The following is a 72089-nucleotide window of genomic DNA, read 5'->3' on the forward strand; positions in this document are numbered from 1 at the left end:
GCAAATCTGCCAATAAGCGCAGGACCCACCAAGGTAGAAGAGGAACTTTGTCACAAAAGGTAATTAATTTTGTGTCCATTTAAAGGTCAATTTACACTGCCAGTCCATTGTAAAGGAGCCATAATGTAAATTCAATGGAGCCGGGATTTCAGCAGTAGGATTTCTAGTTTTAAGGCTACAAATGATCATTTTGATAATCTAGTCTGAACTACATAACAGAGGCCATAGAATTTCACCAAGTGATTCCTGTATCAAGTTTATAACTTCTGGTCAGGCTAGAACATATATTTTAGAAAAGCATTCAATTTTGATTTAGAGATTTTAAGTGTTGAAGAATCCACCACACCCCTAGATAGTTTGTTCCAATGGTTGATAACTTCCACTGATAAAAATTTGCATTTTACCCTAATTTGTATTGACTAGCTTCAGCTCTCAGATATTGGATCTTCTTATGCCTTTGTCTGCTAAATTAAAGAGCCATTTACTATCTCAAATGCATTTCCCCAGTATGTACATGTAGATCATGATCAAGTCACCTCTTACCATTCTCTTGGATAAACTAAAGAGATTAGAGATTGATCTTAAATCTTTCACTGCAAGGCAGTTTTTCCAGATTGTGAATAATTGTTGTAGCTCTTTTCTGAAACCTTTCCCATTTTACAACATTCTTCTTAAAGTGTGGACACAAGAAACAGACACAGTATTTCAGTAAAGGTCTCATTAATGCCATGCACAGTGCTAATAACATCTCATTACTTCTTCTAAATATTCTCCTCCTCATATATCCAAAACCACATTGCACTGGGGGCTCATGTTCAGTTGGTTATCCAACCATGATCCAATAGTCCTTTTCAGAATCACTGCTTTTCAAAATACAGTTTACCTGTCCTACAAGTCTGATCTATGTTTTTGGTTACCAGGCGTATGACTTTGTATTTAACTTCATTAAGACACATATTGTTCAACTAAGGCAAATTTACCAAATGATCCTAGCTCTGTAGGACTGATGTGTCCTTATTATTTACTACTTTACCATTTTTGTGTCATCCACAAACCTTGCCTAAAATGATTTTGTTTTCTTCCAGATCATTGATAAAGATATTAGTTGGGTTAAAAACTGATCACTGTGGGACTCCACTAGAAATATCCCCATTGGATGACAATGCCCCATTCAAAATGAATGTAATTGTGAGTGTAAATGAAAATATATCCTTTTGGATTCAATGTGGCTCCTAAATCTTTATATGGATTTAGAAACCTAACATCAGGCAACCACATTTGCAAATTTTGAGAACTCTTTTAACTATCAAAGCTATTCATATTTCTAAGTCTCTTGTAATTACTGAAAATTCAGTTAAGGTGTGGAAAATCAATTTATAATGAATTGATTGTGAGGGGGTCGAGTGAAAGAAGGGTTATGGTAGGTGATCTTGGAAACATGAAATAGTTTACTACATTCAAGATGGAGAAATCTCAAGAGGGACAGCAAAACAGTTTATGGAAAATACTTCTGCTCTTTGCAAAGCAGGTACACTGTCTTTTTTTTTAGAGTGTTCATGGTGAGAGTAAACTATAATCTTTTTGGTTATTGGATCGGAATTAAATTTATGTACTGAAGACTTCAGCCAGCTTAATGAATGGGTAATAATAAAACCATGCATTTGAACTGAACTACAATTATAGATGTAACTCCCACATGCTCAGCAGGTTTTTTCTCCCACAGGCATTTGAGCCCCTCTGAAATTCTATTTAATGATATATAAAGATTAAGCCCTTTGTTAGATATTGTTTCTGACACTGTTAAGGACCTCCAAAGTAAGATCAAGACAAACTAGTAATAAATAACATGTTTTCTGTTGTTGCTTCAACCTGGTCTACTTTATTATTCATATTTTATCTTAGTTGCATACCTTACCTCACTCGCATCAACCCCTGTGCATTTTCCCAAATGTGAGTGTGTTTTCCCTGAAAAAAAACTGTGCAGAAAGAATAATATGAGGAAGTCAGGCTTGTTTGTGGTGGATATGGGGACTCTGGCATCCCTATTGGAGCAAAATTGAGGTTGTGGAACATCATCTATTCTTTATGGTGGTTGTTCTAATGGTGAGATGTGTGTCACTGGGTACAGGAGAAGAAAGTACATATTGAAAAATACCTTAACTTACTGTTTCTTTGCTATTGTGTTTTTCATATTGAAGTATATTATGTGTGGACCAATCTTAATCAACACACAATACCCATGTATTTAGTGATTATACTATAATACTATATATGGTACATATATGGAAACATTTGTCCCAGTGGTAACAAGAACATTGCCATTACATGGAATAGAATGTTTGATAGAGCTAGATGAATACCCAAAGCAAAAATATTTCAGATAAGCAATATGGGTCCAGAACCATTGAAGACCTGGGTTGGATATCAGTCTCAAAGCCTGACTGACCACTAATTAGCCTTTGGTTCTCAGATCTTGCTCTACCACTGAACTTCTGTGTGACCTTTAGCAAATCACTTCATCTCTCTCTCCCCGCCCCCCGCTTTCTCGGACTAGTCCATTTAGATTGTAAACTGTCTCCTACTAAGTATTTGTGCAATGCCTAGTATAATGACACTCCATCTTCTGTGAGAACATTAGATACTACAGTAATATGAATTATAAGTAATCATAATATAGTCAGCTCAAAGGGTTAGCACAAGCCAGTGTCAAAAATGAATAAGAACTCCAAATAGGTAGAGCAGGAAGAAAAGGAAGTGATATGGAAGTGATTCTCCTCAATGAGAAGAAAGGAAACATCACTGAAATGGGAGGTGCAAACCTAATTTAATTGGCTGAGGTAACATAATGGGACATTTCCAGTTAAAATGACATGGACACTTCTATATTGTCATGTTTATATGAAAGACGCATGTAGGAATCCCAATGGTCCATCTAGCCCAGTATCCTGTCACTAACAGTGATGAATGCCAGATGCTCCAGAAGGTGCCAAAAATCTTATAATGGACAATTATACTATAACGTTCCAGGAGGAAAAGTTTCCTTACAACCCCAAAGAGTTAGTGGTTAGTTTATTATTTAAAGTATGAGAGTTTATATTCCTTGTGTAATTTATTTTTGTCCCATCTTCTGTACGGAAACTGTGGCTGCCCTCATTATCCATGTAAATGTTCAATCCTGTTTGGAATCTGACTAAGCTTTTGGTGGCAATGATATCTGATAACAATTAATTCCAGAGGTTAATTTGGATTTGTGCAAAAACATTGTTGACTTTTAGCAGCCTTTTTTCCTTTTAATTTTCCTCAAATGTATCTTCCCCTAGTTCTTCTCTTATGAGAAAATGTAAATAGGAGTGACCTGTCTTATTTTCCCTATAGCATTTATTATTTTACAGATATTTATCATGTTGCCTCTAACTCTCTAAACTAAGTTTAGCGGTAAGGGCCTATGTTCATTTCCATTGTCCATCTCGATTTTTGCTATATCTTTTTTAGAGCATAGATTCATTGTATGCACCAGTTCTCTTTTGCCAACTATTTTACTGATACTGAGAGAGAATTTTCGTAGCTTGGAGAGGTATTGCAGCCATGGGAGGGATAGTGGGGAGATAGTGCTATTTGTGTTGGAGGTAAAGGAGATGCACAGCTGAATATTGTTTACTTACTACTAGTATTTGTGCCTCTGGTGTCTCACCTTTTGTCCCAATGGCTTCACATATTTTTTTTTTAAAGATGGGGGAGAGGGCTGAAACTTGTGAGACTCCACAGGAAAGGGCTCTGGAGTTACTCCAGACTACCCTATTTGAACATACAGAAGGGAATTATTAAAATCATTTCAGAGCTTTCCCATCAACCTCTGCGATATCACTGAGACAGGACACAATATCAAATACTATTAACAGATCAAAAAGGTAAGTACAGACATTTGTCCCTATCTCTGGACAGGTGGGTGTTATTCATAAGCAATAGCAAAGTTTTCTGAATTACCTGGCCTGGTCTCGATTCCAGGTAAGTTGGGGTTTAGGATATTGGTACTGGAAAGGTGGTTCTTCACTTGTATCTTGATGATCTTGCTCAAAAATGAGAGTTTTGACATCTGATGCTTATTCTCCAGGTGTTTTGGATCCAAAGATGGTTTCTTAAGAATTGGCCAAGCTATAGCATTCATTAACAGGGATAACAAGTTTCCCTCTTCAAATGAGGTGCTGGCAGTCTCTTATCAACTAGGTGTTTGTGGGCTTTTTTATCAGGCACAGTGGGCATGAATAAAAATCATAGGTGGTAATTTTGTTCATCAATTCTAGAACATCCTACTCCACAAATGGGCCGAAATGGTGTGGAGTGTATTACATATTGGACTTGGAGTACAGTTGTTGCTGTATACAGAGGGAATGCAGACAAAATCAAAGGGTACATAATAAATGTGAACATGTATTAGAAGGGTAAAACCATCAGAGAGAGGAATTGGTTTAGTGGGCATGAGATGTACAAAAGTCTATGATTAGGAGCAATGGAACAAAATTGAACACAAGAACATTTAGGCTCAGTATCAGGAAACGAATCCTGTTGCTAGGGTTTGTCTATTAGGTCAAGGAAATCCTATCTTTTGGGTCATTTATGATTGACCAATCTTGCTCCTGAACTTATGGAAACACAGTTGTAATCATTCTTCAGTCACATTGTTGCCTGATCTGTTGCCACATAGGCTGCAGAATGCTATTAGAGCACAATTGTTACAATCTCTCACTAGAGTACATGGTCACTATAAGAAAGAAGTAAGTATAGCAAGAGTTTTCACATCTTAACAGAGTCACATCTTAAGAGAAGGATTATCTCTTGGATCCCTCTCCTCACTTTTACAATCCTGTAACATCCCTGCAGCAGCTACAGCAATTGCTTATGTGGGAAAATGATATTAGGAAAGTATTTAATATGTAATTTTACTTACCTTCTGGAAGAGAATCAGCACAATATAATTAGTCCAGGGCCCTGATCCTGCAAATACTTATGCATGCATTTACATAATTAAAGTTCAGCATGTGCTTAAGTGTTGGCAGAATCAGGACCCAGATCTCTGTAGACCATCAGTGACTGCTCTGTGGATCACTCTTTAACAACCTTTGAGGAACATTATAATGTAGTTAGATTTGATATAATTGTGCCAATGTAGGAATGAAGGGTGGGGGGTATTTTAAAATGAAAATCTACCTGATAGTCAGATACACATTCAACGATGTGGACCCTTGCCACCATATTTGCCACTATATTTATTCTGTCAATTTGATTACACTTAAATTCCTTCCAGTTCTTTAGGTGAATTACAAAATCATGACATTGTTTTGGAAACAAATATGCCAACAAAGTGTTTTGTATCTTTTGTGGATAGAGTCTGATGTTACTGACTATAAGATTGCATTAAACTTCTTTGGAAATGTCTTCCCTTAGTCACATCATTACATCTGATAGATTTAATACATCTGATATTGGAAAATATAATAAAACTCACTGACTACACTTTATATCTTCATAAAGCTATGAATTAACTGGGTTTCTTTTGGGGAGAGGGTAGATATGAAGGAATGTTACTGGTATCTTCAGTTTATAATCAATGCCAAAATACTTATTTCTAGAAATCAATGAATAATTCACAGCAAATAATTTATCACGACTTATTTTCTGGTTGCAGATTGTGCACTAGCAGCTTATGAACTCCCCCCCTCAATTTATTGATTATTTGAAATTATTCAGCAGACAATTTCATAATGAAGTTTTAATCATTAGATTGTGCATGAGCAATTTGTTGTGATTATGGATCCATTGAGCATATGTTTCTATATAGAACCTATCATCATGCTATCTAAGTATTGGTTAATAGGTGGGTTTTTTTTTCCTCCCTACTGTTTCAGGGCAGAGGAATGTAACTTTCTGAGTGCCAATTATTATTTATTGATTTAAGAACATAATTTCTGGAGACTTTGAAGATAAGATGTATTTACTCTCCAAACTGAATCCCACCAAGTCTTGTCTCAGCCTGATTTTTTTTTTTCTGCAGCTGGGTTCCTCCATCAAGAATGTTCATTGGCAGGCAGTTGGAACCTAGGTGTATCCAGCAACAGTACATTGCACCAACAGAGTTTTGCTGGCTTTGGGAACTGTGATGGCTGAGGTGGTATTTGTGGTAGCTTGGTCTCCATTCATGAAGGGCAGATTAGGATCAGTTGTAACCTATTGTAATGTGTTGACCGTTATTGCTGATATGGATACTGCCATGTGCTGTACTGATTGTGTTTGTATGTGTCAGTTTCTTCTACCACTAGGTCGATTGAATGGCAACTGTCCAGCCTTGAGCTGATGGAAGTATTCCCTTAGCAAGATCCTCATTTGAAAGGACTAGACTCTCAGCTTCCTACCCAGGTGCCACAATAGCAATCTGTGAGTTGTTGTAGCTGACTTTAGGCTATAGACTACCTCGATGTTTTGCAATTTTGGGACTGTTAGCATACTGGCAAGTTTTTCAAAGCACTTCCTCAGTGTTACCATTATCTCTTTTGCGTTTTGTCTTTCTGTTTGTTTCTTCCAGGTGCTGAGACTTCTTGATAGGAGTAGAGACTGCATCTGTGGAGAGATGTTTGCTTTAGTGTCAGGCACATATTGGTAGAACAGTGATTGCTAAATTGGTGACATAGTATGATATCCTCACAGATATCATTATTACAGATGTTAGAGAGAAGGTGAAAGAGTGCTTAGTCTTGCAGGACTTTACATGACAGGAGTCTGGGTGATGAAGAGTGGGTGCCCATCATGACTTTCTGGGATCTGTATGGCAGGAATGACTGGAAACAGTGTCATGTTCCCCATTTACTCCCTCCTACATGCATGTTGTTGGTACCATGAGGCCAAAGGTGTTGAAAGCTGAACAGAGATATGGCAGTTTGAGCATTGAGATTTGCTCAGTGTCAGGATATGCAAAATTTGGACTTAGCTGATTTGACAAATAGATCACATGGTATGGCTTCCATTCATCCATTCAGTGAACAGAACTTATAATGAGGCTCTGGAGCAAGAATTCATGTTTACAAATTCAAAATATGCTTTCCGTGAATATTAATTTTATAAAATATTTGCTTTTAGATGTATCATTTCTGCAATAATCCCTACCAATAAACATATCCACCAGAAAATTCTCAAGAAGTGAACATAAAAGAGCCATGAATTCAATGTAAATTAAATTAAACATTCTTATTAATATTTGCAGAACATTTTTTCACAGTATTAGTCCAGCTCTATTTATTTCCTTGTTGGGTTTGCAAAAAAAAAAAATTCCTTACAAACTGGAATATGAAATTTGTCTTTGTTGTATTAAGTAGAAATGTTTAGCTTTTAGTCTGAACATTATGATGCAAGATTTGGTGTTGCAATATATCACAGCAAAGCCTGCATTTTAAAATGAATAGTGAATACCGGTCTATTGAAAAAGACAGGCATATTCATTAAACTCTGAAGAAGGGAGATACAGCACAAGTAGCAGAAATGTTGGCCCCTTAGGGTAGCTCAGATTTGCAACTAAACAAAATGATCCCAGGGCAATTGCCACAGATATATTAAAGTATGTTTTAGAATCTAACAAATTTCCCCAAACAAGAGATATTATTCCAGTCCTGTCCACTCTGTCCTTAATTCATACTGTTCTATCTTTTTCTTGCATCAAGTATGATGTATAAGATCGCACTACTCTCAGCCCTCTGGAACCTATGTGCTTCTATTCCCTTCCTTTTTACTGCACGAATGAATAAACAAACCTGCCATTAAACTACTTGATTGCTGCTTCCCTTACCTAATGCACTGGGCAAACCTGACTCCCAGCACTGTCTGGTGTGCGTGGGAACAGAGTACTCTGCCTGTGTGGTAGTGTCCAGCAGGGGAATGGTTAAACTACATATGAATCCCTTTCAGGTTCAGTTTCAGCTGTCTTATTCTGGCTCTTCCATGGGATACTGTGAAAGCAACTCATACCACAAAAGAAGATACTTAATCCACAGACCAGGAACTGCAATTATCCATACAGTTACAAATATAATTAACCCGATAAATGTCTCACAGCCACAATATACTTGCTTAAAAATACACATGCCACTATTAACATAATAGAAAATAATTGCTATAATGCCCATTGTTTGGAATCCTTGACTCAAAATTATTGACATCCAGTAATAAAATGACAGACAAAAAAGTGTCATCTTCCTTTTTTGATTATTAATTTTTATTAAAAGCAATATTCTGGTAACACCAAAAGATCCCAGTTGAGATCTGGACCACATTATACTGATGATGACAAAGTCTCACATTGATGTCAATCTATGAGGATTCAGCTGAGCATGGATATATGAGGTCAGACTAATGTGTGGACCACAAATGTGGTTACATGTGGGACAAACCAAATTGTCAATGACCAATTCAGGCTGTTGTATCCTTGCTTTGCACTGTTCATCTTTTTCACAGAAGGTGTTAAAGTGCCTTATGTCAAAGTGATTAATGGCAACATGATAAATCTGCCACCTCCTTGCTCTTTTGTGGGCTGTTGCTTCCTAGTTCTGGGGTCAACCTAACATACTTTCAAGATTGACTTCAGCGTGTCTTTATATTGTTTGTACTGGCCACCATGAGAATGGGTGCCTTGCTTTAGCGGACCATAAAGTATGGCCTTTAATATTCTCAAGTCATCCATATGGATTAAATGCCCTGACCAATGCAGCTGAGTTGTTATGAGCATGCTTGGAATGCCAGGCATCCAACAACAATTAAGTATTTCAACACTAGGAATCTTGTCCTACCATTCAAAGAGAAGGAAGTCAGCGCACAGGGTGTGACAGAGTGCCAAATGCAGAGCTGACTTTGGCTACATGAGGGAAAAATCTCACCATCAGTTGTGGCATTTTGTGACAGCACAAACCCTAGGAAGCAAAACTTCATGGATTTGAGACACGTTTTTTATCTTAATAATTGGGTAGATATGTGCATCCCACAGCACAGGTTGTGTTGCATTAATTTAGATGGAATAAATGGGCCAAAGGTGTTAACATAACCCAGTCACAGTCCAACATTAAACAGTGTTAAATAAAGTCTGGGGTTTGGTAGACAGAGACGTTAGCCTGCTGAGTACTATGGCAAACACACCATTAAAAACCCTTTGTATCTTTTATTAAAGATACAGAAAAGAAGGGAAAACAGTTAAAGCCTTTGAAATGTAAAATAATAAGTACAGTGCTTATTTTAACAAGATGTCTTGTTCCTTTTCCTTTACCTGGAGAGAAGGAAAAAAAACCCTTGTTCAACAGCCTCTTAGATATAAAATCTGTCAATAATGGTCCTTTTGGCGACAAGAGAAGTTAGTTGAGATGGGCGAAAGCTCTTGTTGCTACTGCTGCTGTTAAAGTCCAGCCCCATTTCATCTCAGGTGGAGTTTTGAATTCAGCCGGAGCTGAGATGGGTGCTGATGTCATCTGGATCTCTCTGTCTGGCCCGAGCTGGTCAGGACATCTCTCAGGATTAAGGCAAAGAGGATCTGGGGTTCCAGAAGATGGCAAGAGTTGCAGACATGATGGAGAAGCTCTCTCCAGTAGCCTCAGTCTGTTTTTCTCTATTTTCCCTAAAAAGGTTTGTTTTTGTTTTGTTTTGTTTTTTAAGGGCCCAAAAAGTGGATGATGGATGGAATAGCCCAGGCCCTCATTACTTTTCCACTGGTTAGGCCTAATATCAGACATGCCATTTTGGTTCGTTCATTTCCAGTTCTACATCTTCTGTTCTATACCAAGCATGATTTTAACACAGTCCCCAAATTATATTAATGTGGCCTATTATGTTTGGACTAATTTTTCTCTGTCTGGTTCTTTTGCACCTGATTATAACATTTTAAATTGAAAATAACTTGACCTATTTTCCATGGTAAATTCCTAAGCAGGCAAAAGTTATAAACCAATTGTCACAATAGCTGATACACTAACTCAGTTTCTTTTAGGCTGATTGAGAGGTTGCAGAGTCAGTGTTTTATTGTTGAATCACTTGCACTGTGATTGGATTAGAGTGGGAAAAGGTGTGTGTAGTTTCAGTCCCATTCTATTGTCCACACAAGCAGTGGGCAATACGGGAGCAAGTTTAAGTTTGGAGATCCTTCAAGTGAATGTCATTGACTCATCATCATTCCTCTTCCTTTCCAGAGTTACTTCTGGCAGGGCAATCACATGCCCCTGTTTGTTGTAATAGAGTGGGGCATCTATGACATTTTATAGGGTTAGCAGCATCACCTGCTGCTCCACACTAACTCTTGGTACTGCCATCAGATAGTCTGACTGCTTATTTGACAGGCTTATCTGCTTATATCATATCTGGAGGGTAGCCCACTATCTGCAACCCATGGACACGCTCGGTGGCAGATGACACTGCTGCTGGGAAGGTGTCCCAGAACCTGGACATTATACTAGGCTCTCTACAAACACACAGTAAGAGACAGACCCTTACAGTTAGATTAGACAAACAGTAGGCAACAGAAAGTGTGACATGGTCACACTGCAAATCAGTGGGCAAGCTAGGAATAGAACCAAGGTATCCTGACTTCTGCCCCATGCCCTATCCTTTCTTTTATTTTATTCATTTCATTTATTTAATTACAATCATGTCAAGAGGCCCCCAACCAGCATTTGGGCCTCCATTGTGTATAAAAATAAAAGCGAGGCCTTTTCCCAAAAATCTTACAACCTAACATTTAAAATGTGGTGAATGGCTTCATGGAACCAATCTGTCTATATTGCACCTCTTCTTTCCCTGCACATGCACACACATACTCTTTACAATTCTCTGTGAAATATATGAACTTTAAGACAATACCAAATTGATTAACTAATGTTTATAAAAATAATAGTATTAATACTAATACCACTAGGTTTCACCAAAAGTGCATACTGCTTATGATGAAGACTTACAAAGTACCAAAAGTGTGCTAGATGAATAAATTTGGTATGGTGTCATACATACCAACTCTCTGCTGGTTGGTCCAGAGACCACATAGTCTGCTCACAGATAAAGGAGTTTTTTAGCTCAAGTGGCAAAGGCATGTGCTTTTGGTACTGAAGATCCCAGCTTCAGGTTCTCTGATAACTATGGTGACTGTATGTATATAGAGCCACAGAAAGTTACAATAGCATGTTAGAGCTCATAGTGTTATATCTTGGAGAACAGGGGAGATATATATATATATATATCTGAAACTCTAATGGAAGCTTAATTACAGTATAGCGACTGCAGCATGATATCTTCATTACAATTTAACTATATGTAGCACTCAAGACTAGCAAATCCTAAGGTGTCAGGGTATTTATAATAGGGCTTAATGTTGGTGATAGATAAAGTACAGTATATTCTCCTGGAGAAACCTCTTGTAGCAGAGAGTTAATTCTGAGTTTCCATTTGGGGATACTTCTTCAAATAATTAATTTGGGAGATCCTTCAACTTACAGATGTCCAACAATCTGAGCAAATCTCTGGGCAACTAGCCGAAGCCAGTGTCATTCACACAGAAGACCTGTATCTCAAGACAGATTTATGGACTCTGTGTCAGCACAGCTTCTACATAAACCCTATTGGCATGGCATGGCTGCTTACCATTGCCCTGATGGGAATAATTCTTTCAGCAGGAAGAGCCACCCATGTGTTCTATACAGCTAAACCCTATTGGTTTCTAGGGAGAAGTTGCCACAAAATGGAAGTAGCTGCCCACTCAGTCCTGCCCCTTCTAGCTATCTATGAAGCTCCGTCCATGTGGTCTTTGCAGAGGAATTCTGTGTCAGGAATGAGTATACCGTGGAGGCACTAGTCAACTCTCTTCTGTAGATTTTGGAATCACCTGGCTCCTCTCTATTCTGTATAGAAGAGGTGATCAGGCGATTCTTAATTACTGTCCCAGTAGCTCAGAGAATACATTGTAGGAGAGAACATCTTTTAATAAATCTGGAGCAGTCTTGTCTTGAGATGATCTTCACCTTACTCACACAAGTAGTCCTGTTGATTTCAGTGGGGCTCCTCATGAGATTAAGCCAAATGGGATGGGTCCAAAGTAATTATTTTGACTGCTTTTAATGGATCAGTACCTAGATTCTCATTAATGCCTAGAACAGGGCCTCATCCTCCCTGATTGATCTAACCTCATTATCTCTAGCTTGCTTCTTGCTTGCTTATATTTACCTGCCCCTGGAAATTTCCACTCTTGCATCCGACGAAGTGGGCATTCACCCACGAAAGCTCATGCTGCAAAACGTCTGTTAGTCTATAAGGTGCCACAGGATTCTTTGCTGCTTTTACAGAACCAGACTAACACGGCTACCTCTCTGATAATTAATGCCATTGGTAATTGAAGGAGACACTCAGATAATTCTTGGCACATTTATTACAAAGAAGGTCATTTTTCACTATATGGTAAGTAAGTAAAATCCTCATTAAAAATATTCTAATAATTCACAAAACTTGAATTAACTTTCAAAATTAGATCTTCATTTCTAGGCTGACTTTATTTTAAACCAATTTCCTTGATAGAAACAAGCAAGCAAGCAATCTGATAAACAAATATCATGAGAGACAATCATAAGGGAGATTCTTCTTCCACATAAACTCAATGTAATGATCAAAAAAGGGAGGAAGTGAGAGTTGTTAGTGATATACAGAAGGCTGATTTAGATGTTAGATTATTCATCAAAAGCAAATTATATTATAGTTACTAATTAAGATTTTATTACATGCATTTGTTGCTTCCTAATTAGATAATTGGAACTCTTTGTTGACAGTGATATCCACTTGCTTGGAGGGCAAATTGCAATTAGTACAAATCTTTGCTGATCATCCTTCAAATCCCACTGCCCTGAAACCATCATCATCATCACTTGTTCCCTTCTCTCTCTCTCTCTCTCTCTCTCTCTCACACACACACACACACACACACACACACACACACACACACACACTCTACCATAATTTGGAAGAAGATGATGAACAGGGTCCAATTCTCTTAAAATGTGTTCATTTGTTAACATCTAAACCTCTGCACATATAGGGCATATGGGCTTACCCCATCACTGTTACATCTGAGAACCACACTTTCACTAGTAAACGTATCCGCATAATGCCTTCTTGATTTCGATGGGACCAGGATTTCACCCTGGTTTTCAGCCCAGTGCAGTAACCACAACACCATTTGTTGGTTCAATAAGGATTAGGAACTTTGCAGGCAAAGCCAGCAGACTATAAATTATGTAAACCAAATAGCTGCAGACAAAGAAACTTACAATACAGGCATGCTTGTAAAGTACTTGTACTATAGGTTAAACATGGGGAGCAAGGTACTTAAAATCTGTACTGTGGAGATGGAAGATGCCCATATAACTTATAGTACCTCTAGCTTTTCTGTCTTTTATGAATAAACATAAAATTTGGTGCAAAAATGTAGTGTTATTACAGCATAGAACATCATGCAAGATCAAGCACACCCCAGAGCTAGTCAGTTCCAACAGTTAAGAGTGCACTGCCCTAATTTATCCATATTGTGGATTTCTAATACTTTCAATTCCTCTCTCCCTTCTTAGATGGAAACTATTGTACATTACAGTGTTATTAATTCAAATCAGAAAATATGGATAATGTGCCTGGCCAAATTAAGATGGGCAACGTGATCTTAACTCTGAAACTGTCATGACCTGAGTGCTTAATTTTTGTTTGTAACCTTGACATTGTCTAAGTGCTTAGGTTTCTTTGTTTTCTTTTGTTTTTTCTTTTGTTTGTTTGCATTCTGTAGTCATTAAAATGACATATAAAGCAACATTATAGAAGAAAATATTTTTCAATTGATCGCTACTACAATTTATTGGCTTCTGACCTAACCAGTTGCTCCCTGTAAAGCTATTAGAACTCAGTCCATCTCCCAATGAAGTCAGTGGTAATTATTGTTAATTAACTGAATAGCAGCAGGATTGGATTCTTAAATATAACAATGCAAAAAACTGTGTTAACACAGAATTAAGGATGCTTGGTCGAATGTTGTCCCCTGCAGAGGGTTGTGTTGAACAAAACTCAAACTTCTGAAAACAAAGAAATGTACAGTTAAGGTTGTCCATGCAAACATAACTCTGCCTTTTGTCAGCAATGCCACAATACACCCTATTAACAGACATACCTTTACTCTGCCAACCATACAGTTGCTCAAATATACAAGCTGTTCATCTCCTTTTACAACACATTCACTCTCACACACAGGATTCCAATTTACACTATTCAAGTACACAAAAAAATAAAAATTAAAAAAAAAAAGTTGTCAATGCCACCTTCCGTCTGCACTCCTAGAACTGGCAGTTGCCAATGGGAATTATTTGGATACACTCCAGGTGCAGTCAGTGTGTTAGGCTTCAGGTGTACCTACACTAAATGGTGGAGACAGTAGTTGGTCTGCTTGGTAACGGTGTGTTTGTGATATAAGGACATGTGTGGATTTCTTTGAGGTTAGTGACAGAGCTGTGATTATGATATGAGTAGATTTATGTTTTTCACCCTCTCGTGTATGAGGAAAGGGAAGAAGATGCACCCTCAGGATACAGTATGAATCGTTTCAAGGCAGAATAGTGTAGGTTATGTCCATAGCAGGGCACAGAGCTTTTATTACAAAGGATAATGTCAGCAGTGAGATGCAATATGAGAGGACTTTAATACTTTAATGATGATTAAGTGAAAGTGTAGGTTGAGATGGTATTCTGAGAGTGAGCGGAAGGGAGTCGTAGAAGGCTGTGAAGTGGTACAAATGTGGTATTCTCTCTCTCGAGTGTTGGCCAAGTGTGTGAGAGTATGCCAGAATCTGGAACCTTCCGACTTCTACAGTGCCAACAGCCAGCATGAATGTGTGCTAAGTGCATATTCAGGTATTACTCAAAGAGGGTAGAGGGAAAGTGATGTGCACAACCTTTTTTTCCCTGATTGATAGTGTTAGATGTAATCCTGTGGACAGACGATGCTCGAGACAATTCGCCACCCTAGGGAAAACTACAGTCTACTGCCCCACTACTACCCCATTAGCTGTTTAGGGCAGCCCACCACCCCCAAACTTCTTGCACCTGAGTCAGAGGCAGATGCTGCAGACCCTTGCTTGGGGTTGTAGAGGCTGCTGGGCCCCAGTGACAGACTGTGTGGGATGGGAACAGACTGGGTGGAATGAGTTGGCCAGGGCCTGGCCAGAATGAAAGTTCTGTTTCACCTTCATCCCTGCCCCTGGCCTCTGCTCTAGGCCCTGCAAGCAACTCAGACCTCTTCCCTGAATGGTTGATACCCCCATCCAGGGTTGCTCTTCCCAATGGCCCTTTCCAGGTGGTTGCTGCCTGGGGAACAAGAGGGGAGTGAGCCCAAGCTCAACACTCCTGGACAGTGGCAGCTCCTTTCCCTGGAAAAGTTCAACTCCACCACAGTGACACCCAAGCACCAGCAGGTGGTAGCTCCCAGCCCATATGGCCCTGTTATCAGGTAGTGTGGACCCCTTTGTCCCTCACAAAGCCATCTGGGCTATGGTTGCTGATCCCCTGTACAGGGTAGGTGGGCTCCTTCCCACTGGTCAGAATCAAGGACTCTGCATCTCAGTCCCTGCACTGCAATCCAGCCCTTCTCCTCAGCCCATGCATTCTCTGCCCACCCCCACACATTCCTCACCCAAGCCCCACACCCATTGGCTGGTCTCCAACAATCTTCAGTCTGTCACACTGCACCTTTCTGGATGAGCTCCTCATTGTCAGGCTCATAGACCACACATTGGCAGTGTTTCCAGAGCCTAGACATGGGCGGGTTGAAGCAGTGGCTGGGGCAGGGTCCAGGGACCCTGCATGGAGCACCAGGTGCAGTCTGGACAGCGCCATGGAGCCAGGTGAGTCACTGTGTTTGTGACAGAAGCCCCAGCAGCTGTTGCAGTGCTGTCAGGAGCAGCCCCCGGTCTCTCAGCACCTTAGATTTGGTAGCAGCCAAAAGCAAGGGACAGCTGGGGTGGGAGCAGGAGCACTTCTCCAGCAGTCCAGTTGTGGGCAGTTTCTGGCTCCTTGGAGCTCTGGATGGCAGCTGTCCCCCTCCTCAGGTCATCCCTTCCAACCTCATCCCCTGCTGCTTCTGGTGTCAATCTGCTGTCCTAGGAAACTGCCTATTCTGCTTGTAGCTAGAGCAGCCTCTGCCTGTGAATGACAGTGAATGGGTTGTAAAAGGAAGTGAAGAGTTTGTACATTTCAGCCACAGTGGGCTTGGCAGATTAAAGGTGTATGTGTTAATGCGGCTTATGGTGGCCTTGCTGAAGGAGGCCAAAGTTAATTTTGCATGAACAATTTTTATCTCTGCATTTCCTGGTTTTCAGAAATGTTGAGTTTTGCTCAATTCAGAGTTTTGCAAGGGGACAACATACCACCAAGCAACCTCAACTCTGTATGAACATAGTTTTAGTTCTGCAGTTTAATTTCATAGTTTTTTTTTAAACAGGAAAAGGGTATTGTGTTGGTAGGAGTTAGCAGGGAGGTAGACAGCTATACCACATCCCACAATTTGCTTTCCAAGCCAAATCAGTCTGTAGTTACCAACCCCATGTCATTCATAGATTTCAAGTCCAGAAGGACAATTGTTATCATGTAGTCCAGGGATCAGCAATCTTTAGCCCGCGGCCCGCGCGAGTGCTTACCCTGGTGGGCTGGGCTGATTTGTTTACCTGTTGCGTCTGCAGGTTCGGCCGATTGCGGCTCCCACAGTTCACCACTCCAGGCCAATGGGGGCTGCGGGAAGTGGCGCGGGCTGAGGGATTAAACTTGTCTAGCTTCAACTTCCAGCCACTGGATCATGTTTACTTTTCTTTGCTAGATAGAAGAACCCATTGGACGGATAAGGCAATTTCCTGTAATATCTTTGGGAGCCATTATTCAGTTGAGTTTAAATATCTATGAAGTCTGTTGTAGTATATACAAAGGTTATTGTGGCCTGGATGATCAAAGAATTATACTGAATGTTGTGGCACACATGAGTGAACTTTTAGGACAATACATGTTTAGTGGAATTCCTGGGAAATATCTAGAGGGAGATGAATGCAAATTTCACATCCACCCCTCACCTGCTGTTATGCAAAAATGCAGCCTTTTGAAGCTATGCCCAGAGGAAAGGCCAACTGCCTGCTGATTATCTGTTCCCAGGGTTCCAAGATAAAAACCCAAACTCTATAAAGGAAAGTGACTTAGATTAATGGGTGTGCTTGTTCAGAGCTAACAGTTGTTATGAACTTGTAATCACAGAAAAAAACCCTTGGTCGGGATTGAAGGACCTGCCAGAGCCCTTGTTAGAGTCAGGGGTTATGTCAGGTAATTGTTTTAAATATGTTTTTTTTTTCTGTAATGCTTTCACCTTAAGAATAAGTGTACTTGTTTAGAAAGGGCTGTGTGGGAACTTTTTAACTATGGGCAATTTTGCTGTCCATAGCCTGAGAAGAAAAGTAAAGCAGGTCTGCTTAGGCAGCTAGACTTGCTGGAGAACTCACAGTGTAGGTGGGGAATTATGCAGCCTGGAAAAAAAAACAGAGCAATTCCAGTCTCCACTCAAGAGAGGTGACAGTTGGAAGTCTTGAGCCTAGAGGGGGAGCCCTTGCTAGACCACAGAGCGGGGATACAAGTGCAGTTGTACTGAATTGTGAATTCCATGATTAAGTATTTGTTCCTCTTGCTGATACTGGTAGACTGTAATCAAGTCACCCCTTCTTTGTAAAGCTAAATAGACTGAGTATGTCCTTGTTTTATAAGGCATGTTTTATAATCCTTCAGTCATTCTTGTCTCTCCTCTGAACCCTTTCTATTTTATCAACATCCTTCTTGAATTGTGAACACTAGAACTGGACACAGTATTCCAGTAGCATTTCTAACAGTGCCAAATATAGAGGTAAAATATTCTCTCTACTCCTACTCACAGTCCCCCTGTTTATGCATCCCAGGTGGTGTTAGGGTTTTTGGCCACAGCTTGGAATGAGAGCTCATGTTCAGCTGATTTGGCTCCTCCAAAAATGTAGTAGATGCCATATATTACCTTGGGGGGAAAAATGAGTCCAGTTTGACCCACATAACGTCAATAGTTTGATCTCTAGCTCTAAACAAAAAAAGGCTTACCTAGAAACATTTTGAAAAATGGCTATTTTAGGGGAGGGGTTATAATTCTGCAACCCTACCCCTACGTTAAATGACCCCATATTTGAGTCACTAATCCTACCCTTTCAGGGGTGGCTCTAGGTATTTTGTAGCCCCAACCACGGCAGGCAGGCTGCCTTTGGCGGCTTGCCAGCGGGAGGTCCCCGGTCCTGCGGATTCGGCAGCATGCCTGTGGGAGGTCCACCAAAGCCACAGGACCAGCGGACCCTCCGCAGGCATGCCGCCGAAGGCAACCTGCCTGCCGCCCTCGCGGCAACGGGCAGAGCGCCCCCCATGGCTTGCCACCCCGGGCACGCGCTTGGTGTGCTGGTGCCTGGAGCCACCCCTGTACCCTGTATCTGCCTGAGGTATGCCAAATTTCAAAGGAATTCTACTAAGCATGTGATTTTAAAGGACTTAGAAAGATCGACCTTTAAACAGATGTCATGACAGAACCTTAACTATAGTGGCACTGCCATGCCACCTATAATAAGCCATGTAATATGCATGAGTCCTACACATTCTTTACCACCCTGCAGTCCCTGAAAGCTCAGATTTCAGGTAGCTTCAATGTTAGTCACAAGGAATGCATAATCATTTTAAATGACTATGGTTCCAATTCAGCAAATCACTTTAAAGCAAAGGAACATGCTTAAATATGTTTCTGAATAGACATGAACTTAAGCATGAGATTAAACTTAAGCATATGCTCAAGTGCTTTGCTGGATCAGGGCCAAATTAAATAGCTGTATTTCAGAGATTTTTCTATGGGGTTTGATTAAATACAATTTGTTTTGTTTGCTAACAGTTGGCACTGCAGCATGTGGCATGAAGGATGCTATGTGACAGAAAATGTAGAGATCTCTGCATGGATCTCAATCTGCCCTGAACTAAACGTTGCTGTACCAAATAACTGAAATGTTTAAGAGCAGTTAAAGACCATGACTTGTGGTGAGACCCCAAAATTGTATTTGTGTTGTGCTCAGAAATAGGTTCTATAGCACAAGTGACAAAAGGAAGATTATCAGATTAAAGAGAGAAAGCTATTAGATCAGAGTTATCACTTTAGTTATAAACCTTGCAGCTGTTTCCTTATCAACTTTCCAAGTAATAAAAGTAGTAAAAACAGCACAAGTTTTTTTTTAAATGATGAAAATAGAAACTGTGACATAGACAGCTATACCAGGAAAATATCATAGGGCTCTCCTTTCCTGCCTTTCTCATGGATCCCCACCTATTCAAGAGTGCTTGTTTTCCACCTGCTTTCTATTCTGACACCCACTCCAAAAGGTATCAGACGTTTAAATTTTCAGATTACATGCAAACAACCTCTAGTATTTTTCTGCTGGTGACTGGCACACTAAAAATGTGTTGCACATTTTAGGCTTTTTCGGCTTTCTATTTTCATTTTCCTTCACAACACACTCTGGCAGTTCTGTAACTTTTCTTTCCTATTTTTTTCTCTTTGTTGCATACATCTTTTTTATTTATTTCTGAGCCTCTTTGCCTGCATAGATTTGATTAGTTCCCCTTGGTGCACACATGTGGGAACATGCTCGAAAGTATGCATGCACTCACTGAAAGCCTTACCTTTCTAAAACTAATGCATTGACAGAGGTTGCTTTGATCTGGGCACTCTAATGATGTTGCTAGCTCTGCTTCCCCCAGCATTTTCTTTTCCTCTTGGTTGAAGTAGTAGGCAACTGCTCTCCTCTAACTTTTGGAACTGACATTTCTTCTTGACAGATTTTTCTCTTTATGTATTATGCTATTGAAAGTAACGCACCAGGGAATCTATTGTGTGTAAAACTTGTCCAACAGTATAGCAGCTACTTACTGATAACAAAGATAGGCCACCTTCATTAGACTGAGAGAATCCAGAAGTTGGGAGAGCTAAAATACAAGATATTAGATCAACTTTAAAATCTCTGTCAGAAGTACTGTGTACTGGTCCAAGTTACCATCATATCAGTACACTGTACTTCTGTACAGCTATTATGATTTCTTGAGTATGAAATCAACAGAGCCTGCTTCAGCAAAGAACATAACCACAGCTTCAGAATTTGAAATCTCCCCATGCAATGGTGTCTATTTACAAGCAGCCTTAAATCTGCTTGTCATTTCCATATAGTTTTAGTAATGAGAATAGACACACAAGTCAAGTCTCATCTATAAGAGGTATATAGCATCTTGAATTTAGCAAAAGATTTTATATTTGTGTTAGCAAGAGCAACAGTGAGGCTCTTCCAATTATTTATTAGTTTACCCTACTGCTCGCTGCAGCTTCTTATGTACTAGGAGTCACAGAAATTTACAGTATGTATAAAATTTCATAGTGTAGCACGAGGTTTTTTACTGACTGGTATGCATGTGGATAAGGTTGCCTAACAGCAGAACTGTTGATTACATCAATGTTGTCCTCAGATTGTTTGCATTACAACTCCAGCTAGTAAAGAGGCTTGTCAGTGCTTTTTAACCAGCTACAACAGCCTGTATCCTGAGACTGTTCTGAGGCAAGGATCAAAGGAACCTCTGACTAGGGCTAGGAGAATAACTGATTTTTTGGTTGAGTGGAAGTTCCAAAAAACTGAAAACAAATTTGTTTCTTGTCAAACTGAAACTGAAAAATTCCAATATTGTTGGCAAATCAACAAAGTGCTTTTTGGGTTGCATGAAACTTTTTTTTAAACCGGAAACATTATTTTTGGGCACTTTAAAGGGCTAGACTCACAAAATGGGCAGTGGTAGAAATGTCTATAACTTTGAACCCAGTGGTAAAGACAGTCATCAGGGATGAGGGAAACCCAGGTTCAGTTTTTCCCTTTGCCTCATGTGAAGCAGGGATTTGAACTTGGGTCTTCTCCCACCTCCCAAGAGAGTTCCTGCTAACCACTGGACTATGGGGTATTCTGGGATAACACTATCTCAGTCTCTGCTGTTGAAACTGTTGCACTTGGTATAAAATAATCACTTGAGTAGGGACTTGAACTGGCATCTCCTACCTTCCACATATGTGCTCTAACCATGAGGATACAGGCTATTCTGAGGTGATGTGCTCTCACTTTCTCCTGTTGAAACCTCTACTCTGTGTATAAATAATTAAATATCCAACAGAGCAGGGCCTTATACCTGTGTATCCCACCTCCCAAGTGTGTGTCCTAGCCACTAGGTTATAGAATAATTCTCACACACACTCTCTCAGGCCCAATAACTGTTTTTCAGTGAATAAACTATTTGTGTAAAAAAATTCACCCAGCTCTACCCCAACTCCTTCTCATTGTCACTGCATTCCAGATACTGACCCCCCAATCTTGTAAGCGTGACCTTCATTCTAGGTGTAGGATATTGCAAACTCATGTTGTTCAAGTGAGTCCAACTTAACCAGAAATCCATATCACCTTGTATAACTGACCTGTCCCCATCATTATGTACTACTACTTCAATTTGTGTGTTATCTGTAAATCTTATCAGCAATAATTTTATGTTTTCTTCCAGATATTGAATAGCTCTGGGCTAAGAATAAGATCTCTGTGGAAACAAAATAGAAACACTTCACAAATGATGATTCCTCATTTATAATTCCTTTTTGACATCTAACAGTTAACCAGTTTTTAATTCCATTTAGTATGGGCTACACTGATATTGTATAATGATTTTTTTATCAAAATGTCATGTGCGACTAAGCCTTACAGACGTTTAAGTATATTATGTCAACACAATTACCTTTATCAACCAAGCATATAATCTCATCTAAAAACAATATCAAGTTTATTTTGTAAAACAGATTTTCTGCAAAATTATTTTGATTGGCATTTATTGTAATATCATTCTTTAATTCTTGACTGATTGCATCCTATATTGGCCTTTCCATGATTTTGCCCAGGATCAATATCAGACTAACTGACTTATAGTTACCTGGCTCACCTTGTTTACCTTTATTTTATACTGAAAAAAACATTAGCTTTTTTCCCAGTTCTCTGGACCTTTCCTGGTGCTCCAAGATTTGTCAAAAATCAACATTAATAATTCAAAGAATTCCTTAAAATTCTTGGGTACATGTTATTCATTCCTGCCAATTTAAAAATGTTTAACTTCAATAGCTGATGTTTAACATTATTCCCAGTTACTTTGGAATAAAAATGTATTTCCTTATCACTGTAAAATAAATACATCTTCCTGCTTCTTTCCAAATACAAAACAGAAATATTTATTGACTATTTCTGCCTTTTCTGCATCACAAGTGACAATTTTACAATTCTTAGCTAGTGTCAGAGATATACCATTGCTAGGATTTTATTTGTTTCTGGTATATTTGAAGAATTACTTCTTACTGTCCTTAAACCTAGTGGTCATAGATTTTACAGTGATACCTTTAGCTTTCCTTATCAATTATTTTCATTTCCTAATTTGTGATATATGCTAATAGCTATCAACCTCCCCATTCTTTACCATGTATTTATTTTAAATAAATGATACTTTCACTTCCTCTCTTAACCAAAATTTTGTTTTAAACCAAACCAAGCCTTTTTACATAATGGTGGAAGAGTGTGTGTGTGTGTGTGTGTGTGTGTCAGGGTAAGGGAGAAAGACTTGACATCTGATAACCCATTCTTAAACAATTCCCAATTATTATTCACATACTTATGTTTAATTTTTTCTTCCCATTCAATTTTGCTTATGGTTTGTTTTCAGCTCCTAGTAAATCGGCCTTTTTAGATGTAAGGTATTAACATTAATTTTAATAATAGGTGTTAATATAAAAACAAATGTATATTCTGAAAATCTTTTTCCACAACTTAATCATTATATGCTATTTCACATAGACCAAAAGTAAGGTAAGTGCATAGTACAAATAAGAAGGAACCATGAGGTTTGATACAGCATGCGTACAAGCCAATGGAAAGTCCAGTGCCCACTGACTACAGTGAGCACTGGATTGGTCCTGGCCCAAAAGAGCTTACAATTTAAGGTGACAATCCTGCAATGTCATAAGCACAGGTAGATTCTTGCACCTGTGTACATCACATTTCAGGATCCTGGGCATAGATTTAGGTGTAAGTAGCAAAGGGGTAACAAACAGCAGGAAAGAGATGATGGGCAAGATTTATGGGGAAAAAATTACATCTTTACCCAGCTGTGGTTAATGCAAAGATGGTAGTATCATGTAGCTTAAACCAAAACATTTGAAAAATATTGGCAGAGGATGGGCAAAATGATCAAATGGTCTTTTTTATCATTTCAATTTTTAATTATTCTAGAATTAATTATTCAGTTGTATTTATTTAACCAAAACATTTTTAGATTAAATCAGTAGCAGAGAGATATGATTGCATACTTTCTTCCAGTTTAAGGGTGAAAATGTGAAATGGAAGCAAATGAAGGAAAAAGTGCTAATTTATGAGTTTAAAATGTTTTTTTATTTTTTTTTCTGTCTAGAATAAAGAGAAACACCTTGTTTTAAAATATTATTCTGTAAAAAGTACAAGTAAATCATACTATTTACTTTTTAAAGGGTATGTCACTTTTAGTGCTTTTTTCTAAATTCCCTCCAGTTTGTAGTGGCCATGAGTAAAGAACGTTAAAGGGGAAAGAACTCTAATGCACCGTGCATGAAAGATCACAAAGTGGCTAATTTATTTCTGTTTTGTGGCTTATTTGCCTGATTCAAGAAGGCATTTCTGTTCAGGAAAGCACTGGCCCTCGGGGCCTCCTCAGTTTCTGGCCTCCTATTCAGGTTTCCCTATGGGCTGCAGCACTGCCTGGAGTTGCTATAGCACTGTGTGCTGTGGCCCTGACATATCCTTTCAGCCCAACCTGCCTCCTGAGCAGGCATTGTGCTGGAATCCTTGGAGTCAGCCTTTATTACAGATTTTAATAACACACCCCTCTTTGTGTCAGACAACACATGAGCAATATCATGAATTTTTACTTACTTGTTAAGTATTATTTTGTTGCCATAATTAGTGTAATTAATTCCAGTTTAAAGATATAGAAAGATGTGTTAATTTAATCAATATATAAGGCAACTAATTCCATCCAGCGCTCTGGATGACAAGGTACTAGTAATGGAAATTACTTTAAATGGTACAGATTAGAAGATTTTGCATTAGCAAAATGTACTGTATTTTAAGTTTAATACAAAATAAATTGAGCACATGATGAGCACAAAGAGAATCTTAATGTTGCAGCCAGCCTCATTTGCAGGAAAGAATTGCCTTTGGCTTAGTGTTTGCATGCTCAAGGTTTCATTCTTATTTAGTTGTGATTCACTTGTGTAAGCCATCTTAGATGATGGAAACCCTCTCATTTTCCCTACAGTACAGACATTGCCTTTTCTACTTTTGCCTTTAGCTTAATTAAAACCATTTCATTTCAGTGCAGAGCTGCTTTTTCTTTTCTGACATAATATATTCTAAAGAGGTGGAAAGGGAGAAGGAATCTTGTCCTTTAATTTGGCAAGAAGAAAAAATATTATTTCATGTATGGGGGTTAACATTCACCTTCAGCATTGCTGTCTTTTTTCTTCTTGTGCTCTTAGGAGCAGTGATTAGTCCCAGATACAAAATTCAAATGCAGAGCAGCACTTTCCCAACATTGGGGTGCGGGTGGTGGTTGGCGGGGAGATGTCAGCTCAAGGATTTGGTTCAGCACAGTCAAGAGATTGCCATTAACCTTGAAGATTAGGGTGAAATTCTGATCCCTTTGAAGTTAGTGGAAAAATTCCCATTGATGGGTCCAGGATTTCTAGATCCAGGTTGGAAATCCAATTTCCCACCCTTACCTCACCCCACTGGTGGAGGATCTTTGGAGGTAGAGTTTTCATCCAGGCTCATCTCTACTGAAAAACCAGGTATAGCCCTGGACCCTTACATAGCATTTTTGTCACATGTGAATACTGAATCAATTACTTTTGAGTACTGAAGGCCGGGCTTATTCCAGGAAAGCCATTCTCCATGGTTTCCGTTCCACAGAAACTCTGTGGACCTTCCTAGCTAGGCAATGACAATGGCTATTCCCTATGTTGTTTCCCTATGCCTTTCAATGTCAATTGAGGGCCTGATCCTGTGAGTTGTTCCACATAGGTGTACCACCCCCAATTTGTGTGAGTGTAGGGTCTGCCCATGTGGAGAAGTTTGTAGGGTCAGGGCCTTAAGTATTATACAACTGCCTAATAGTCTCAGGATATTCGGTCAATTTTATAGAATTCGATTTTTAGAAATCGATTTTATACAGTCAGTTGTGTATGTCCACACTAAGCTTATTAAGTTGACGGTGTGAGTCCTCACTACTGTGGCTAGCATTGACTTACGGAGCGGTGCACTGTGGGTAGCTTTCCCACAGTTCCTGCAGTCTCTGCCACCCATTGGAATTTTGGGTTAAGCTCCCAATTCCTGATGGGGCAAAAACATTGTCGCGGGTGGTTTTGGGTACATGTCATCAGTTGCCCCTGCCTCTGTGAAAGCAACGGCAGACAATCATTTTGTGCCAGACACCAGGGTAATTAGAAGAGCACAGCAAGGAGCTCTGCACATCAGAGAGGCTTTGAAAACCAATTTTATGACTGGCCAGGCTTCGGTATGACAGTTGTGTGTGTTTCTCCTTGATGCAAACCCACCCCCTTCGTTGATTTTAATTCCCTGTAAGCCAACCACCCTCCCCTCTTCAAAATTAAGTAACTATTGTTTTGAAACCATGCATTCTTTCTTTATTAATTAAAAAAAATGAGATAATGGACAAGGTAGTCTGGGTGGGGTGGGGGAGGAGGGAAGGACAAGGTCACATTGCTTACTGTAGCCACACTAAAAATCAAACTGTTTGAATGACAGCCTTCTGTTGCTTGGGCCATCCTCTGGAGTGGAGTGGATGCCTGGAGCCTCCCCCCGCATTCTTGGGCGTCTGAGTGAGAAGGTTATGGAACATGGGGAGGAGGGTAGACGGTTATACTGTGGATGCAGTGAGGTTCTGTGCTCTTGTTGGATTTCCTGCAGCTTCATCATGTGCGTTTGCTCCCCCATTAGCCTCAACATCGCGTCCTGCCTCCGCTCTTAATGCTCACTTGCATTAAACTGTGCCCTATCAGTGCAGGAGAACTTAATGAGCTCAGAAAACATGTAATTGAGAGTGCAGGGTTTTTTTGCCTTCTAATCTGCGATAACCTCAGGAACAGAGATGATAGGGGGAGTGTAGAAACATTCTAGGCTCTATGATTCTGGGGGGACTGCATGGTCACCTGTGCTTCTGAGTTCACCATGCTGACCAGGAAATGAAATTCAAAAGTTCCAAGGGCTTTTCCTGTGTACCTGGCTAGTGCATCGGACTTCAAAGCGCTGTCCAGAGCAGTCACAATGGAGCATTCTGGGATAGCTCCCGGAGGCCAATACCATCGATTTGCATCTGCACTAACCCACATTCGACCAAGCAAAGTCAATTTTAGCACTACTGTCCTTGCTGGGGAGAAGTAAAGAAGTCGATTTTAAGAGCCTTTTAGGTCGATGGAAAGGGGTTGGTTGTGTGGACGCGGTCATTTTTAATTCCACCTAACACGGCTACATTCGACCTAAACCCGGTAGTGCAGACCAGGCCTTAGGATAGTGATGGTGTCAAATGGTTAGCTTTGTCCCTGGCTGACTGACATTCAGTTGTTGACAGAGTAATTTAGGAAAGTTTGTACATCGCTGACTAATCTAGGTGGTGCTCTTAGTTCCTCAAATTCATGTACATAAAAGAATTTACTAAATTCACTCAACTATTAATTAAAAACAAGGGAGGAAAAGGTACAACACACACTTCAACCCAAGGACACAAGGATCATCACCTAGTGAGTAATGACAGACATTAATGAGCATTATCTAAGTACTTCATATATAAATAAACATAAGTTTTCTGGCTATGATTATAGATTTGGTTTCTTTTGTGACTTTTGACTTTTACATATAGTGGAGGTCAGGAAATTTGTATACATTGGGTTTCCTCAAAATAGAACAACTGGAATTTAAGGATTTACATACAACAGATTTTTCTGTCATTCTATCAGTTAATTATTGGGCTACGTTCACCTCCATGTCTATGGTCATCTGGACCAATGTAGATCCTGGAAGGAAGTCCCTTCAGATGATAATCTGCCAGAGCGGGGAGGTTTGGGTGAATAAGGAGTTTTTGTTAAGTTCCCTCTGAAGTCTGAATTTGTTGTATGCTTATGTGATTTACACTAAACACCAGACTGATGCTAAGGGTATGAACTGGGTGGTAGAACCTGGTGATTTTTGTGTGTGTGCATGACAGAGTCTCTGCAGCTGCTGCTGGGGAAAGTATCAATAAATATTTTTTAAAATATTTAATTATGAAGAAAATAGAACATGTGCAAGAATCTGTTGCGAAGGAAAATGGGTGAAGAGCGAGGGGCCTCCTTTCCCCAAGCCAACACAATTACACAAAAAATCTATTATTTCATGTCTTGGAGAATGCCCAACTATTTTTTAAAGCTCATCACCTTATCCAAATGAAGGGACAAATTTTCATTCACACTTTCTTAACTTGTCTGCAACATTTGTCGGCACATATGTTTGTATGTGCAACACCTGATATTTGCATATACAAGTTGGGTAAATTCCCTAAATACCCTATTTCCATTCGCAAATACCAGTTACATAATGGCTCAGATAACTGGATATACCCACAAACTCTGAGGTCCATTACTGGCCCCTAGCTATAATTTTGGCCCAAGACATATAAAAAACCCAGAAGTTATGTGAGATATTGCCTATGAACTATAATATATTTAGTTTATAGGAATAGGAAAGCAGGGGAGGACTGAGGCAGAATGATTGGATCCTTGTATATTCATGAATTTAATCCATAGCTTAAGGAAAGCAGCATTTTGAAAGCATTCTGTTAAAACTTCAGATTCTAATAAAATGTGCCAGTAGAACAGAATGCTGACTGATGTGTTGTTGTTGGCAGTTAAAATGTGATGTCTGCCTATTTGAGTACAGCAACAATCTTCTTTGTACTAGACTTTGTCCTGTACTTCAACTAGGAAACATATTAGCATATTGGTTTGTCACACTTACCCATAAAGCACCAGGCTTCTTTTTAGTGAGAAGCAGCACTGCTTCATCTGCCATTATTTTCATAACATCGAGGAGTTATGAAGTGACTTTGCACAAGTGCAGAAGGAAAGTAGGCAGGGAAGGAAGCTGTAAATTACATTTTATTTTTACTCTTGACAATAATCTACACTGTTAGATACTTGGAAAGGCTTAACAGTGGGAAGCAAAATGGAAAAATTATTAAAATAATGAGGTCCCTCTCCCCTCCTTATCACAGGAGATGAATTAATAGTTGTGTGACCCTCAGTCGTATCAACTAGAAACTGTGATTGACAGTGCAGAAGAGCAGAATGCATTCTGTTGTACAGATATGCTGAACTATCCAAATCTGTGTAGAGCAGCTGTTGAAGAATTAGCTAGTTTGCAGATAGAGCGAGTGCTTTGATGATACTAATTTTTGCTTGGGGTTGTGTATAGAACTAATGTTTTTATGGGAGTGAAGTATCTTTTCTTTAAACTTTCCTTTAAAATTCCATCATTCTGTCAATAAATTGTTTGGGATGGTGATATGTAAGGAAGAAATATATATAATATGATGTTCTGAAGGGACTGCTCCCACACCTCTGGCCATAGGGACAACATTGTCTTTGGCTTTCATGAATGTGTGTAAGAGGGGAGAAGGCACAGTGCCTCTCCTACACCATGAACCTTAACATTTACCTGCCCATTCTTGCCTGCAATTATTCTAGTCTTTCAGAAGTAGAAGAAAGTTAGTCAACCTTTTTTCCTATACAGTGAAATATATCATTGGCCATTGTCTATATTGGCTATACTGATCCGAGCTGGTCTCTTTTATTTTGTTTAATAAAAAATATATTATGTTTACCACTGCCAACATTAGCATCCAGAGGCTTATCACTACACGGTACGCCATATAACTTTGAATAAGGAATACTGCAGTAAATTTACCTACTCAGAAAAGTGAATACCAAGATTTTAATGGTGTCCATTGTAAACAAAACTTTGATATCTTCAGAATGTGGCAGACTGCCGTCCCATGAAGTATCTTTGGGGAAACATATTGTATTAAGGTTGTGTATGGTTTATCCCTGTGGGCAAGGGACTGTATGCAACTCTTGAAGGGAGGATTGCTTTTAGCTCCTTCAGCAACTACAAACATTTGGGGATGATAAAGGTGGATCACTGAGGTTGTAAACACCTCCAGAGAGATACCAGCCCTAGAGTGGTTTGCATATACTGGTTCAAACTGCACTTTCCAGAAACCAACAGGCAAAGAAAGGAATTTTGGCATAGAAAGGCTGAGTTTAAACTGACTAGGAAGTGTCTTTTCGATCTAACAAATGGATGGCATTCTGTGCAAGGGATGTCCCAACCATTGTAGAAGGGTTGGAAGGTCTTTGACCTAGTAGGGTCCCACAAGACTGATGGGTGACCTCTGGTAAGCTTCTTATCAGGCATATTGGAACTTTTATTGTTTTTATCTCTTTTTTCTCTATAATACTTCTATTTCGGGGTAGGCAACCTATGGCACAGGTGCCGAAGGCGGCACGCGAGCTGATTTTCAGTGGCACGCATACTGCCAGGGTCCTGGCCACCAGTCTGGGGGGACTCTGTATTTTAATTTAATTTTAAATGAAGCTTCTTAAACATTTTAAAAGCCTTATTTACTTTACATACAATAATAGTTTAGTTACATATTATAGACTTGTAGAAAGAGATCTTCTAAAAACATTAACATTTTTACTGGCACGTGAAACCTTAAATTAGAGTGAATAAATGAAGATTTGGCACACCACTTCTGAAAGGTTGCTGAGCCCTGTTCTATATTAAGAATTAATATCCTTGCTTAGAAGGAGCTGTGTGGTAACTTTTAGCTGCTGCCAAGACACTGGTCATAGCCCTCAGAGAGAAACAAAACACAGTTGTTGGCCTTTATGCAGAATGGCTTGCTGGGGATATCATAGTGTAAGGCAAGGAGCTGTGCATCCTTAAAACCCCCAGTCAGAAGGGAGTGGGACAAAGGTCCTTATATAGAGTCAGGTGTCAGCTGGAGACCTGAGATCTGACTGAGCACTCCTGGAGCGGACCACAGAAGGGCATGTGGGGATACAAGTTCAGTTTTCCTGAAAGGGTGACATGATGTACAAAAATTAATGAAACAATTTTTCTTCAGAAGTCAAGCTACTTGGTCATGGAGTTGTGGAATTTAATGAAATTCATTGAGTTTTTGGTTCTCTGGTTTTTGGAGAGGACCGCAATGTCTTATAGGAGAAATTTAGCAGAGTTTCAGTCACAGTTTTAAGTGGGGGATTACTGAGTAGCGGGTCATTATTGAGTTCTCCTCTAAAGCACATGTTATTTGTGTTTTCTATCTCTCTGCTCCAACATTAGGAGTCTCATCAATGCTCCCTTTGCCTCCACAAAGTACAAAGATGGGTCATCAAATGAGACATCTATCATTTTAATATCTTTTTCATTCAGTTTCTTCATATAAAACTAATTATATTTTATGTTCTGAGATTACTATGTATTTGCATGTTGAGGTTTGCACTTTGGATAAGCATCTCAATTTTGGATTGTGGATTAGGGGACTTATCTGAGCCAAACCAAACCTTTAAGGTTTTTGCCTATTCCTTCCCAACCACCACTCCCACCCCAATTTCTAGAACCTCTCATCAGTTTTTTTTAATCTCATTAGAGTGCTTTACAATAATATTTTCATAAATGCCATCTGCTGCTATAAGGCAATCTGATAGGATGACACATGCAGCTAAGAAGTACAGTTTGTAACTTCAGAGAAAAGGGAAAAATATTCAGGGCTAGAGCTAAAGATCTGCAATAACACCAAGCTTTAAGGGAGTAGCATCCAAGCCTCTGATCTTGAGTGAGCCTTTTGTATGGGAGATTAACAAAGTAGATTCAAGTTCCCAGAAGAGAAACATCTTCTATCACCTTTTGTAGGAGCTAGTCTAAGCCATACTAATGCCTTGACTTTTACAAAAATAGGAGATTATTATTGCATTTCATTCACATAATGAATGAGAAATTTGTTCTAAAGTAGATGTGTAGCACCTGGAAAGCCTTTGAATTGTCACAATTTAACCTGCATCTTTAGCATCACAGTATTAACTCCCTTGAGCTTCTACATATAAAGGTCTCTTATATTACAAGAAATTATCTTAGGGGCAATTACAATTGTGGAATTAAGTGGTCTATAAAACAAGTGGGCTTATTAAATTGCTTTCCTTTATAGTTAGTAAGTTTTCATCACAAGATCTAAATAATAACCCACAGAATATGAGTTTCATGTAAATTTTTCTTTAGGTTGCAATGGGTTGGTTTGGTTTTGTATTGTTGTTAATTCCTCTTCAGTTTTTGTTACTATCAGGTCAAATTTCCAAGGAATCTTGTTATTTAACTAAGCTTTTCTAGAATAAAATACCAGGAGGTTTTAAGACTCTATCTTGTTAATAAGAGTTGTGGAATCTCTGATAGTCCCTACTGAAAGATACTCTGTCCTTTACTGTTTTATAGGCTATAGATAAATGCTGGCACAGTTAGTTCAGCTAAAAAAAAGCAGGTAGAGACTTAGGTCACTGGTTTTATAGGATTCAAAAGACAATTAAAACCCATAATTAAAATGCATGATGAGGGTCAGTCATACTGTGCTTTTTCTTAGGCAATTATTTATTGGTCATGTGCGGCCAATTTTACCAGCATCATCTTCATCCTCATTCATGATAGATACACATCTCCCAATCAAACCAATTTTATTATTTTAAATAGACAGGTCCTTACATATTGATATTTTTAAAACATCTAGTAAGGGGAATTTCATATATTACCGTTCTATTTTGAAAACTGACTGTGACTCCATATCAAATCTGTCCAGTTTACAGTAAATGAAGACTTTTTTTCTTAAGTACCACTGCTGCAAACTCAGCTTGAGATTTGACAGTGAAGTTGAGTTTCATTCTTCTCCCACAATTATTTATCATCATCTTTATCTGAGCACCTTACAATCATTAACTGATTTTATCTTGACAGCATCAATATAAAGTATTAACACCGTTTTATACATTGGAAATTGAGTCAAATGGTAGATTAACAAATTTTCCCAAAGTCACAGAAGAACTTAGGGCTGAGCAAGGAATCCAGATCCCAAGTCTATCTGGCGCCCTATCACTGGACTATTCTTCTCCAGTTTCTTCACACAAAGGCCTAGATCTACAAAGATATTTAACCTCCTAACTTCCATTGAAATCAGTGGAAGTTAGGAACCTAAATATCTTTGTGGATTTCGGCCCATGAGTTATAATAAATTTTGTCTTCAATGACAATTTTGCATTCCCCACTATTGTCAAATTATATCCCAGGAATATGTAACTGAATGGTATGGATCATCAGAATGCCTCTCTCCCCATGTGATATTGCCATAGTTTCAGTTAGGGGAACTGATCTATCTTGAGACCTCTTGCTACCAAAATAGAAGGAGCTGCCAGCCGAGCTTCTTCTTCAGGAGTTACTCTATTCTGGAACCTATTCTCCCCCCCTTGATCCAAATCATCTTAATCTGTTGACCTTTAGGGCATGCTTCAAGACCCAGGATTTACCTAGACTTTTCGTGATGAAGGGCTGGGGTTTATGAAGAGGCATATTGGTTGGCACCTTTTTCTGTATTCTTATTTCAGATAAATTACTAAAATTGTGAATTACTGAAATGTTTTCAAATTAAGTCAATGAACTGATTGCAACTTCCTCTACTCATTGTTTTTGTTTCCTAGTATTTGTGATTCTAAATAAGTGTCACCTTCATTGTTAATGTACCATATTATTTAAGTGCAACACAGACTCCTAAGAAGTTGTCTTCTGTTCTATTGTGAGAAAGACCTCACAAAAATGAAGAGTCATGGACAACAGAAGCAGCAGTCACCAAATTAATTGAAGAGGTGTTTTATGTGTAGAAAAGATGACATTCCTCCAGGAGAGTATTACCAAAGGGCCAGAGTAAAAAATGTGGGGCCATCTCCTAGGTATGCAGCATAGCTTTCTCAGCCTCAGCCATAACCCAAACAAATTGCTTTGCTTGCAGATCACAGACAGATGCTGTCCATAAATTTAAGTATAATTCACCAATCTAAATTGCCATCTCAAGCAAGTGAGGAAGGCATTTGGCAGAGCAGGAAGGGAGGCAGGGAGCAGGTGGTCCACCAAAAGGATGAAGTAGCTGCTACCATATTTGGGGGAAGTGAGTTAGATTTGTCAGATTTTATGGAAATAGGTAGGAATGCTGCCATGGAGGCCAGGTGTTGTTATGATGGACCAGAACATAATGGACCAGAACCTAGTGTTAGTGGCCAGGGGGATAATGTGAGTGGCTGATCCCACTATCTTGTACTATGGAAAGTGCCTCTGTTCAGGGGACAAACCAACAAAATCAGGCACTGAAGCTATTGCTGTTACTGCTGTGAGTCCTTTTCTTTCTAATGTGCCATCATCAGTAATGTCATGATGACACCAGGCCACACAAGCTTGGAGATGGGAAACATGTTTATCTTCAGCCCAGTGACTATCTCAAAGCAGTTTCTATGTCAAATTCACTGTTGCTGACATTAACAGTGGGATCCTTTTGGGAAGTAAGGGTTGAGAGCTAACATTGCTAATGATAGGCATGTGGCTGCAGTGGTGAATTATCTGCAGTTGTATTTCTACTTTACTTTTCTTGTCCGAAGCGTTTTTGCTCCTCCTGCTGCTGCTATTTGCTATTTACTATGGAATAGTGCTTGCACCCAATCTAAATTTTATTCCACCAACTACATGACCCTCTTGTTTAATGCCAAACTGACAAAACTGCAGCACTTGATTTACAGAACTGTCCTTGCAATTTGCTGGCTGTTTGAGGTTTGAAGGAAAGACAATACATCTGAAAACAGATGTGTTGGTCACTTGTCAGACAACTACTATTTTGTGTATTGGCCAATATTCCTTATATTTGTTTTCTGTGAGTGGAATGAATGACTTCTCAAGCTGCTGAGGAGGAGCAGCTGGTGAGCAGACTGGAGATTTCTTGGAGGTTTGGTTCTGTGGATTTCTGCATGGTTCATTAACCTGTATATAAGCATATTTCTGGTGCTGGGCTTGTCTGTACTAACTTATGTCTGAATTCTGAAGATGTACAAGGACTCACATTTTTAAAGATTTTTAATTCCAAAGATTCTGAGGCTTCTTAGTTTCCATGCTGGCTCTGAAACAAATGAGTATTATTTCCAAATATGTGAAAAGAAACTCTCTGAAAAAAAGAACAGGAGTACTTGTGGCACCTTAGAGACAAACAACTTTATTTCAGCATAAGGTTTCGTGGGCTACAGCTCACTTCTTTGGATGCATAGAAGGGAATGTGTCGGGGGGGCTCAGGGCTGGGGATGAGGATTAGGGTGCGGGGGGATGAGGGCTCTGGCTGGGGCTGAGGATTAGGGTGCGGGGGGATGAGGGCTCTGGCTGGGGATGAGGATCAGGGTGCGGGGGGATGAGGGCTCTGGCTGGGGCTGAGGATCAGGGTGCAGGGGGATGAGGGCTCTGGCTGGGGATGAGGATTAGGGTGCGGGGGGATGAGGACGCTGGCTGGGGATGAGGATCAGGGTGCGGGGGGATGAGGGCTCTGGCTGGGGCTGAGGATTAGGGTGTGGGGAGATGAGGGCTCTAGCTGGGGCTGAGGATCAGGGTGCGGGGGGATGAGGGCTCAGGGCTGGGGCTGAGGATTAGGGTGCGGGGGGATGAGGGCTCTGGCTGGGGCTGAGGATTAGGGTGCGAGGGGATGAGGGCTCTGGCTGGGGCTGAGGATTAGGGTGTGGGGGGATGAGGGCTCAGGGCTGGGGCTGAGGATGAGGGTTTGGGGAGTTGGGGAGGCTCAGGGCGAGGGCGGAAGGGCAGGGTAAGGGCAGCCTGCTCAGCCATTAGTGGAGGGCAGGCACTAGGACCCTGGGGCAGCAGACAGCCATTCTGCCGGGAGCTGGGAGCAGGCAGGGGAGATGCGCCGCACTGCTTTCTGTCAGGCAGGGACGTGGCACGGCGTGAGGGGGACACGCAGGGGGAGGGGTGGCAGGTGGGGGCTGGGACCTCCTCCAGGCAGGGACGCGGCGGGGGGGGGAGGCCCGCGGGGGCCGGGGCCCGATCCAGGCAGGCCTGGGGGAGAGACCCAGCTCCAGATATTGCTGGAGCAGGGCACCCAGCCCTGAATATTCCTGGAGCCCGGGCACCGCAGATGTATATAACCTGCCGCCTATGTAGACATGGTCACAAACTGAAAACAGTTCGTGCCAACGTGATATTTTTCCCCACAACGCAGACTGGTGTAATTTGGTTCTTCCACTCCCTTGATGTTGGGTTATATTTATTTTAGCAGAGGAATCATTTAAATCATTTAGGCTATAAGTCTAGGAAGGATATGTCACAGTTCAGGGCAACAGCCTGTATTTCCCCTCAGTGGTCCAGCAAGGGCACCCACCATCAGGCTTCCAGCTCCTCAGCTATTGTGTTTTCGTGAGTGGAGAGGTGTGTCTTACTTCCTTTTGACTGGGATATTTCTGGGCTTCCCAGTTCCCTGCCTTCTCTGTGCTATTCCCAGCAGATACAGGCTGCCCGAGTTGCTTTCTCTTCAGAGATGGTTAACAATATGACTGTCCGCAGTTATTGATATCACATCACTCTTTTCATGCTAGTCTAATTTATTCTTAAAGTGAAAGCACTACAGGGAAAACACATTAAAGCAATAAAAGAACCTACATGAAGGCTAATAAACTTACTAGCCATCACCCCCAACCCTAACATGGGCTCTGGCAGGAGCAGGCCTTCAGCACTCCCCACTCCACCACCACCACCAAGCGATTTCCTTTGAGGGCACAGGTCCATCACAGCTTCAGCTTAGAACAAGTACTCAGTTTCATGGGACCTCAGTAGGCCAAGTTCTTCCATCCATTCCCTCAGGAGTGGGGCCCTCCATGGACCAGAGGACCTGCCTGTGTGCTGGATCAGGAAGAAGGCCTTAAACCAGTTAAAAACCAGACTATTTATCCAAACATTCTTTCCTTCTTTGTTGGTCCCTGGAGAATCTAGTTTGAACTAGTATATGTGTGCCTCTCTGGGAGCATGGATTCAAAGGGCTGATAAAGGAGGAAGTACATTAGCAACCCCCTTTTATTTGAGAAGGTACATGCAATTCCACAGCACCACATATGCAAATGAATTTTTAATACAATGGACCCCAAAGGTATTAATCCTAATTCAATAAGGTTTAAATTAGTTGAGTAAAGTTTCTTAATTCCATGAGGTTTGTCCAGGATATTACAGGATGTTGTCAGTCTTTCACAGGATGTATATTGGCAGATCAGTCATAGTTCTGCAATAAAAGTAAATATTATAAGTGACACTTGGGAGGAAAACATATATTATGTTCCACTCAGTAATATCAAGCAAAAGGTGATCATAGACAAGGAACCTCTTTTGGGAAGTGGAGGGGCTTATATTATACACAGTGTAACTTCTCTGCATTGTTTATAATCTTACACTCAAGAAATACAATATTTGACAACAGTGGTGCAAAACACTATACATTATGATAGTGTTATCCCATGTCTGGGTTATTCATATACGGAATACTATTTTTTTTTCTTTAAAGATGCACATTGGCACTGATATGTCATTCCCAATCTTTGGCACCCATCTCTCACATCAATAATGACCAATATTAATCTCTCTCTTTTCACCAAGATGACATTCAACTGATCTAGTCATCTTATCAGCTTTATTTCTTGTGGCTTTTTTTCTAGGACTATGAAATTCCTCACTGACTATAATTAGATTTTAGATGAGGTTGCTTAAAAATAAATACATAAAATAAAATAAAATTGCTTCATGACTTTAATAGTTGTGGCTTTCTTTATTTTATGTTTTAATTCCTTACTTCCAGAATACTCTTTCATTTTTTTGGTGCATTTGAGGATTCAGTGTCAGTTTGTGGCAAATTTTTACTTGGGTTAAATAACTATAAAACAATACCTACCTCACAGGACTATCATGAGGGTTAACTGATTAATGTGTGTTAGCACTTTGACATCCTTGAATACAAGTATAAGAGCAGAAGTGGTTCTACTAATCCTCCAGATCAAACAAATTAAAAAAAAAATCTCTATTGTCCAAAAAGGACTACTCACATGGGTAAAATTATTGACATAAATGCTTGCAGAAGGAAAAGTTTCCTCTGGCCCTATCCATCCACTTTGTGTGTTAGTATTTCTCTTTCAGTGAAAATTACCCTTCATTTGTATACTTCCCTTTAGCCTCATTCTTAGACAACAAGCAAGAGCCCAAATTCACAGGCAACTATCACTTCAGCAGGCAATGCTGCCAATTGTTACTGACAACTGGAACGGGTCAAAAAAGAAGAAACATTTTGCAATTTTAATATATATTTTCCTGAAATTTAAAATGTCAACATTTTGAAATTTGAAAAAACGTCAACAAGCTCTCTAGCCATTTGGAGAAGAAAAACAAAATGTGTCCATATTTTTCTGTTTTGTTTTTTTCAGATTTGGAAATTGGAAATTTGATCATAATTTCAAAAACATGTGATCAACTCTACTGATGGCATAAGCCCTGGTTCAGCAAGGTAGTTTCATATTTTAACTTTAAGCATGTGAGTAGTCTAGTCACATGTCAGATGCTTAAAGTTAGGCATGTTTCGGTACTTTTTCTGGTTCAGGGCAATAATTAGTAACTCCCAGAAGAGATGGACCCCTCTCCATGGCAGGAGGGAGAAGAAGAGGACAAAAGTGGGCTAATATTAACATTCATTCTTCAAATAGACCACGACTGATCTGTAACTCACCATAACTTATTTCTTTAAGGCCATGTGGCTGGACTGTACCACAGCTAAGACTAGAACCCAGCAGTGGCATTCACTCCCATGCAAGCAGGGTCAGAATGAGCTCTCCTCTGATATCTACTGATGAGCTGGGGAAGAGGACTTCAGGAGCTGATCTTGTTTGCATGTGCAAGCCCACGCTGCCTAGGTGCTCAGCATGATGGGACTGCTTGGTCCAAATGATCATTTTTGGCTGGTGTTGGATAACCAGTCTCTTTGTTATTGGGGCAGGGGTAATAAAGGGTTGTTATCTTTTTTGTGTGAATCAAGGGAAGCAGAACTGTACTTGGCATACCCTGATTGAGGAACTCAACCTCAACTAAGTGGCACTTGCTAGGCAGTGGACATGGGTGCCAAAGCCCAGTGAGTTGAGAGAGGGTGGAGACAGGTGGTGTGGGCCCTGCCTAAGGATCCTAGACACTATTTGAGCCTTCCTCTCTTCACTGTGTAATAAAAGAGCTGATTAAGACTCAATTGAGAGTCTTGTTACACACCACAGAGCTGGACTAAGCTTTAGACCTGCTTTGTGACAGTATCTCTGATGCAAAAAACTTCCCAGCGTGTATTAGCAGTGAGGCTCCCCCACTAACAGCTGAAATCACTGAGAGCTGTGTTAAGTGGTGGGACCTGAAGGCATTCTGTCAGGGCAGCCAGCGGAGTGGAATGGCAAGTGGCCATCAGGACAACTGGTGAAGTGGCAAGCAGGGGCGGCTCTAGGCACCAGCAAAACAAGCTGGTTCCTAGGGCGACAAAATCTAGGGGGCGTCCCCTGCCGCCGGGGGGGGGCGGGAGGCTGGGCCGGCAGACCTGCCGCAGTCATGCCTGCGGGAGGTCCACCGGAGCCCCGGGACGACTGGACCTGCCGCAGGCAAGACTGCGGAGGGAGCGCTCGTCCCGCGGCTCGGCTGGACCTCCCGCAGGCATGCCTGCGGCAGCTCAAGCGGAGCCGCCGGACCCGCGAACCGTCCGCAGCCGCGGGAGGTCCAGCCGAGCCATGCGGGACCAGCGATCCCTCTGCAGTCATGCCCGCGGGAGGTCCGCTGCTCCCGCGGCTCCGGGGCGCCTCCCGTGCATGACTGCTTGGGGCGGCCAAAAACGTAGAGCCGCCCCTGGTGGCAAGCGGCCAACAGGGCAGTCCTTGGAGAGGAGCAGTGAGCAGCCAGTGGAGTGGAGCAGCATGTGAGTGCCTGGATAGTGGTGAATGCAAGGTGCCTTCTTGCCCTCTCCATCCAGAGTGGGAGATGAATTCTGCAGATATACCTCTGAACTCTGCGTTAGCTCTGACCAGAGAAGGGAAGGACTCATTAAAGGAACTTTAGGTTGCTGGACTTAAGAACCTGAGGCACAAGGATGCTGCCCAAAGTATTCTGGGGTTGGTCTTTTGCTCTTGTTTTTATGTTTATGAATCCTGCTTGTGGTGTTTTCCCAAATTCATGCTGCATTACTTTCCTCCTTTTATTAAGTTTCTTTTCTAACACTCAGACTGTGTGTTGCAAGAGGGGAAGTATTATCTCTTAAAGGTGCCCCTGGGATGGTGTGCAAATCTCCCAGGTTACTGGGGGTGGGGCTCAAGCCGGTTTTGCGTTGTACTGTTGACAAGGAACCCCTAGATATTGAACCCGTCCCTTGTTGCTGCAGACTCTAAGTGGCAGAAGGGTTACACCTGTTTGCTAGCTACTGGACAGTCCTAGAATTCATTATATACAAAGAAGAAGAAAAATATGTCTGGATTCCTCAGCCTCCAACCATTCTGAACTGCATGTTGGAGCTGGGCATGACACAATATATTTTTCTATTATATTTTTATTCTGCTTTGTCTCTTTTCCACCAGGACACTGAGGTTAATAAACATGTTCCCTTTAAAATGGTCTCTGTTGCAGATGCCAAAATTTTGAGTAACACTGTCTTTTCCATGTCACCTTTTAACACTAACATCATTTCCCACTGAGCTGTCTTTTCCATTCCTCTTATCACCTTAGCAAATGCAAATGAAGTAATTATCTAGTTAAATTCTGAACAGGCATTATTCATTTGAGAAATCGTTACTTTGTAATGCAAAGGAAGCATTTTCGTTCCACCTTTGGCACTTTACAATAAACTCATTCTGATCTAAATTGATTGCTGTGGGATTATCTTGGAGTCATTAAAATATTGCTGTATTGACATTCACTAATGTTTTTAATTAGCAATTTCAAATTCCAACATTTGGCATTAAAATTGCACAGATATGATTTCTTTTAGCTCTATAGTTCTTCATTATTTTCATATGCATTTTTAGTAAATACGTTAACCTTTTTTTGCATTATATTATTTGATTGTTTGATTTTGTTCTCTAATTGTATATTCTCAGATCAGTAAATCTGTCTCCTCTAATCAAGATATCTCTTATATTTCAGCTCACAGAACACAATATTCTGGCATGGAAGCAAGATACAGATTTTTATTTTTAATGATTTGATAAACTCTGAGTCTCCAGTTTTAATGTCAGCATGTTCAGTAAGTCAGACCTCTGTGTGTGCACACAAACAAACACACTTTTGGATTGTCATTTACTTATAAGAGCAAAGGAATCGCAAAACTGGATCACACTAGAGGTCCATCTACTTTGATGTCCTGTCTCAACAGTGGCGAGTCCCAGCTCCTTCAGAGGAAGTTAAGTAAAACCCTGCAGCAGGTGTTATGGAATCACCTCCCCACAGGTAAAGCCTTTTCTTAACCCCTTATTAGTTAGCAGTTGGCTTTTGCTCTGAAGCATTAAGTTTTATATCCCTTCCAAAACTAGTAAGGATTTTGTTTATTTTAAATCCTTACTTTTGTAACTCCACATAAATGTCCTTTAAAAAAAAAGAGAGAGAGAGAGAAAAAGAGAAAAAAACTCTGCTAAGCTTTTCACCTCTGATATCTTGTGACAATGATTTCTACAGGCTAATTGTGTATCATGTGAAAAATATAATTTTTCCCCATGTTTCAATCTGCTTCCTTTCAAATTTGTTGAATATCTCCTTTTCCCTTATTATGTGAAAGAAGGGAACCTGATCTACCCTCTCTATACTATTCATTATTTTGGATATTTTCATAATGTAAAATTGTAACTTGGGTTTCCTGTTGAATCTTTGACTAATTCTGAATGCCCAGATAGTAGCAGTGGGCAAGAATGCTCTTTTCATCTGCACTTGGCAACTTTTTGGATGGATGCAACTTTTGTTTTCTATGCCCTTGTATCAGATGCCTGGTGTGAGAACCTGCTCAGAGAATCTGGCAAGAACAGGGCTTATATTGCAGAAATACACATTCCTAAGAAGTGCTAGTCACAGAATGCTCATGCAAACACATCCCGATATCAAGTGGTACCAGAACATCTCGATATCAAGGATGGTACAAAAACATTCCCCAAGGATAACAGGAACACACTGACCCCTCCTAAAAGATAAGGTCGGGACGACAGTACATAATAGAGATGTTTTATTAGGAATGTTGATTAATTATAGTGAACTCCTGCGATTAATTTAAAAAAAATTAATTGCATTTTTAATCACACTGTTAAACAATAGAATCCCAATTGAAATTTATTAAATATTTTGGATATTTTTCTACATTTTCAAATATATTAACTTCAATTACAACACAAAATACAAAGTGTACAGTGCTCGTTTTATTTTATTACAAATATTTGCACAGCAGAAATGATAAACAAAAGGACAGAACAGGTTGTGCGGGAGGGAGGGGGAGTGGAACTATATGTAAAAGAAAATGTAGAATCAAATGAAGTAAAAATCTTAAATGAATCCACATGTTCCATAGAATCTCTATGGATAGTAATTTCATGCTCTAATAAGAATATAACAGTAGAGATCTATTATCGACCACCTGACCAGGGCAGTGATAGTAACAATGAAATGCCAAGGGAGATTAGAGAGGAAATCAAAATAAAGAATTCAATAATAGTGGGGGATTTCAATTATCCCCATATTAACTGGGTACATGTCACCTCAGGACAAAATGCAGAGATAAAATTTCTAGATACTTTAAATGACTGCTTCTTGGAGCAGCTGGTACAGGAACCCACAAGGGGAGAGGCAATTCTCGATTTAGTCCTGAGTGGAGCACAGGATCTGGTCCAAGAGGTAATTTTAACAGGACTGCTTGGAAATAGTAACCATAATATAACAACATTTAACATTCCTGGGGTGGGAAGAACATCCAAACAGCCCAACTCTGTGGCATTTAATTTCAGAAAGGGGAACTATGCAAAAATGAGGAGGGTAGTTAAACAGAAATTAAAAGATACAATGACTAGAGTGAAATCCCTGCCAACTGCACGGAGACTTTTCAAAGACACCATAGTAGAGGCCCAACTTAAATGTATACCAAAATTAAAAACACAGTAAAAAATCTAAAAAAGAGCCACTGTGGCTTAACAACTATGTAAAAGAAGCAGTGAGCAATAAAAAAGCATCTTTTAAAAAGCGGAAGTCAAATCCTAGTGAGGTAAATAGAAAGGTGACAAATATGAGGAATTGTCACAGACTGAAGTGTCACTAGAGGAGGTTTTGGAATTAATTGATAAACTTAACAGTAACAAGTCACCGGGACCAGATGGCATTCACCCAGGAGTTCTGAAAGAACTCAAACGTGAAATTATGGAACTACTAACTATGGTTTGTAACCTCTCTTTTAAATCAGCTTCTGTACCCAATGACTGGAAGATAACTAATGTAATGCCAATATTTAAAAAGGGTTCTAGAGGTGATCCCAGAAATTACAGACCGGTAAGTCTAACATCAGTACCGGGCAAATTAGTTGAAACAATAGTAAAGAATAAAATTGTCATATACATAGAAGAACATAAATCATTGGGCAAAAGTCAACATGGTTTCTGTAATGGGAAATCATGTTTTACTAATCTGTTAGAGTTCTTTGAAGGGGTCAGCAAACATGTGAACAAGGGAGAACCAGTGGACATAGTATACTTAGATTTCCAGAAAGTCTTTGACAAGGTCCTTCACCAAAGGCTCTTACATAAATTAAGTTTTCATAGGATAAGAGAGAAGACCATTTCATGGATTGAGAACTGGTTAAAAGACAGGGAAGAGAGAGTAGGAATTAATGGTAAATTTTCAGAATAGCAACGGGTAACTAGTGGTGTTCCCCAAGGGTCAGTCCTAGGACCAATCCTATTCAACTTACTCATAAATGACCTGGAGAAAGGGGTAAACAGTGAGGTGGCAAAGTTTGCAGATGTTATTAAATTGCTCAAGATAGTTAAGACCAAAGCAGACTGTGAAGCACTTCAAAAAGATCTCCCAAAACTAAGTGATTGGGCAACCAAATGGCAAATGAAATTTAATGTGGATAAATGTAAAGTAATGAACATTGGAAAAAATAACCCCAACTATACATACAATATGATGGGGGCTAATTTAGCTACAACTAATCAGGAAAGAGATCTTGGAGTCATTGTGGATAGTTCTCTGAAGACATCTACACAGTGTGCAGTGGCAGTCAAAAAAGCAAACAGGATGTTAGGAATCATTAAAAAAGGGATAGAGAATAAGATGGAGAATATCTTATTGCCCTTATATAAATTGATGGTACACCCACCTCTTGAATATTGCATACAGATGTGGTCTCCTCATCTCAAAAAAGATATACTGGCATTAGAAAAGGTTCAGAGAAGGGCAACAAAAATGATTAGGGGTTTGGAATGGGTCCCATATGAGGAGAGATTAAAGAGGCTAGGACCTTTCAGAAAAGAGGAGACTAAGGGGGTATATGATAGAAGTATATAAAATCATGAGTGGTGTGTAGAAAGTGAATAAGGAAAAGTTATTTACTTGTTCCCATAATATAAGAACTAGAGGCCACCAAATGAAATTAATAGGCAGCAGGTTTAAAACAAATAAAAAGGAAGTTCTTCACACAGCGCACAGTCAACCTGTGAAACTCCTTGCCTGAGGAAGTTGTTAAGTCTAGGACTACAACGGGGTTTAAAAGAGAATTAGATAATTTCATGGAGGTTAAGTCCATTAATGGCTATTAACCAGGATGGGTAAGGAATGGTGTTCCAAGCATCTGTTTGTCAGGTGGTGGAGATGGATGGCAGGAGAGAGATCACTTGATCGTTACCTGTTATGTTCACTACCTCTGGGGCACCTGGCATTGGCCACTGTCGGTAGACAGGATACTGGGCTAGATGGACCTTTGGTCTGATCCAGTATGGCCATTCTTATGTCCTTATTTTATGTTCTTAAATAGTATTTTTAGTTCACCACATACAAGTACTGTAGTGCAATCTCTTTATCATGAAAGTGCAACTTACAAATGTATATATATTTTTGTTACATAACTGCACTCCAAAACAGTGTAAAACTTTACAGCCTACAAGTCCACTCAGTCCTACTTCTTGTTCAGCCAACCTCTGAGACAAACAAGTTTGTTTACATTTATGGCAGATAATGCTGCCCGCTTCTTATTTACAATGTCACCAGAAAGTGAGAACAGGTGTTCTCATAGCACTTTTGTAGCAAGAACTGCAAGGTATTTATGTGCCAGATATGCTAAACATTTGTATGCCTCCTCATGCTTCAGCCACCATTCCAGAAGATATGCTTCCATGCTGATGGCGTTCATTAAAAAAATAATGTGGTAATTAAATTTGTGACTGAACCCCTGAGGGGTTATTAAATTTGTAACTGAACCCCCTTGTCGGGTTACATCATCCCTATGCTGCCTTGGTGGAAAGTTACAGCAGCAGGACAACAAGAATAGAGGAGTTAGATAAAGTTGTTATGAGAAAGTAGGGAACTGCCAGAGCGAGGCAAATGCCAGGTGGCCTAACTGGGATCTGATAAGTTGCATGGGAAATGGGAAACCAGTAAGCAAAGGGCCATGCATGTGAAAAGTGTGTGTATCAGACAAAGAACCAATCAGCAGCAATGTAATGTTGGTGTGTCTGACGTTTGCTAATATGGAGAAGCCTATATAATATGATGCATTGTAAATAATAAATGATTCAGCTTGCAATCATATTGGTTGTTGTGCTTTATCCGGCCCGCATGCAACGCAACAAATGGTGACCCCGACGTGACTCATATCGAATGATGATAGTGTCGGGAGCCTGAGCCCAGAGGCGAACGGCCAGGAGCCTGAGCCCAGAGGCGAGCGGAGGAGCTGCAGCGGGGAGTGCTGGAGAAGCCCCCGGGCGTCCGAAAAGAGAGACGCACCTGAGCCCTGAGGAGAGCGGCTATAAGCCGCGGAGGAGAAGGGCAGAGCAGCTAACGTGAGTACCACTGTATCAGCTGAAGAAAAGATAACACAGAAGCTTTATTTGCACATTATGAACCGACAGGGGGAAAAGATTTCCCCTGATGCACTGATTCACTTATTAAGAAGAGAGGGAGAGAAGCTCCCCTCTGATATGTTGTCCCGTCTGCTGCGGTGGGGACAGAGAAGGGAACCTTTTGTTAAGCCAAGTACAATTTTTAATAAAACTGTGTGGGAGCGGCTAGGCTCCAACCTTTGGAAGTCGGTGGCTCAGGGCGATAAGGAAGCCTTTTCCCTGAGTCCAGTATGAAATAAGACGAAGAAGATAGTACAAACTCTCGTGGCCGAGGCAGGAGTGCAGGCGGCCCTTTTTAAGCTTTTCCGCCCAACGCCCAAAATGCCTTCTGTGTTGTCAGTTGGAGCCAGGGAGTTTTTCGGTGGCAAGGACACGGTGATACCTTTGGCTTCCGACCTGGATAATGTTGCCCCTGTTATGGTTCCACTACCCTCCAATACGCCCAAGCCTATGAAAATAGCTTTGCCGTATGCACCCCCTCCCAAGCCATGCCGTGTCCACGGGAGCTGGGGGTGTCACGAATGCGGGGAAATAAAGGAGGCTCGGGTGAGACACGTGCCATCACAAGTCTATCCCAATTTGACTACGCCTATTCAGTTTACCCAGTTTAATGTCTTTTATAAGAAAATGGAGCGCCAGGGTCAACAGCTGCAGGCCATTTATAATAAGTTAAATCAAATGCAAGGTCTTCCAGCTGGATCATTGTGGAAAGAGGGGGAGCAGGCAGAGGCTCGTGAGGAGGTGCTCCGCTGGAAATGAGCCTTGGCGGGAAAACTTTGGAGTGCATGGCGCAGGCAGAGGCTCGTGCCGTGGCCCCGGAGGTCGTTTGGACCTACAAGCAAGCAAGTTGTTTTGGCAGCAGCCCGGAGAAGGCGTCCCACGCTGGCTGGTCTGAGCCGGGGACAGTGCCGGGAATACCGTTATGCTTCTCCGGTATGAGCAGCAACAGCTGGGTGTTCTGACACAGGATTTACAGTTTAAAAGAAGCCAAGCATGGAAAGAAAAGGACAAGGTAACGTGCTGGCTAATCTCTCCCTCGTTCGCTGCAGCCCCCACGTCCTGATTATTTCCCCCGTAGAAGCTGAACCACGACGGTGGTGGAAAAGAAGAAAAAACACTCACGTTGTTGATATTGCCAAAGTCCAGAAATTCCTGACTAAAAAGACATTGAGAACTGACCCTGGTGAAGAAATAAAGAATTGTACACTGGCAGGAAGAAATTTGGGACTCCTGCTGAGAAATGTGATGTTCATTGGATTTTGGGATTTAGTCTACAGGCTGCGCCCTGTTTTTTGGATAAAATTTTTAGCATATATTGCCCTCCCTAATTGGATTGTAATGATATTACCCCCCCCCCCATTACTAACCCCGGTTTTTTAGAGTTTGATTGTTTTTTGTTTTTAAAGTTTGAGAAAACTCAGCCAAAAGGTTTGTTGTGTATTCTCAAGGGGGGGGGAGTTTATGGTGTTATTTAGGCATAAGTTTAGGTATTTGGGAGAATGGCTTTGAATTTATGTGACCCAAAGTACCTTTATGTAAAGTGCTTTTGTTAGCCTTATTAGATTTTGTTAATTTTGTGTTATGTGCTGATTATTGGTTGTTGTAGATTGCTTGATACTAGATGTAGCCTATATTTAAAATAGATAGGCTGATTGCAGATGTTGTAATTAAAGTTATATGCATAAAATGTAGCCCCCACGGTGGGAAAGTATAGATAATTGCACGCAGTAGAGATTAGAAAGGTGGGGGCTAGTTAAGAAGTACACCCTCCTAGCTAAATTGATAGTGAAATAAGTTGGTGTTCATGTAAGGAACGGTTTAGGAAGAGGAAAAAAGGATCGGGCCCAGGCGGCGGGCAACAGACAACAAGCTTGGAAAACTGGTTGATAACCTTGAGGGTGTAGTTGATAGAAAAGGTAATTAACTACAAGCGAGTAATGTTAGGCAGAGTAAAAAGTTAACTCTGTGGTTGCTAAAGGGAATAATAGCTGAATTTTGTAAAAATGCTGAGAGAGAAAAGTTTTTGGTGTTTTGAAATTTTTGTAAATACATGTAGGCAAAGAAATTAGTTTGTAATTGTTTGGCTATGAATAATTTTGTTGCATTAGCTGAAGAATGTATATAGTGCTATGTAATTGTAATTGTATTAGGCTAAGGGCATATAAGTGGTGATTTTTTTTAGTGTTTAAAAGTAGAAGTTAATAGTAAGAACCCTTAAGCTGTGAATAGCTTTGAATTTAGAAGTAAGCCAGGATGCAATTGTATTACTGTAAATAATTTAATTGATGAAGTAATTTCCCTGTTTTGCCTGAAATTAATAGAGTATTTGTATATTTTAAGTAATGAAGATTGATGCCAGCTGCATAGCATTTTATATATCATGCATTTACTAACAGAGTAAAAATTATGTTTTGTTTTGTGGTGTTTGTTTGTAGCCAAAATTGTTGTGTTTAATATTTTTATGAGATGGTTTAATTTGAAATTAAGCTGAAGGGTTAAATTGAAATGCAGATACTGGTTCTGTTAATTTAGAATACAAAGTGTTTGGATATATCAGAAGAAAATTTAAACTATTTAATGCATTTTTTTTTTTTATTTTTTTTTTTTTTTTTTTATTTTTTTATTTTTTTATTTATATTTATTAAATTTTTAGTTTTGGAGTTTTGGAAAAGATTTTATAAGGTTGATTTTGTTTTATTTTTATTTAATGTGTTATTTATTTTATTTTTTTTTTTTTATTTTATGTTTAGCAATTGCAGGATAATATGTGATATAATATGTATATTTCCTGATTATAATCCTTGCTGCTGCTGGACTTTTGGCTGGTTTTTTTTGGTTTTTTTTTTCTCCATTTGGGAATAATGGGTTGTTGTTTGTTTTTTGTTTTTTTTTTTTTTTTTTTTTTTTTTTTTTTTGTTTTGTTTTTTTTTTTTTTTTTTTTTTTGTGTGTTTAAGAAAGAGGGGAGATGTCGACATATCATCCTATGCTGCCCTGCCTTGGCAGTTACAGCAAGCAAAGAATAAGGAGAGAAGAGAAGTAGTTGAGTTGTGAAGAGAGGAACCAGAGCAGAGAGCAAAATGCCAGGCCCTAACTGGGATCAGATAAGTTGCATGAAAAATGGAAAAAACCAAGCAGCAAAGGCCATGCATGAAAAAGTGTGTGTATCAGACAAAGAAACCAATCAGCAGCAATGTAATGTTGGTGTGTCTGACGTTTGCTAATATAATATAATATGGTGCATTGTAAATAATAAATGATTCAGCTTGCAATCATATTGGTTGTTGTGCTTTATCCGGCCCGCATGCAACGCAACACCCCCTGCTCTGTGTTTTACCTGCACTCTGACATATATTTCATGTTATAGCAGTCTCAAATGATGACCCAGCACATGTTGTTCATTTTAAGAACACTTTCACTGCAGATGTGACAAAACACAAAGAAGGTACCAATGTGAGATTTCTAAAGATATCTACAGCACTTGACCCAGGCTTAAGAATCTGAAATGCCTTCCAAAATCTGAGAGGGATGAGGTGTGGAGCATGCTTTCAGAAGTTTTAAAAGAGCAACACTCCGATGTAGAAACTGTAGAACCTGAACCATCCAAAAAGAAAACCAACCTTCTGCTGATGGCATCTGACTCTGAGAATAAACATACATTGGTCTGCACTGCTTTGAATCGTTATCAAGCAGAACCCATCATCAACATGGACACATGTCCTCTGGAATGGTGGTTGAAGCATGAAGGGACATATGAATCTTTAGCACATCTGGCACGTAAATATCTTGTGACGCCAGCTGTGACAGTGCCATGCAAATGCCTGTTCTCACTTTCAGGTGACATTATAAACAAGGAGTGGGCAGCATTAACTCCTGCAAATGTAAACAAACTTGTTTGTCTAAGTGATTGGCTGAACAAGAAGTAGGACTGAGTGGACTTGAAAGCTCTAAATTGGCATACAAGACTGAGGGTGAAATCCAAGCCCTAACAAAATCAACAGGAGTTTTGCTATTGACTTCAGTAGGACCAATATGCCACCCTTAGTGCGCAACCTTTGACTTTGACTAAATGTACATATCTTCTCTAACTCAGAGAGTATAGAGATGAACGGGATGATTCTCATATTACATGATGTTCAGTCATTTATGTGTGTGCAAAGTAGGTGTAAAATGCCATCACTCTGACCTGGTAATACTTTGCACAGGTGTGGATGACCACACGACACATGGGACAGGAAAATCTGAAAGACATCTCTCTCCCCTTGTTTTAACTGCAGTTTCTGAGCACTACAGTGAGTATAGTATTTCTTGCTTTCTGGATCGGAGAATATGACAATGAGGAACTGGCTGAAGCTCTTTCACCCGAATCTTTTGTTTGTCATAAAAAATTGTTTTATGTGAACACATTTCTACCTACAGGAATCATGCTCGAAGGCATCCTGTAAACATGTGACTCACTGGTCAGTTCATCCTCTGGTGGCTGGACATAGTGTACCAGGCTCTTGTTAGTAGGGGATGCTAAAGGACAGCCATTCCAGCCCTGCGAGTAGTCTGCGTTTCTTTCAACTCAGTCCTACAGCTGGGTCCCATCCACCAGCTAAAGTCCCACCCCTTCTAGAGTAGTAATAGTCCAACAAATAATAGTCCATCAACTTCACCTGGACCTTTGATCCAAGTCCAGACTCACTAGTCCTTAACCCTGGTTTCAGGAGGTTTCAATAGTCCTTATCGCTTGTCAGGGTGGGTTGGGAGGGGTTTGGCACCACTTCCACAGTGGTCTGGTAGGGAACCCCAGGCTCCCTCTCTCCACTGGGTTCCAGTCCAAATAGTGCCTGATTGCACAGATCCCTGGCTTTCTTCCTGGACCACTTCTGACCTTGCCCTCTCTCAGGCTTTGACCTCAGCTTCTTTCTGAACATCCAGTGTATCAGCCCTGCTTCTGCTAAGCCTTTCCCACCAACTCACTGCAGAGTTCCTTAACACTTTCTGCTACCCTGCTGGTTCTGCTGAAGGGGAGTTTTCTCTGCTCCCCTGCAGGGTAATCCCTGATTCAGCAGGAGTCCTCTTGCTCCTGGCAGGACCCTCCACCAGTGTGATAAATCCTGTGTGCTCCTGCTGCTCCTTCTCAGTTGCCTTAGGCTCCCTGTTCAGGCCTACCTTCCTTCAAGGAAGCTCTGTCTGCCAGCAGTCCCACTCAGCTCCCTGAATCCAGCCAGGCTTCTCTTCCTGAGTGAAAGCCAGAGATCTTCTCTCCTTCCTGGTCAGGCCCTAACTGAGTCAGGTTCAGCCTTCTAACCCCTCCATCCAGGTTTGACACCCATTGCAGGTGTAGTGGGATGAGGTTGAATTTATCCACAGGCTCTCATTAATCCCTTCAGGCCCCGTGTTGGGTTGGTGCACCTCATCACAGAGCCATTTACTTCTGCAGTTAATGGATGTTGTCACAGTTACAGGGCCAGCTGCACCTCTGACCTCTTTCTGCTCTGTCTGAGTGCATCCCTTCAGGTCTTAGGTCTTGTGCCTTTACCCATCCTGGGGTGTAATTTTGTCATTCTCTCAATCTTAGACCAGGCCCTCAGTTTACAGTACCCTTTGTATCAATCATGTTTGCCCAGCTGGTCCAACTGAATTTTATTTATTTAAGGAGCAAAGCATTCAGAGAAAAAAGTATTCTGAAACAGTAATACAGTCATCTATTTTACCTTAAGACTTATTATCCACTGATGGTAACTTAGGCGGACCTAGGTTCTTCAGACACTCCTAGCTGGAGCTTTTGTCTTTGTCTTATTCTCTGAACAACCTCTCTTGAGGAAAAAGTCCCTTTTTAAATGTCCTCTAGTTCTTTTGATCTCTTGGTTTCCTGAGTCTTTTCCTGTCTTGACGCTACCTCTTAACAGCCCTCATGTTTTTGCAGAGAAATAACTTATTCTAGAGCCATTTTTTTCCTTTCCTACTCGTTTTTTTTCTCCAAGACCCCCTATTAAACTAAACCAACATATTCATATAGTAAATATCCCAATAACCACATCAACATACAGTAATCATAAATGACTACTGATCAGCTCCACGTCTGTCACAGCTGTTAAATGACAAATTGAGCCACCAAATGTGTGGGTGAGTACAGTTTTAAATGAACCAATGTCTTTCATCCTGAAAAATCACTGGGCTCAATGGGCAATTTTGTAGGGTACATTCAAAGCACCTGTGATAGCCACCTTTTTCATGCTGTGTCCACTATTGATGCAATATATTCTGTTATTGGAGTGGTTGCTGGCTTATGTTTCGTTTTTCCTTTTGAGAAGATTGCTGATGTAGATATCAAATGCTGACAGTAGTAAGTAGGGTATTAGAGCTCCGCAAAAACATTCTCTGCTTTGAATATATATATTACATTTTTACAAAAGAGTAATAATTTTTATTTTTGCTTGGAAGTCTCTTTGTGAGAAAGTAAGGCATGTTAGGCAGAAAACATGTACATACTTGTGAAGCAAAAATGGGCAATTTTGCACAGCTTGCCATAGTAATACTTAGCACTTACTGTCTGGAGCAATTCTCATCATAAAAGAGCTTCATACACATTAACTAATGAACAAGTACAGCAGCACTCAGGCTAAATTAATTTTGGAAACATTTGGAGTTTGATTGTACCATTTTTGCACCTACACTTCTGTACAGGAGGAACTCCATGCCATTTACATGTCTTTCTACCTCTTCTGATACAGTCAGGTAGTTAAATATCTGCATGGTATCAGTGGAGCCTGCACGCAATAAGAGATGTAGAAAGGGAGTCTCAGTTGACTAAGCCTTGTTCAGAAATAGGTATGTGTGGTGAAATTCGGAACCTAATGAAGTCAGTGGGAGTTTTGCCATTGACTTTGATGAGGCCGGGATTTCACCCAAGATGTCCAAAATCTCAAACATTGTTTTATAAATTTCCAAATATATTCCTTGTTTCTATAAGCACTATATTGACAGAAATGGAAGTTGATTCATAATTAATGCAGAGAGCTTGTACAATGACAGCACAAGCTTCCTCATAATGCCCCAACAATCTGTCCCTAACTCTCACTGGAAAGCCCACATCTAAGAGAGTAGTTTTGTCACCATCCCTGTTTAATCAAAAACCTCTATACTGAGATTGCCAGCAAGGGTACTACCTAGTACCAGTGTGGATGATGGTTTTAATGGTTTTGATTATGTGAATACCCTTACACTACAAACAAGACTAATCCATTTATATCACATAGTCAACCAATCAGCTATCAAAGAGTAACTAGCTTTTGTCAACTTCTGACCTGAATTATATTTAGGGTCCTACCAAATTCTCAGCCATGAAAAATGAGTCTCGGACCATGAAATCTGATCTCCCGCATGAAATCTGGCTATCACAGGGGAGACCAGATTTCACAGAGATGGGAGGGTGGAAAGCGGCGGCTACTGGCTGGGAGCCCAGCACTGGAAGTCAGTGGCAACACCAGCAGCAGCGCAGAAGTGAGGTGGCATGGTATGAGGGAGCAGGTTGCCACTTTGGAAGGGGACAGGGCTGGCCTTACAGGTGGGTGAGTGGGCAGCCACCCAGGGCCCAGTGGTCGGAGGGGTGTGCCCTGGTCACCCCTCACACACAGCCTGCCCTTTAACTCACAAGCGCTGGGCTCCTGCTACTAGTCCTGGAAGGCTAGGAAGGGACAGGACTTCCTCTTCCTTTGCATGGGCCACTCCTGAAGCCATCGCCGGGAACCTCCCTGGCTGCAGGAAGCTTCATGGCTGCTTGCTGGGAGTCCAGCTCTGAAGGCAGCACTGCCACCAACAGCAGCACAGAACTGAATGTGGCATGGCATGGTATTGCCACCCATACTTCTGCGCCACTGCGGGGGGTGGTGCTGCCTTCAGAGCTGGGTGCCTGGCCAACAGCTGCCCTCCGGCTGCCCAGGTCTGAAGTTAGCAGCACCAAAGTAAGGGTGGCAATACTGCCACCCCCCTACAATAGCCTTGTGACTGCCCCCACCCCCACAACTCCATCTTGTGTTTCTCCCCCCCGCCCACCATTACAATACAGTGAAATTTCAGATCTAAATATCTGAAACTGTGAAATTTATGACTTTTAAAATCCTATGACAACAAAATTGACCAAAATTGACTATGAATTTGGTAGGGTCCTAATTATATTTGAACTGGTAACCTAAAGCTGAAAACTTGATCCCATTACCAATCCCTGTCAGATATGTACTTCCTAGTCCAAAATCTAAAGAGATGGGTATGTTAAATTTTGAATACACTGCCTCAGAAGTTATACTTGCTTACTTTCATTTCAGAGTTATATTTAAAAAGTTTTGAAGTCGGAACTGATATACTTACTGTATTCCAACTAAAATGCAGTAGTTATATGATGCCGCAACCACATGATCACTGATGTGTACGTGATAAAACACTTCCAAAGAACCTCATGAACCAAATTTTAGTTATGAGCAGAACAGACCAGATCCTGAGCTGAGGTAAATTGGCTGCAGTGAAATCAATTGAAAGGGAGCTTTGTCAGTTTATACTACCTCAGGATCGGATCCAAAGTGTGTAAAGGAAAAGAATCTGAGAGGACTGTAGCAGACTGAAGATCCCATAATCTCTAGCAAAGATGTGATTAGCTGAAAATAAGAAAGAATATTATTTATTATTATTTATTATTTTATTTAAGCTTCAGCTTCATGTAATTTCCATCTCAAGAAAACAGTACCCCTTTTTTATATAAAATACATCTCTGGGAGATATAGATTCATTGATACTCTAAATCAGACTGGGAAATACTATTTTCAAAGGTGGCTCTTCCTGGAATGGCATCAAATCGTTATAAGTCACCATCCAGTGTGGATGAATCACTGGATGTGATTAAATAGATGTGAGAACTGGATAAAAAGTAACTGTCACAGCTCTTAAATGATGTATCCATTTTTATCATAGTCTCTGGAGTCAGCCGCTGGCTCCTGTGAACTTTATCTCTCCGGCCACCTTCGCTCAATTCAATTAATTAATTTGTGACTTTAAACTATAAATAAATTGTTTTTAAAAATGTCTTAATATAAATTAATATTTTTCTTAATTTTTGCATGAAGCAATTGGTTAGTAATATGGATTCAGGCACATATTTAGTTCCCAATTTCCACTATAGAAGCAAAAGTAGCTATCATTCTGAAAATGTCTACTTTTTCATTTAAGTAACACCTGATTAGTAAAAATAGAAAAAGTCAGAAGCTATTATAAATCATGTCTGCACTCTCGGCCAATCATTGCTTTCAATTTCCCAGCTCCCTGAAGTCATCTATGCTGCTCAAGAATGTTCATAAATTGATTGCTTGGGTACTATTGCAGCATTAAAATATTTTGAAAAAATCTACTAGAAGAAAAAAAGAAAACTGAGTATGAGTGTGACTATCACATGCCAGTTTTAGAGATGTTCACTGGCTAGATTAATATAACAATAAGGTTTAAGAAGACAAAAATCTCAAGAGCATATTTTAGATCAACCCCTTCAATCCTGGATTCTTTGCTACCACACTTACAATCTAACTTCCTTCTATATTGATTTTAGAGGTATAATGTAGCTCATCACAGGCATTTTGTATATCATATAAGAGAAATTTCCTTCACATTTGAAGGAAATGAACCTAAAATGCTGGTGACATGCATAAGATACTGACATGATGGAAGGCCAGAGTTACAAAGTTCAGTTCATACTCAGCTTCAAATTCACAGAGGTACTGGGAGTTGGCGTTTTGGTTCAGCTCTATACAGAAAGCTGTAAAGTTCAGAATTTGATGGTGTGTCCCAGGTTTTTAGTTGAGGTGAAATTTATTCAGATGTAAACATAATGCATTTGTCTCTGCCTTGAGAACCTACTTGACAACAAAGGAAGCCTGTCAACATCCTGGCTGTTATACATGAATGTGGTAAAGACTTTCCCCAAAGATATCTTCCTAACCCAAGCTGAATTTCTATACCTCAGAAAGAGAGAAGTCAGAAATTCTATGAAGTCCACTGAGGGTCCTCATTTCTCCACAACTGCTATCGGCTGGATTGGATGGCAGAACAAAATCCTAACATGGAATGGTAAATGTATAGTGGGTCTCCTGAAGAAGACAAGGAGGTGCCTGGGTATCTCACCTTTTCTTCCCCTCTATGATGATTCCTTGGGGCTTTGCATCTTTAAAGGTCAATCTGGACACAGCCTTCTAGTATGTGGAGCATAGATATTGTGATTAGTCAGTGACCATCCATTTAGATGTGTATGCTTTCAAGATGGAGGATAGTGTAGCCTGTATCTCATAAACTGTTCAGAGGAATCCTACTGGACCACAATTTTTGAGGAAAATAGTGAACAATCAGGCACACGCCAAAGAGCATATAAAGATTCAGGATTGGATTCTGAGCTGGTAAACTGGCAAAGCTACTTTGAAGTCAGTAGAGCTATGCTGTCTACACCTGCTGAGTGTACAGCCTATGATCTTCCTGCCTTGCAAACAACTGAGTGACATACCCTGAGTGAATTATTCAGGGTATAAACACACAGATCCAAAAGTGTCCCAGATTCAGACAGACACGAACACTGATGCTGAATGTTTGCCACTTCTAACAGACTCAGTTGAATAAAAGTGTATCTGCTGCAAACCACATGAGTTTGAGTAGTACCACATGAGTAACTCAGGGCCGCTGAGGGGGGGAGGGGCAAATGGGGCAATTTGCCCCAGGCCATGCAGGGGCCCCCATGAAAATATAGTATTCTATAGTCTTGCAACTTTTTTTAATGGAAGGGGTCCCCAAAACTGCTTTGCCCCGGGGCCCCCTGAATCCTCTGGGCAGCTGAGAAGTAACTAGAAGGATATGCGAGTTAAGTATGATTATTATGACTGGGTGAACGTTCACATTAACATTTTGGATCAAATTGTCTGCTGGTATAAATCAATGAGGCTTCATTGAAGTCAGTGGAGTTGTGCCAATTTATACCAGCAGACATTTTGGCCCTTCACATAACAAAACCAAACACAAACTTTATAAGTGCATTATAAAATGTTAATTAATGTACATTTCAACTTACTGTGTATAGAGTCATCCATAGAAACTGTTTTTTAACTATTTTATTTAAAACTAGTTGAAAATTTTCCAGTGGAACAGCTTTTCATTGGAAACTGCTCATCAAACAAAATCAAATAGTTTTCTGGGAACATGTCGATTATTGTCAAAATTTTAATGGGGAGTTTTCAAAATGTTTATCTAAAATGGATTAAAATAACCAACATGTTAAAGTAAAAAAGAAATATTTCATACTTATCAAAACAACATATTTTGACTTCATCAAAATTAGTTGCTAAGGTTCCAATGAATTTTCAGTACACTTCTGAGATTTCAAATTTGCATTCCAATTCATAGAATCATAAACTATCAGGGTTGGAAGGGACCTCAGGAGGTCATCTAGTCCAACTCCCTGCTTAAAGCAGGACCAATCCCCAACTAAATCATTCCAGCCAGGGCTTTGTCAAGGCTGACCTTAAAAACCTCCAAGGAAGGAGATTCCACCACCTCCTTAGATAACCCATTCCAGTGCTTCACCCTTCTAGTTGAAAAGTTTTTTCCTAATATCCAACCTAAACCTCCCCCACTGCAACTTGAGACCATCACTCCTTGTTCTATCATCTGCTACCATTGAGAACAGCCTAGATCCATTCTCTTTGGAACCCCCTTTCAGGCAACTGAAAGCAGCTATCAAATCCCTCCTCATTCTTCTCTTCTGCAGACTTCAGGATGAAAACAAATTTTGAAATACCAAAATTTTCCTGGGGATGGAAATTCCACTTTTCGTCCTGCATTGCCTAGAAGATACTATCATTGTTATGTATATTGCCTTGCTTAGCTGAACATAACTAATGATATTAAGCTGCTTTATGAAAAACAAGGAATTACCTTCAGCAGATGAAATCTACCAAAAAGCTAGCAGGTTGCAGTGGTTATATCATAAAGCTGACTTGTATCAATATAAATCTCCTTAAACACATCTCTAGAATTTGCCCCTCATTTCCCTGTCATTACCTCTCAAGGTGATACAGATTAGTAAAAATGCTGATATAGGCTAAAGGCCTGATTCAAAGTCTGCTGAATTAATTGGGAGTCTTTCCAAGGACTGTAATGGCCCTTTTGGACTGTTTCAGTATTTATCTGCTAGTCTGTTCCTTTGTAGATTTAACCCAAAAGTATGTTCTCATTATTTCAACATGGCATTTTCTTGACAATGAAAGACTGTCTCATAAAAAATAAAAATAAGAATAATATTCCAGGACAAATCTCCATTTAATGTTATGACACTCTAAAGAGCTCTTACAATGTCAGGGACACAACTGTCAGTGTCAGTTGTTCTCTTATAATGCTTCCACAGCTCCTTCAGACTAGATGCATTACTGCTGCAACCTATTGTTTTCTATTTCACATTATATGAAACACTTCTATTGATGCAATATTAGGTCCACAGCATTTTGAATTCAACGTGATTTCAGTGAAACAGTTAAGTGGTTTTATTGACACTGTAGGCATGCGGCAAATCTTCAAAAAGGCCATATTTTTGGAGTTTAATGTACTTACCCTACACATCCACATCATACATCATTTGAGAATATATTTATGTACGTTTAAATGAAGCATGATGCGGAGCTGTCAAGTGGTACCAAAAGCCAGTAGGTGAGGTGAAACAATGGTATCCAAAACAAGTGTCATTTTTTGTCACTTCCAGAAACACTCCAACATGACTATGACTACAGTTTTTATTGTTTACATTAATTCCAACCCCTTACTGCCATGTTTATTGGTCAATGCTTCCAAACAACAATGTATTAACAGATTTGTATTGATTTTGTGTGAGCAAGTATTTTTTTTTTGAGAAATGATGGAGCTGTATAGCGCTCGCAAAAATGGCAAATCTCAACATTTTACAACATTACTAACATGAAACAATTCTACATTGCATATTCTTAATTGTCAAAGTTTCTCGTAATGATGATAATACATTTCTATATTTTCATTTGAAATGTGCTAACCAGATCAGCCTCTCACTGAAGGTTGTGCACCAGTAGCAGTAGGTTGTATGCCCATAGTTTGTCCTGGACAGTGGGTAGATATCTGAATTCCCAATGTATGTGAATTCCCAATCTAATGCTTCTCCATTTTTAAGCTTTTGTGCATATGACATAGCATCTAGTCTGCTTGATAGATAGTTTTAATTCGTAACAGCCTATGCATGCGGTACCAGACTTTTGAAATATTCTAGAAATTAGCTTTTTAATTCATTGACACTTACGTGTCTGTAGTCAGAAGTATCTTCCCTGCTCAGAACCGTGTATGTGGCAAGGCAATGAAGACTGGTAACCCAGGCACTCTAAACAGAGATGATAATGTTGAACAAATTGGTGGTTGTGATTTTGACTAGAAATGTCACCAATGATACCTGTACAAATGAATTATTAGATTTTGTTATACCCTTTAGATCATTTTTGTGATGCTTTGAAGCTAAAAAAAATCTATTATGTCTTGAAATAATAGAGTGTCATTAAACTAACAGCAACTAATGCAAGTCTTTCAAAGTGGTCATTTTAATGTGTTAATGGTATCATTGTTTACCCTTGGTTCTATGGTAATGACACCATATGACAGCTCCCCCTCATACCTCATGTTAAAGTAGGCATAGTAATATATCATTTGAAGGTTTATTTGCATGTGTGTTGAGAGGGTACATTAAGTTTACCAAATCGGTGATGTCTGTTGCTTTGCTATTGTAACACCTTTGAAAACCATATATTCAATGACTCCATCTACCTAATTCTATGTCCTTTATTTAAAAAAAATAATCACTGTGGTTACACAGGTGGGTGTTTTGGGCATTGAAAGGGGAGGGGAAAACAACCATGCAAACTTTCAGTTTTTATAATGTTGTTGTTGTTGTTGCTTTTAAAACAAGTGCTAAAAATACTGAAATCACCAAAGACACTTTAAGCATAAAAAATGTTAAACCATTTCACTCGAAGAGGAAAAACAAAACTGTAGCCAGGTTGTTAATACAAGACATTTAAAAATAAAAGAATAATTTAAATGTATGTAATAAAGCCAAAAGCTGTACCTTAATATTGCTATATCTATGCCCTACAGTATCACAGTGCTTTCCATGTAAAATATATTGGGCGCTAGTCATAACACTCCTGTGCTATGCAGGAAGTGAGACTATATGATCAAAGTAGTCCCTTCTGGCTTTATAATCTGTCATTTTATGATCTGTGATGTCTCTAGTGAATTTAATAGAATCTCTGGCTTTTCTCCACATATGGGGTATAGCAACTCTACCTGAGGTTGGGTTATTTGATTGATTTGATTATGATTTATTGGTTGTGGGTCTTTTTTTTTCTTTTTTTTTTTTGGTAATTTGTGTCTTTCTATATATATATAGAGAGAGAGAGAGAGAGAGAGAGAGAGAGAGAAGAGATATTGGTGTAGTGAATATCATTCTTGTTAAAGCAATGTTAAGCAATGTTGCTGAAAGAGGATAGTTTTAAAGATTTTTCTAAAGGTGGTCAGACTAGATTTTTCTAACAAACTCTAAGTACATTCCATATCCACCTTCTGAAAATGTTTTGTCTCCTGCTGTCATGCACATCATCCTGGGCTTTGTAATATGCATTGTCCCAAAGCATTACAACTATCTTGGTAGCTCATAGACTGATATGTTATTTTTAATGTAGCCAGGGCTTTGGTCTATGAACTGGCAACTCTTTAGGGCACTGCAATGATAAAATTAAGCCAAAAATGTATATCCATGAAGAGCAAACAAATGTCACAGCTGTATTAAGTTTGACATAGCAAATCCACACAAATCAAAGAATTCAGCTTATTTCCGCTGCAACTTTAAATGTACACCCTGATTCATGTGCATTTTAGTAGGATCTTTCAATATGGGTCAAATCCTGTTCACATGACTCACACAAGTAGTCCCATTGAAATTAGGGCAATGACTTCTGCGGTGGCTCCAATTTGATCACATAACTCTGGGCAGTGTGCTCGATATGTCATTTTGAACAAGTATCTCTGTCAATTACCTAATTAAAAAAAATATTAGGTTCTAGCAACTTCGAAATAGCCATGTCAAATTTTGTCAAGAATTGATCATTCTTGTCAACTTTACAACTGGCTGAAAATAACCAGGAGTTTCTTCCCCTCTTTCATACAAGTACCAGGTAATTTCTTAGATTGTAAGCTCCTTGGAGCAAGGATCGTCTTTTCAGTGTTTGTACAGAACCTAGGACAATAGGGCCTTGGTCCACAATACTAATAATAAAAGGTAACACTGTCTATGATCAAAGAAGCAAAGGGACTGGTCCCTCTGAATGCCACCAACAGAGTAACACAGCTTAGAGGAGACCGAGCTATGGCTTTTCCCTCACTCAATCCCCAGCCCAATAGAGGTGGCCAATCATCGGAAGGGTGAGCATGCAACAAGCATCCAAAGGGTGCTCTTTTTACACACTAAGGTCTGGTCTACACTACACAATTGATGCAAGGCAGCTTATGTCGACCTAGTTGTGTGTGTCTACACTTAAATTTTTCTCCCATCAATGTAACTGCTCTACTATGCTGACTTAACACCACGGCCCTGAGCGGCGTAGAGTCAGGGTTGATGTAGTTATGTCAATGGAATCTCAGTGCAGATAGTGTGTTACTTACGTTGACTCTTACTGGGTTCTGAGAGCTGTCCCACAATGTCCCACACTGAGCTCTGCATAGATAGAAATGTTCCTGGTGAAGACGCCCACTGCTAATACAGGGAACATAGCATACACACACACAAGCGATGTAATAACTGCAGTAGCTGTATGCCGATATAACATAGGTCAACATAATTTTTCATGGTCTAAGCGGCTCACTTTCTGAGCTCTCCCAGGGAAGATGTGATTTTTGGACAGCCCCTTACTCAAGGCTCTGTCATCATGGAACAATTGAGCCCATAAACTTAGGAGAGAAAAAACAAGATTAAAGGGTGAAATTTATCCATCTTCACAAATTCTAAGTAATTGGCCTTTGTTCAGGGCACTGAGAAGGAGTTAGAATTAACTTCCCCTCCCTCAAATTGTGAGCAGATTATGGAGCTGAAGTAACTACTGTCTGCTATAATTCTGCATCACTCATGGAGGGCTTTAGGCTCACATGTAGTGATCACAGATGCCTTGGTTTCTCTCTTGGCTAGCCTCCAACTGCCCTAAAATATCCCCTTGATGTCAGTATGGAGTCCCCTTCAGTGAGACACAGGGAATGTGGAGACCTCCCTCTACAGCCAGATCACTCCCCATGGTGCCCATCCATTGGCATCTACAATATTTTATGTATTTTTCCTTACAACATCTCTGTGAGTAAAGAGTAATGCTATTATCCCCAATTTACAATTGGGAAATTGGGGAACAGAGCGACTAAGTGATTTGTCTGCAGGTTCGGCCGATTGCGGTACCCACTGGCCGCAGTTCGCCGCTCCAGGCCAATGGGGGCTGTGGGAAGTGGCGTGGGCTGAGGGATATGCTGGCCGCCACTTCCGCAGCCCCCATTGGCCTGAAGCAGTGAACCGTAGCCAGTGGGAGCCGCAATTGTCTGAACCTCCGGACGCGGCAAGTAAACAAACCAGCCCAGCCCAAACGTTGCCGATCCCTGGTCTAAGGTAACACAGGAAGTCTGTGGTAGAGAAGGAAAATAAATCTGGCTCTCCTAGTTACCGGTTAGTACCCATTGAACCATCCTTCCTCTTTGGGCTTCATCACACAGGGCATAAGTAGTGTGGAAGACACTGGCCACTTGTGAATTGCACCCTTAACATTTAGAAGGTGGATTACTTAACTATATCTAATCCCTTCTCCTGTCCCTCTAAGAGTACCCCTGGCTGTGATCCCCTTCCCTTTGTACAGTAATTGTCTGTATCCTCCACCCTTTTGTATAATACATAATCTATATCATATCTCTGTTTATCCTGCCATTTCATACACCACAAGCTTTTACAGCAGTGAAATGGCTGTTCAGGGTGTAAAAGGAACTGTAAAAAGAGCTATAAATGCTTGTGATGTATGAGAGCAGAGAGAGAGAGAAAGGCATATGGGCTTTATCCTTTTTCAGTGTGGCTGAAAGGATGGAAGCACAGTACATGACTCCTTTTGAAAAGCTAATTAGAGGAGGGGTATTTGGAAGATAGCCCAGAAAACATCTGGTATCTTTAAATAATACAGGGCCAAATTCTGCCTTCAGACAAAGCCATATAACACCATCAACGTTAGTAGAGTTGTATAGGGGCAAATGAGGGCAAGATCTAATTATTCAACATTTCCAAGAAGATTCACAGTTGGAACAAAAGGCTTGATCTTAAACTGGGTGTCAGATTATTTAATATTACCAAAGTTGAATTCTGCTAATAATAAGAGGGGAGGAGAGAAATTCTAATGAAATCCAGATACTTCTGATTTCAAATCATGCTATGACAGAACTAATTGCAGAGACTGCTAATATACCTTACACCTGAGCACCAAGATATATGCTCATGATGCTCTCAATGGAAAGGACCATACTGTTTATTTGTTTACTGCCTACAGCTGCTCCCCACAGAAAGGAAGCTGTGTCAGGTTGCCACAGCATTAGGATCAGAGAGTGTTCACTGTGAGGCAGCAAGCAGTTCTCCCTCTTCCAAACAAAATTGGTAACATTATAGTTATGGAAGCTCAAGTGCATTTTCTGTTGAGTCAGCCATCAATTAAAGTAACATTTATATCCAGACACCTCACTGATCAAACACACAGACTCTTTAGCTCCCCATCTAACTCACTTTCACTTCCAACCTGCAATCATCCGCAATGGTAGGATATCTACAAAAGCCCCCTACCCCCTCAAAAAGGTGAGTGTTTAAGGTCAAATTCCAAAAGTGACTCATTTGTAGCGGCTTTCTGTTGAAAAGTTAGTAACTGACTTATCCAAATGATGCCACAGAAAATTCAATTGTCCTCTGAACAGTAATTGTGGAGAATTAGTTTATTCATGTATCAGTGGAACCTGTGAAAATCTAAATTTAGCCTTAATTAACAACACATCCATAATGAATTATCTTGTTGCTTTTTCTTGACCTTTTTTGACCTTTTCTTTAGTGTGCTTTGATATTATAAACTATTATTTTAGTTAATTTGTGCAGCCCCTAATCCTATGTGAACATTTTATCAGAGTTATTGCAGAATTCTCCTTTTTTGTTTGTTTGTTTGTTTGTTAGAGAAGAGAAGAGAATGTTTCTTAAAGGGGAGAATATGCAGACATGAGTTACCTTGGAAACTAGCTAGATGGCTCTATAACATAACAACAAGCTGGCTGATTGTACTGTCCATTTGACTGGGTAAAGCAACATGTGTGCTGGTGTGTGAAGCCTGACAATGGCTTGATATTTTGTAGAGCATCTCAGTTTCCCAGCACACTGTGGTCACTATACATATGAACAATAGCTATTAAGGTGTTGCTGGATGAGGGTTATACTCTCAGGGTCTCCATCTCTATTCATTTTCTCATATTTTCCTGACACCCAATCCCTGATTCCAATCTCTACTGCATATATCTATGACTTCTGCTCTGCTGTCCCTTTCAATCAGTGACTGGGTAAAGAAAAGCCACTCTTGTTATCCACTGTGGTGACTGCCATGAGCTGTATATTTCAATACCCTTTGCCCTTCTGTGGTCACTGTATGTTCTTCTGGACTCCTGGAACTTCCTGGACACAGACCAATTTGAGCACAGCTCATGCAGATATTACTATATAAGTTGATCATGAATATTTTTTGTTCTATTGGGCATGACTGTGTCCTAGCTGTGTTGTTCTTATGAAGACTCAGAGCCTGTATTTAATAACTTAATTAATTTTAAGTACAGATTTTGTAGCACAGCAGTGACAGCTTGCTGTAAGCTGCAGCTAGCTAGACTTTTCTGTCCCCAGTTCCAGGATACGACTTTCCAAAATAGAGAACATTGGTGTCTGCAAACATACTCCATGTCCTTTCATAACAACTACAGCTACTCTACACACAGTATTTCCAAATGAAAATGTTCAAAAATCACGAATCAGAAAATTATATGATTGGCTTAAAAATTAGGGTTTTTTTTTAAATATTTGCTTTCTAGTTTGCGCTTTTAGAATACAATGATTCATATTTTCAAGTTTCTCTCTGCAACCATGAGAGCAAAAACATATTTTAAAAAAATTATCATGTAATTTCCTGATCTTAGTACCTGTGGCTTTCAGGATAAAACACCAAATTATGGTAATAAACTTACAATAAAATTGTGAGAGATGGGAACACTGCATACACCAGAGGTGACATTTTTGCCCCTTTGAAGTCAATGGAAAAACTCTGAGTGTAGAAAACATTAAACAGTATATGTGAGTTCCCAAACTGTTCTGGTGAAAAGAAATGCATAGAAAGAAACTGAAGTGAACCTGTCTCTTTCTTATCTCTTTCACTATCTAAAACCCCGAATGTGAAATTGTGTGGTATGCAGACATTTTCTGCCTTATTGTCTAGTAAGTCCCTGCCTCCCACAGCTCCCAGTTCCTTTCCTAGATTTGCTTTGTTTTTACTGTAGGTGTAAACCACATGTTTTTGTTAATTGTAATACAGTAGAACCTCATTGTTAGTAACACCTCAGGAATGGAGATTGTTCATAACTCTGAAATGTAGCTTTGAAACTTTCTTATGCAGAAGAAAAATGCTGCTTTTAACCATCTTAATTTAAACAAAACAAGCACAGAAACAGTTTACTTACCTTATCAATCTTTTTTTTTAAAGTTTCCCTTTATTTTTTTAGTAGTTTAACAGTACTGTGTGGTATTTGTTTGTTTGTTTTTGTTTCTTTTGTCTCTGCTGCTGTCTAATTGCATACTTCCTGTTCCAAATGAGGTGTGTGGTTGACCAGTCATTTCATAACTCTGATGTTCGTAACTCTGAAGTTCTACTGAACCACTTGCATCGGAAATGTCATGTTCTATTATATAGCTGCAAAAGCACTCTATTCTTAGAGAGGCCAGGAAGATCCAATTATTTTAAATTTTGCTCCTTTGCCAAATCCCTAACTCTGCTTGAAATGGTTGTTGCAGTGTTTTCTGAGTGTTGTCTAATTCATTCTATTTGGACTGGTTGTGGTTCTTAGTTATGATTTATGGGTCTAATTTCATTAGTTCTTTGGTCTATGTCAGTTCCTTTTCTTTTCCCAGCTAATAAATTTAAAGCCCTTTCCTCTGCTGAGCTGTTAGATACTTTCAATATGGAGCATTCTATTAAAAATGCAGTGACAAATTGTACTGTTGCACACAAATTAAAAAAAAATGATTGGTTTGGTTTTATAATTCTTTATGGAACATTCTAAAATGATACATGGAAAGAATGTGCACAAAAGCTATTATTTTATGCAATGTTTTGATTTATCAGACTGGCCCTTTTATTAGCAAGCGTCTTTGTTTCATATGCACAGATATATCTTCCCAACATTCTCTGTGACTTTGTTCCCTAGAACACAGTACATAACCTTACTATACAAAGTTCCATGAGGGGATTGATCCCCTAATTTAGCCTTCACTGTTGTAGACATATTCTTCATCTGCATTGAACATATCACCTGAAAAATATGACAGTCTGCATGTTTTTCACAAACATTTTACAGGCTGTTGGGTGCTGTTTGCCTCATCTGTCTGTGGTCTGGCACTTTGGAGAACTTGCGTGATAGTATTCTATTCCATACACTACTGACCTGATCACAATTCAATCAGGACAACTTTAGGATTAAAGTAGATATGTTTCTTAGTATTTTGGAAACTCTGACAGAAACATAGTTCTTAAATATAACTGTGTGTTCTACAGAATGAATGAAGATAATTTGGGTAATATTAAGCCATCCGTGACAAGAGGAAAACTTTCACTGACTGAAAAATAAGTTTAAGGTAGTGGACTTTATGAATTAGAGTTTTTCAATGAATTTCATGTTTTAAGGTTATTCTAATATATTGACATAAAAAGTATATGTAACTGTAACTAAGACATTTAAAATTATTAGCACAATGTAATGCAGGTGGTTAATAGTCTAGATAATGTGAATGCATGTAAATTGGATATGAAATTAGTTTAAACAACTTTTAATTTCTGAAGGTTAAATTCATTCCTTTCCCCAGGATAAAGCTCAAGTAATTGGGTTTGTGCTGTGGCTGGATAGCTGTAATTATTCCCCACCCTCTCTATGCATATACAGCCCATGCTTTCCCTCTGTGATTGTTACTCCAACATACGGGCTTGAATTATTGCTATTGTGTCTCATCACCATTATGCAAAGACTCCCAGCAACTTGTTCTATGTATAGGTGCAATTGGCTCCTCCCTTGGTCCATCCCAGATCATCGTCTCTGCTGTTTGCTGTCGTTCTGTTTGTTTTGTGAAGACTTACTCCATGGAATGAAGGGTGTATGGAGGCCTACTTTCTCCACCTCACTGCACTGTGGGGTTTAACTGGCTCTGAGAGCCTTATCCAAATTCTCCATCTCTTGATGAATTTCAGGCTGGGAAAACAGTAATTTGCATCAGTGAGGGAATTGCATGTGCCTTTAGACATGTCACATCTGGCCACAAGCTTGCTTTCCACCATGGGCACAAATATCATTACCTGATCCCCAGCCTGTAATTTCTGTATCCTGGCTTGTCAATTATAATAGACTTGTTGGGCCTTTTGTGCTTTTTACATGTGTTTGTGCACTATTGGGGTGACTTGAGATAGTCTGTCCCTCATCTACGTGACATATTCCTTGCTTAGGTTGTTCCTCTCATTCCTCCTTGGCAATGGCGTGGTGACTATATAACAACTCAAACAGAGAAAACCCTCTTGAAGCTTAGAGTACTTCTCTTATAGCAAACATCAGGTAGGGTAGCAAGGTTTCCCAGTTTTTCCCATCTTGACTCATTACTTTCCGTATCATGCTCTTCAGTGGTCCGTTGAAGTGTTCGAGCAGGCTATCAGTCTGCTTGATGGTAAACTGGGGTGTGTAGGGCCTGAATTTAAAGCATCGCACAGAGGTCCTTCATCAGTTTTGACATGAAGAGAGTCCAGTTGAGTCAATTGTCTCCTTGGGTATTCCTACTTCAGAGAAAATCTGGAGTACCTGCTTCATTATTATCTTGGATGTAGTGTTTTGCACTCTAGTGTTTTGTGGTTCTGGACATCACACTCTGATGACCTCAGGCCAACTTCTCCAGCAGATCTATCAAGTTCATTGCTATCCTCTCAAACAGGACCTCAGTAATTGGTAGAGGTATTAAAGAAGGTCCTGGGCTGGGCAATTGGCATTCAAGGCATGAGGTATAATAGCACCAAACCTCCTTGTATGTTCCCAGCCAAAAAAACCTTTGTAGGAGTGTATCTAGAATTTTATCCACTCTCAAATGTCTCCCAAACAAATGATTGTGGGCCAGATCTAATACAGTCTTTCTGTTGCTCCAGTTTGTTGCTGTTCTAGTCAGATTTTTCTATATAATTGGCACATTTGTATAACAAAGTAAGGGCCTGGATCTTTGGGATTCCTCTCTCCTGGGACCTCATTTATCTTGATGACTATTTTTCTCATATTTTGGTATAGAGGATTAATGGTCTGGTCTTGCCGAAAATTGTTATACGAGAATCTGACATGCCCACACTTCTGGTGAGATATTTCAATTTCACACCTACGACTGGTCTCTGTGAAACTTGGCCCACCCACAGGCTTGGAAACTATCTTAGTTGCCTCTGGGCCTGCTGGATGAGATTGCTTACCCACGAGCACTGCCTTTTGATTCTGGACCTACCAGTTGTTGAAAACAAGTCCAGGGCTAATTCCAAGAAAATGAGAGGCGGGCTATTGCCTGGGGCCACAATGCTGACCTTGGAGTTACTGCTTTGCCCCTGTCCTTCTACTGGGAGTAGTTTCCCAGTCCCTGGGAAGTCTCAAGCTATGAGCACAGTACAAAAGTTTAGGGATTATCACCATCATTACCACAACTGTGCTTCCCTAGACCTCTATCTATATGGGAATATATGGGTAGTAATCAATTGTCCCATGTACAGAGATTAATTCCATGCATTTGGCATAGAATCATAGAATATCGGGGTTGGAAGGGATCTCAGGAGGTCATCTAGTCCAACCCCCTGCTCAAAGCAGGACCAATTCCCAACTAAATCATCCCAGCCAGGGCTTTGTCAAGCCTGATGTTAAAAACCTCTAAGGAAGGAGATTCCCCCACCTCCCTAGGTAACTCATTCCAGTGCTTCACCACCCTCCTAGTGAAAAAGTTTTTCCTAATATCCAACCTAAACCTCCCCTCCAACCTAAACCTCCCCTTGAGATAGTTGGTTTCATCCCACCAGTTTCATAGAGACTAGTGTGACCACACTTCCTGAGTCTACTAAAGCTCTATATCATGCATTCTAACCAGCTGTGTATACCTATGTGGGATCATCACTGTTACTACTACAAGGTTGATTAAGCCACATAGACTCTCACTATTACCCAGATTACACTGCATGGGCTCCTCAGTGTTAGGACCCTGAGCTAATATATGTCCTAGTTCCCCAGAAGTATAACATCTATACAAAGCACTATATATGTCTTTGGCCCTCTATCCTCGGTTCCTCAAGTCAGTTCCTGGCCCTCAGTCACACGTCAACATCCCTCCTCCACAACATAGTCCTACCCAAACGTTCAGAGATCTGGGCCTTTGGGATTGGGACTGGCCTCTTGGTCCAGCCCATTTCTTCTCTGGTTGTCCAAGAAAGCTCTCTGACCATTAGCTGCCTCTCTATGAGGGCAACTAAGTCATTGTAAGAGGTAGGGTTATTTTAGCAAACCCACTCTTATAGGTCTGGTGGTAGTCTTCTCATGAATCTGTCCAAATTCAAGAGTTCTACAATCTTTTCCATTCTGCCAATTCGAACAGCCAGTCTAGTGTTAAATGGATCAGGAAGATTAGTTATGATCTTGGTGCTTTATTCACCCAGTTCCTCCACTCGTGGAATCTCTGGGTTGTTATGGATGTAGTAATTCTGGATCTTGGCAGTATCACAGTTTTTAACTGAGAATAGTTTTTAGCTGTTCCCACTACCATATTATAATATGCCTTCGGGGTCTCCTCACATAGGAAAGAGGTGAGAATACTGGCCCACTGATCTTAATGTCAGGCCACACATAGGGCTGTTATTTTAAACATGAGGAGATATGTGTCATCTTTTTAGATAACTGTTAGCCTTGAGGAATTGAGTTCCACCATGGCCACCTCTCACAGTAGTCTGGGCTTTTGAGTGTCTCTCTGCTTCCTGTAAGGTGGCTCAATCTTGTGCTGCCTGGTTTATCAGCAGTTGGTTCATCTTCTGCAGTATTTGTACACATGCTTGCTGTACAGCCATCTGGACCTTGGTAGCCTCCTGTTGAGTTGCAGTGTCCTTCACCAGTGCCCTCGCCACTTTATCTATTCTCTAGAATCATTCTGTCACCCCAAGATAGTCTGCTGTGCCAAGATTCCACTGTCGACACCAAGTGTGACAATGTACCTCTTACATCATGTCAAGGTTCAGCTTTTCTCCCTCCAGCATGGAGGGACCCTGGGGTAAATTACTTCCAGTACAGAGGTTTAATATTTTAAGTTGGTTCATTTGCAATATTTTACAGGGTAGGCCTTAGAATGGGCCAGAGGGCTCCTTTAAACAGCAAGAAGAAAGTAAATGTAATTTTTGAACTCCCATTGAGTACTGTTTCTTATGCCAGCTACCAATCACCAGCCACCCACTATAACCAACTTTGGGCCTGGTTCCACTGGGAACCAAGCCCCTTTCCCAAACAGAAATATAAACAAAATCCCCTCCCTATAGGGAAAAACAGCTCTTCACCTAAGAGAAGCCTTTTCCCCTCACTGCATACAATCCTGCTGCAGCTTGCCTCTCATTTCTCCTTTCTTCTCCTTCTCACTGCAATAGGTTTCTAAAGATCCCAGATTGCCTTTAATTAGACTCAGGTGTACATAATTGACCTGAGGTAACTGTGATGTTGCAATCCATATGATTTTATGAAAATATGCTAATGATGCTAATAATGTAACTGGAATATGATTCATTCAAAAAGTCTCTTGTAAGGTATTACAAAGCTTATAATCTACTGAGTGTGTCATCTTATTTGTATGAACGGATCATTCTTGTATCTGAAACTAGAAATATGAAATATAACTCTGAGGGCCTATTGTAATTATGCAAAGTGTGGGCCATTAATGGTGGTTTGTAATCTTGATGGCTCCCATTAACCAGGACAATTGACTGTAGATGGCTCTGTTTATTTGCAAGCCTTTCTGTGAGTCAGGCTTGGAAGAATGAAGGCTTTGGGGGTCTCACAGGACATGTGACCATGTCACCTGGTACTGGAATCCACCTTGAACCTGGGGCTTTTCCGTTTAGAAGAAGGGGTGAGGACCCAGAGAGACAAAGGATTCCTGCCTTGTGCCAAAGCTATATAAGGGGGTGGAACAGAACAAAGGAGGCTGCAGTCATGAGAAATCCCTTAGCTACCACCTGAGCCAGAACAAGGACTGTACTGGGGAAAGAATTGGGCCCAGAATGGGAAGGAGAGTGAGCTTTATCTGTAATCAGTTTCTTAATGTATTAGGCTTAGACTTGTGTGTTTTGTTTCATTTTGCTTGGTAACTTACTTTGTTCTGTCTGTTATTACTTGAAACCACTTAAATCCTACTTTTTATACTTAATAAAATCACCTTTTGCTTATAAATTAACCCAGAGTAAGTAATTAATTCCTGGGCGAGCAAACAGTTGTGCATATCTCTCTATCAGTGTTATAGAGGGTGGGCAATTTATGAGTTTACCCTGTATAAGCTTTATATAGAATAAAACGGATTTATTTGGGGTTTGGATCCCATTGGGAACTGGATATCTGGGTGCTAGAGACAGAAGCACTTCTTAAGCTGTTTTCACTTAAGTCTGCAGCTTTGGGGCACGTGGTTAAGACCCTGGGTCTGTGTTGGAGCAGACTGGCGTGTCTGGCTCGACAAGGCAGGGTTCTGGAGGCCCTAACTGGCAGAGAAAACGGCCTCAGAGGTAGTCTCAACACATCAGGTGACAGTCCCAAGAGCATCTCTGTGGCCAAATCCGTCACAGTAACCTCTTTCAGATCATAGGAAAAAGGGCTTTAACCCTTGTAAGACTGATATACGTGCCTTCAACCATGCTTCCAGAACTATAAGTTCTGACTTTGTCATAGTAGATCAACTTAGTAAGTGCATCATATCACCTGAGGAAATCAAACATATGAAATCTGGAGGCCCCGCAAAGAGCCATTTGATAGGGTTTCACACCTCCATGCCACAACATTACCTATACACTCCTCTGCCTCCCTCCACCCCCAACCTCACTGAGTTTAAATTCATAGGCCAATTTTTGAAGGATGTGAGAGGTGTTCAGACCTATGG

The sequence above is a fragment of the Mauremys reevesii genome, linkage group 2 (assembly GCF_016161935.1).
Source record: "Mauremys reevesii isolate NIE-2019 linkage group 2, ASM1616193v1, whole genome shotgun sequence".
Classification (NCBI taxonomy): domain Eukaryota; kingdom Metazoa; phylum Chordata; order Testudines; family Geoemydidae; genus Mauremys; species Mauremys reevesii.